Source organism: Pistacia vera, unplaced genomic scaffold (genome assembly GCF_008641045.1).
Source record: "Pistacia vera cultivar Batoury unplaced genomic scaffold, PisVer_v2 Contig434, whole genome shotgun sequence".
Lineage (NCBI taxonomy): Eukaryota > Viridiplantae > Streptophyta > Magnoliopsida > Sapindales > Anacardiaceae > Pistacia > Pistacia vera.
Genome location: NW_022196262.1, coordinates 415,073 through 486,701, shown reverse-complemented (window position 1 = coordinate 486,701; position 71,629 = coordinate 415,073). Strand labels below are relative to the sequence as shown.

At 37.1% G+C, this 71,629-nt stretch overlaps 4 protein-coding genes and 1 long non-coding RNA gene across 6 annotated transcripts; 2 read left to right on the top strand and 3 right to left on the bottom strand.

The window, feature by feature from the left end:
• Positions 1 to 5,914: 5,914 nt before the first annotated feature.
• Positions 5,915 to 7,902, bottom strand: LOC116143925 (pentatricopeptide repeat-containing protein At1g12300, mitochondrial-like). The gene is made up of 4 exons (XM_031429369.1): positions 7,720 to 7,902; positions 7,594 to 7,602; positions 7,363 to 7,501; positions 5,915 to 6,078 (listed from the first exon to the last, which is right to left on the bottom strand). Exons 1-4 carry the CDS (start codon positions 7,900 to 7,902, stop codon positions 5,915 to 5,917), a joined length of 495 nt encoding a protein of 164 aa, XP_031285229.1.
• Positions 7,903 to 25,663: 17,761 nt separating this feature from the next.
• Positions 25,664 to 48,084, top strand: LOC116143926 (cullin-associated NEDD8-dissociated protein 1). 2 transcript variants are annotated; one of them, XM_031429371.1, is made up of 29 exons: positions 25,664 to 25,769; positions 26,383 to 26,455; positions 26,562 to 26,731; positions 26,847 to 27,057; positions 27,589 to 27,754; positions 27,887 to 28,016; positions 28,299 to 28,413; positions 28,557 to 28,714; positions 28,800 to 28,923; positions 29,658 to 29,708; positions 29,782 to 29,864; positions 30,325 to 30,409; positions 30,481 to 30,582; positions 30,662 to 30,760; positions 31,521 to 31,631; positions 31,711 to 31,794; positions 31,915 to 32,055; positions 44,677 to 44,769; positions 44,850 to 44,971; positions 45,073 to 45,235; positions 45,324 to 45,563; positions 45,843 to 46,091; positions 46,182 to 46,358; positions 46,473 to 46,619; positions 46,731 to 46,847; positions 47,134 to 47,302; positions 47,445 to 47,522; positions 47,626 to 47,764; positions 47,988 to 48,084. In XM_031429371.1, the coding sequence occupies exons 2-29, from the start codon at positions 26,420 to 26,422 to the stop codon at positions 48,082 to 48,084; spliced, it is 3,657 nt and encodes a 1,218-aa protein (XP_031285231.1). In that variant the 5' UTR covers positions 25,664 to 25,769; positions 26,383 to 26,419. The 2 variants fall into 2 exon arrangements, with proteins under 2 accessions (XP_031285231.1, XP_031285230.1); XM_031429370.1 differs by lacking the exon at positions 25,664 to 25,769 and adding an exon at positions 25,874 to 25,980.
• On the top strand, positions 35,625 to 36,372 carry LOC116143927. Its single transcript, XR_004130190.1, has 3 exons — positions 35,625 to 35,705; positions 35,804 to 35,940; positions 36,157 to 36,372. It is a non-coding gene; the product is annotated as an uncharacterized LOC116143927 (long non-coding RNA).
• Positions 48,085 to 57,518: 9,434 nt separating the features above from the next.
• Positions 57,519 to 61,089, bottom strand: LOC116143923. Its single transcript, XM_031429368.1, has 4 exons — positions 61,006 to 61,089; positions 60,460 to 60,933; positions 58,067 to 58,118; positions 57,519 to 57,841 (listed from the first exon to the last, which is right to left on the bottom strand). Exons 1-4 carry the CDS (start codon positions 61,087 to 61,089, stop codon positions 57,519 to 57,521), a joined length of 933 nt encoding a protein of 310 aa, XP_031285228.1.
• Positions 61,090 to 65,078: 3,989 nt separating this feature from the next.
• Positions 65,079 to 69,226, bottom strand: LOC116143929 (survival of motor neuron-related-splicing factor 30). Its single transcript, XM_031429374.1, has 8 exons — positions 69,027 to 69,226; positions 68,287 to 68,355; positions 67,503 to 67,622; positions 66,929 to 67,011; positions 66,747 to 66,822; positions 66,291 to 66,467; positions 65,957 to 66,085; positions 65,079 to 65,462 (listed from the first exon to the last, which is right to left on the bottom strand). Exons 1-8 carry the CDS (start codon positions 69,099 to 69,101, stop codon positions 65,298 to 65,300), a joined length of 894 nt encoding a protein of 297 aa, XP_031285234.1. The 5' UTR covers positions 69,102 to 69,226; the 3' UTR covers positions 65,079 to 65,297.
• Positions 69,227 to 71,629: the final 2,403 nt, after the last annotated feature.

The window sequence follows — 71,629 nt, the reverse complement described above, 5'->3', positions numbered from 1 at the left end:
ATCCATTTCAACATGAATTTCCAAGATATGAAATTCTCACTTGCATTCTTTAGTAAATGAGAAATATACATACTTGCATGTTAGCTTAAAAGACATACTAGCATTTTTTTTTTTCTCTTCTTCACTACAATTCTTTCTATTCTCATTTACAATCAAGCTATACATATATATATATAACAAAATGCATGATCAAGCCCATTCTTTATATGTTTTCAAATTCACTATATACTTGAAATCATTTGGCATAATGTATGTCATGACATATCTACCATTTTACTATCACAATTGCTATCAAAGTAACACTTTAACTGCATTCTTTCTAACATTTCATGTGCATTCAAAAGTAGTAAAGTTAAGTAACTAGAACCAACACTAAGGGTCATTTCTCTCATGGAACTAACATTTAAACTTTGGTTAAGCCCAACATAATCTTTCTACTCATCTTTCCTTTCTCTAACCCTTTCTTCATTAGGGTTTACCAACTCAGCATGCATTTTCTCTTTGGATTTTCATCAAACACTTCATATGCACATGCAACTACCATGTGGCTACACTTCCACATCTCTCTAATCACCATTGAGCCAAACTCACTAACTTAGTAGCAAACCTGGCCAATTCATCACTTCTCACACTCAAAAATTCAACACAAATTCCACAACTTCACCAATTCATCACAATACTCATACACTACTTCTCATGCTAGATTTATGCATCATTCAACATAAAAAACAGCCAAAATTCTCTCACACCACATATACAAACATGAAAAAATTCATTCAACACAAGTCTTCTCAAATCAAGGTCAATAGGTTTACTTACCTTGAATATGTGATCACCTTCTTTGCTAAAGTCTCTTCCCTGTTGGACCTAATCATATAAAAACCATAAAATTTAAAACTTTAAAGTTTAATCACACTCCTTTTGCTAGAATCTTACCTTTGGATGCTTAGGATTGAAAATTAAAATCCAACCAAATCCTGTTTTCCTTTGAAATTTAGTGAAGAAAATGAGAGAAAAATGGGGTAAAGGTGGCGTGAACAAGGGCTGAAGGTGTGGGGTTTCTTCAATAAAGCCTTATATCAAATAATTAACTTATTCCCATTTTACCCTTGCACTTTCTATGAAATTTCATCTATATCCTTTAGTCAATTACAAAAATACCCTCATTTTTATTATCTTCTTCACATTATTTTGCTTCCTTTCACTTCCCACTTTTTCAACTAATAATGAGTGAAAAGACCATTTTACCCCTAATGAAGTTTTAAGGAATTTTCTTCACATTTGTCTAAGGTAACTTCAAAGAAATCCAACTAAGGGTATTAGGGCATAAGTAAAATTACGTACCTTGATGTGGTTGTTACATGGATTGACAAATGATTCATCACTCCTGGGTACGGGAGAAATTATCTCACTAGGTAATTTAGTAAATGGCAATGACACTAAATCTGTGGCCACAGTGGGATTGAGTTGTTGCTCAATCCAATTTATTATTCTGGTCATCGGTCCAATAACTGAATACAAAGATATCGACGATAACTGAGGTTGACACTATTTCTGTACCTCAGTCTCAATGAGATAACTGATGATGAAAGGATTGGATTGCACAGTAACCATATTGTTGACAAGTAGTTGTTTTACTGAATCCGAATCTATCGGGTGGCCATGATGCCTTGCTAGGGGCCAATCTTGATCTGTGAGTAGTGAGACGATTAGTTGGTGTTAATCGTGATACTACTCACTGTCGATATGATAAGGAGCCTACGGGTCACACACTTAGAAGATAATTTAAGAATCATTTTTGTGAAAGGGGTATTTTCATCTTTTAGGACAAAAGGGTATTTTGGTAATCTTATAATGCAATTAAATTTGCTGAGGTTGTTGCCTGTATTTAATTTTAATATTAAAATTAGTGAGATTATATTTAAATATATGTGCGCATATATTTAAATGGATTATTATTAATAATTAAATGTCAATATGTATTATAGATATATTAATTGATTTTAATTATATTAATAATCAATTAAAATTGAAATACCATAAAGGGTGTGTTTGGTTACAATGATGGATTAACTTAAGAGTCCATGGCTATTCCTATTGGGATTAGGGTTTTTAATTAAGTGACACTAAATAAGTGAAACTTAATTAAAACATAACAGAGTAATTTTTCATTCATTGATTGAAAAGAAAACTCTAGCCACCTTTTCTTCTCTCTCTCACGTTTTTCATAGTGTGTGAATCAAAGAATTTCTTTCTTTGATTCACTTGATTCTTGAAGCCTTCTATTAGTTCTAGCAAAACTATAGTAGGTTCTGCGGATTATCTTCGTGTGGACGACGTTCGTGCAATTCTCTTCTTGAATCGACAAGTGAAATCATAGTATTGAAGGAGTTTCCAAACGTTGGTAATGTGTTCTTGATCCTTGTATGGATTATTTACTATGATTTATATTGTACGGATTTTCTGTTTATTAACCTGTAAGCAATTTGATCTATACCCGAATCTTGGCGTAGAAAGTGATTGATTTTTGTTTTAATTTGTGTTTTTTTCCGCTGCCTTTTCGAGATCAATCACTTACACATACAATATAGTTAAGCACTACATGGTGGCTAACCATGAAGGAATTTTTGACGCATCAAAACTATTATTACTCATGTCCCCACAAATCATGTCAAAAAAAAAAAAAAAAAAACAATTCGATATCAAAAAAAATTTCCTACTTTACTTTACCCGATTGAAGATATAAATAAAAGATAGCTATCCTTTCTACTTACAAATAGGTGATGTTCATGCCAGTAAGGTTGGGTAGGGGGCCAGTCAAATTGTTGTTTGACAAAAACTTGAAAAAAGGTTTACCAGACTCTCATGACTTTGAGTATTAAACATCTTCTTGCAAGTGTAGTAAAAGAGTGACAGTAAAAGATCTTTAAGCATTTTCTCATCCGAAACCTTTAGAAGGTGAGCAACATTGCAGAATCTTGCATGATATCTATACAAAGACTCTTCATTTACTTTTGGTACCATCTCATCCTTACAAGGTTTTGGCCTTGTTAGAGCCCATGGAATTGCCCACATGGCCAACAAATGCAGGTAACTTAGCACTCTAAAACAATCAACGGTGGTCCAAGCTTCAAGAGTTCAGAGAGAATAACTATGCAAAAAATAGCAATGAGTCAATGAATTATCAAGAACAAATAGTTCTAGGATAGATAATTATCAATGTCAATTATGCAGAATGTAAGTTTCCAATTGTAATTTGCAGAAAATTATCCTAAAGGAAGTAACCTGATGATGCAGGACGTAAATGAAGGATGCAAATGGGTATTTAGTCCTTATCTTCTACATTATATGATTGAGTATTTGAGTCATTGGTATCCCTTTCTTGATTTCTCCTCTTAACCTATTAATTTCTCTCCATCTCCCTATGTAGAATCCTATATTACCTATCCATGTTATTCTTCTCCTCCTCTATCACCTAAGGAGAAAAAAAAATGATCTATTAGACATTATAACTACCGAAGTTTTGTTTGACATTTCACAACATCAAGAATCTACTAGAAAATGGTTAAACGGCACATCCTCTAGAATAAAATTAAATGAACACACAAAACAGATGCTCCAATGAAATCTATACATATTTGAGACAAATTTAGATCTAAAAAACACAAGACTCATAGCCTAGTTAACGGCTTAACAACTAAGCTATAAGATGACACCGTTTGATAACATTAGGGGGACCTTACCCTAGTCCAATTGTAATGCCCACACGGAGGTATGTAATTTAATTTATGTTTTTATAGCCCTTAGTTGATTTTTGTTAAAGTTTTTTTAAGAGAATATGAAGAAAATGCCTTAAAACTTGCATTAAGGGTAAAATGGTCTTTTCACTCAAAGTTAGTTGAAAAAGTGGGGAGTGAAAGGAGAGAGAATTTCATGTAAAATGCAATAAAAATGAGGGCAGTATGGTAATTGACTAAGGGTCATAGATGGAATTTCCAAGAAAGTGTAAGGGAAAAATGGGAAAGTATGTTTATAAAATAAGGCATTGAGGGTTTGTAACCCTTATTTCTCTCCTTTCCACGGCCACTTTCCTTCTCCATTTTCTCTCAAATTTTCACTCAATTTTTCCAAGGATTTTGAGGGCTTTTGAGTGGAATTTAATAAGGTTTTGATCCTAGGCAACAAGGGGTAAGAATTCTTGCTTTATATATATGATTTATTTGTGTAGAAGTTGAATTCTTATTAAGTTTATGCTTAGGGTTAAGAAAAGGTTTGAATCCAACAAGAGTAGAGAGCTTTAGTGGAGACTACTCAAGTATAAGGTAAGTAAATTGCACTCAAACTCCAACTCAAGTTAAGGTTTAAGAAATCAATTGAGTAGAGATTTCTTTAAGCATGTATATATTATGATTGTTGAGAAATTGAAATGAGATTGATGTTATTTATTCTTGTTGTTGGATATATTTGAGTATGAGAAGTGTTTTTGATTGTATGATGATTGGTTGAAATTCGGTTGGAATTGGAAGAATTTTGGGAGTGTTTTGCCGTGTAGGGATTATGAGGACACATAGGAGTTTGGCTCTCATTTTGGATGGTTAAAGAAAAAAAGAGAATTATAATTAAAGTAAAGTTTGTATATGCACATTTATTGTTTGATTAAATGCCTAAGAGAAGTATGAGTATGAGTAGAAACTTTAATTTTATGCAACATTGCATATTTGCATTTCATGAGTGCATTTAAGTAAGAATTCTAAGCATGAGCCATCCATATGCATATATTTGTATTTGTGTAATAACTTAAGAAAGAATAAAGAATTTTAAGAATAAAACACTTTAAGAATAAAGAGAAAGAAAGAATAAGCACTAAAGAATTAAAGAAAGAAAAACATTAAAGAAGAGAAAAGAATAGGTTGTGCGATGGGGAATCGTGAGTGCTAAGAAGAAATTTCCACATACACGCCACCATAATTGAGTGGCATAAGAAGAAGAAGAATTGTAAGACTCGTAAGAGTGTATGTGGATGAGGGTTGCACCAGGAAGAATTCCTACATGCACGCCACCTTAATTGAGTGGCCTAAGAAGAAAGAAAGAATTTGTACGGTCCACAAGAGTGCATGTAGATGAGGACTGTACTCACTCACACGGCTAAGATTCCAAATCCATGCATCAACCGAGACCGATCAGCAAAGAATAAGAAAAGAAAGAATAAGAATAAGAAAAGAAAGAATAAGCAAGAATAAAGAACAAGAAAAGAAAGAATAAGAAAGAACAAGAATAAGAAAGAATGAGAAAGCTTGAACAAGCAAAGAAAAGAAAGGAAAAGAAAAGAGAAGCTTGAGCAAGCAAGACAAGAAAGAACAGAAAGAAAAGAAAGAAAAGAAAAGAAATAGAATAAGAAATAGAAAGAAGAAAGAAAATGCATTTTTATGCATTATTGCATATGCATTTCATTCATGCATATTATCATGTATTCCACCATGGTTAGAAAGAATAGAAAGAATAGAAAGAAAGAATAGAGTGAAGGAAAGAACAGTGAGAATTAGGAAGAAAGAAATAATAGTAAGAATTAGAAACGGAGAAAGAGAAGAGAAAGAACTAAGAATGAAAGAAAGAGGAAAAGAATTAAGTAAGGAAAGAATCAAAGAAGGAAAAGAGTTAAGGGATTTACTTACTGAGCATTTTTATGCTCACCCCGTTGTTTTTCCATGTTTTTGCAGGAAATAGGTGAGCAGCGGTCGGAAGGGAGTCGTCAAGCGGAGAGAATTGGCATTACTGTCCACCGTTACTAAGTTTTTGTACTTGTTATTTTAGTATACGTAAAGAATTATATTTCATAAGTAAAGAAAAATGTGGGCCCAACTATTTTCATATGCTAAGTATGTATGATTTTATTGTATATATATTCTAAAGTATACTAGTAGAAAGAAGTCATTACACCATTTTCAAACCATGCTGCTTCATAGATTTCAATGGCAATTTGAAATCCGATATCAACCAAGTCTCCATGGATCATCGTTACAGCAACCGCATATGTAACACCGAACCATATTTCTCTTGGCTGCAATGTTGTCATGTCACCTGTTCCAACAGTAGATCCCATTGACCAGCCCCTACCATGCATCCATATTCTTCAACTCATTATAGTCAAAAACCTTCTCTAATGCTCTTCTTGCTTTGTCTTCATCAAATATCGTTGAAAAAGCACATGTTCGTGCATAACTACATTAGAGACACACCTAGTAAGTTCTAGTCTTATCAAATTGAACTAAAAAACATATATATTAAGAAAAAAGAAACATGTGAAACATTATAAATAAATCAGGATTTATCAAGCCTGGATATTTGAGAATACCAATCTGTAAAGTTAATCAGTTGCAACATACCATCTTCCAGTAAACTGATCAACTTGAATAGATGAACTTAAGTGGCTACCATTATTATTGTAGTTGAAGTAAGAACCATTTAACAATTTCTCATATGCAACTTTTGCTTACTGAAATTTGCACTAGAAATAATCCTCAAACCCTTAAGATCTACTTCATGTGCAAATGTTGATGCAGCTGTAGTGCTGCCACCTCCACTATATGCACTTACAATAGAGACAGATCACATATCGTATGTTTGATCAAGGAAACCATCATTCTCAATCATCCCCCTCACCATCCCCATCAAATTCGAACAGATGAAAGTGGTTCCTGAACCTTCTTCTTACAGTAACCAAAATAGAGCATTTTGGTAGCTAGATGAACTTTTGCAAGATTCTGCTCCAAAAAAATTTAGTACTCACTAAAGTTTTATCACATGAACTTCAATTTCTCTTTTGGACCAGAAATTAAGGAAGCTAGTTCAAACACTCACGATAATTTTCGCCCTTCATTAGTAACTGCATGATTAAGGACATTGTACATTCAGTCGGCTCACATTTCTCTCCGCCATCTTATGAAGGAGTTCAATAACTTTTGTTATCTCATTATTTTTATGAAAGCAAAGAGAAGCGTATCAAATATGACTACATTTGGAGCCCAACCTTTTTCCTCCATATATGACAACAACTTGTTTGCCTTTTCTAATTGTCCATTTTTACAGAGCCCATTTATCAAAATGCTATATGTTACAACGTTTGGCACTAGGTTTCCATGAAGAGAAAATTTCTGAAATAGGCCTAAGCAGCTTCGAATCTCCTTGTTTTACATAATCCATCAATGAGGGAACTCAAACCTTCAATACCAACTGCAAACCCATTATTTACTAGAGTATAAAACATTTCCAGCACTTCCAAAACACATCCATTCTTGCAAAGTCCATCAATGAAAATGTTATATGTCCAGGAATCAGGAAAAAGATCGTTAAGTCGCATCTCACCAATCAAATTCCGCGCATCTCCAACCTTAGCGATAAGAAAAAGACCAGTTAACAAGGTGCTATATATAATCACATCGGGCCTAATTTCTTCATAAATCATTTTTCGATAAAGATAAAGAGCTTGGTTGACTTCTTTATCCTTGCAATACCAATTGATTAAAGTATTGTAGCAAACAACATTAGGCGTATACCCCTTTCTAGTTATGGAATCAAACAACTGCCTTGCATTACCAATTCTATCTGCCAAGTAGTAACCATTCATTAAAATGCTATAAGTATAAATGTTAGGAACCACACCTCTCTGAATCATAAGGTCCAAAAATAATTGTCTAGCCTTCTCAACCAATCCAGCCTTACAAGACCATCAATTATAGTACTATAAATAACAACATTTGACCTACAAATAACACCAAATTCATCATTCCCATTAACCATCTCCTCATACAACTTAATAGCAAGACTTATCTCCTCTGTTTTACACAATCCATCAATCAAAGTCCCATAAGTAATCGCACTAGGCCGACAACCAACAACAACCATTTTCTTAAACAATTCCGTTGATTATATAATCTTTCTCTCTACACACTGACCTTTAATTAAACAAGTAAATGTCACAGTATCTGGGCTAAAACCCAACTTCAAAATCCTCCCAAAAACTACATAACCATCAGAAACCCTTTTAATATTACACAAACAATTGATCAAAATGCTCAAACATGTGAAATTTGGAGACAACCCAGTTGAATTCAACCACTTATAAAAGCAAAATCACTTCATAATGATGCTTCTTCTTCGCAAGTGCACTGAACAAAGTGGTGAATGATGAAATTGGAGAAATGGGTTGCGAACTAATCATGTAATAGAAAAAGTACAATGCTTCATTTAGAGTAAAGTTACTTGATGGACAATTTTTTTGAGGAATTTACCAAGTGAGGATCATTCAAGGGGTTTTTCGAAAGAATACAAAACTTCATTTTGGGGGCTTGAAGTTGTGAGGCTATGTAAGTGAGCTAGCAAATATAAAACACTAAGTTTTAGAGATGGGTTTTGAGAGATTGAAGACGAACGAAATGGGGATCTCAAAGCCATGTATGAAGAATGTTTTTGTGGGTTTCGTTAAGGTTTCTTTAAGGAAAGGACAATGCAAATTGCAATTGCAAATGAGTTTAAGAGACGAATGTTTTGATAAATTTCACACGCCTCCTTCAGACCCTCACGACTTTGTTTTGCTTCGTGGTCTCTCCACCTTGCGAATGCCTCCCTCATGACTTGAACCTTGGACTTATACCTTGGCCAAGTAACATGAGTACCATTAATGGAAACTTAAAGAGTACCCGGCTGGAAGGGGGTGTTACATCAAAGGTTTTCTTCATCGAGCTCTTTGGGGGCTCGGGGCACCTTTCTCCCCAAGTTCACCGCCACTGCTCTTGAGGACCAGGTGTGAGGTACCATGCTTGACCACCTCGACAGTATTTGCGAGCCGTCTTCATCGAAACAATCAGCGGCAAAGGAAAAGCAAGTGGTCAGTGACCTAACAGGGCGAGATAAAAAACAAGCTATCAAGTACTTACCTTTATCAAAAATTGTATTGAACTTGGCTTCATTGACGCAAAAGTGATACACTTTCAACTGAATAAGCATGATAAGCTCGGTAACGTTGTGCTCGCTATTGGGGAGATTGATAAATTGCTGAAGTCGCTCTAAGCTCGCCTCATGAAGGAAGTTATGCTCGATGTTTACTGCAAAACACATAGAATTGATTAGTTCACTCATCGAGCTTGGAAACATTCTTTGCATGCCGGTCTTACTAAAACCTGAAGATATTGTTCATATGGACAATTTCTTTGGGACGTCAACCAAACCATTGAATTGTACTTTCCTCGCCTTAAAGAGGTAGTACGTTTGGTCCCGACTCTTTTTTAGCCTATACAAATGGACAAGCTCGTCTACAAATAGCTCACCCAAGTTAGCTTTCATGTATCCTATGTACATGCCTACAATTATTATATACGAGTTTGCCGTCAACTGGAGGGGAACAATGCCAAATCTTTCTAAAATATTGACGATGAAGTAATGAGGGGGAACAGACATCCCACACCTCAGGAGGGTATCAGAAATCGCCACATAACAAGTAGGCTGATATTTCTAAGAGAAGTTTCTCGGAACCCTTAGGGGAAGTTGAGTCGTATAAACGCTTGTTATGTGCTCAATATCCTCAACCTCTATTGAGGAACGTGGTTCCTTTCGGGGCCTATGGACCAAATGTCTCTTTTGTAGAAAAGTCTCTATAGAAGGATGATTGGAGGAGCCCGCAGCATTAGGATCCGTCTTCATACGATGAAGTCCTCAGAAACCTCAAAGACTATGTCCTCGTGAACGGCTGAGGTCATAGGGGAATCAAAGAGTCGATCTATGCTGTGGAAGCTGGAGGAAGACATGATGGAAGCTCGCCTCTAGGTACCTGAAACCAAGGACGTAGCCAGGATTCTGAGTGAGTGGGTTCAAAACATCAATGTTGATAAATTTACAATAAAATATATACTCAAGTAATAAGCATAAAAAAATGTACTTTTAAAAGTTATATATACCAAATTATCAATTCTACAATTGTCCTCGACGATTTTTCATATTCTAAAAACATTGCATAATTGCTTCATTGACAATTCCATCAAATATCTCTCTCTCAATATATGTAATAAGAGAATCATTTAACAATTGATCTCCCATTCGATTCCATAGTCAATTTTTCACAATCTTCATCGCAGAAAATGCTCTTTCTACACTTGAAGTTACAACAGGTAATATCAATGCTAATTTCATGTCCAAAAAGATAACAACACAAACAAAAACACCCTCCTTTTCTACACTATACTCCAACCAATTTGCATATTCGCTAAACCAAATGGGATTAAAAAGACGCGTTAAATTCTCAATTGCTCTCTTTTTAAAATTATGATTGTGTGGTTGGCAAGGTCCTTTTTGCAAGTATGTGTTTCTCACTTGGTCTCTATCATTAGGATGATATTCTAAAATTTTAATCCTCAATCCAGGATCTGCAGGAAGACTACTCAAGTTAAGTTTAACATATGTTTGTCTTGAACTAGATTCCATAGGCTCATTGTGAACACCATCGTGACGCCTTATGTTTTGTTCTATTGATGGTTTCTCATTAGAAAACTTTCTTTTGATAATAAACTTGTCCATAACTAAAAAAAATAAAAGAATTTGTATCATCAGAAATCTAATTTATTTGCAATTACAATTAAAAAACAACACAAATTTATCAAAATTCAACTCATAACTTAGGTTTTTCAAACAATTTCTACTAACCTAATAAAATTCAACTCATAAACCCATGAAAACTCATCAATTCTAACTCTAAATATCAAACAACTAACCAATTTATCGAAATTAAACCAAATCCCCAAATCTCTACAACTTAGGGTTTCATCAATTCTTTAAACCATATTTAAAATTAACTCAATAACTAACCACAATTTATCAAACCCAACTTAAAATAGCAATTAATTAAGCCATACCTCAACATAAAAAAGATTAAATCAAAACCTACATCAAAATCTCGGAATTATTTCAAACTCATTTATTAAACTCAACAAAAACTCATAACTCATGATCTTTCATCAATTAAAAATGCTAAAAGAAACGAATTAATTTTAAGTAAAAAAATAAAAATAAAAATAGTATCATCTTACCTTGTAATCCAAAGGAGTTGCCTTTCTTGAGTATCCAACCAAAAGAAAAATATAATATGAGAGCAAAAGAGAGGAAATAAAGAAAAGAGAAAAGTTTAAAAAGTATTGATTAATAATTTATTTTGTGGGGTCAACATGAAGTTAAATGGGGTTAAAACTATAAAATCTATAAACTATTAATACTTTTTTGAAATTTTTGAAAAGTTTAGTGGGTTCAATTGAACCCACAAGCCACTATATGGCTACGTGCCTGCCTGAAACAGAAGCGATCAAGTGTTAGAGCTCAAAAATTTATTGACCTATATACACTTTGCTTTTAGTTCAGGCACCCAAGGTAGCTCGTGTCGATCAACAAACACAAGCGAGCTACAAGGATTCCGGCGGCCGTCACCATAAACCCTTCTTAAACCCAAAATCAACGGTAAAACTAAAAAAATCCTAAAAAAGCTTAATGTGGCCATGACAATGACCACTCTCAACAGCAAAAGACGTAAATATAAGTAAAAGAGGGGAAAAGAGTCTTACCGAAGCATAGAAGTGGTGAGAACTCGCCGAAAAAATTTTGTGAAGTTGAGAGAACAACAACAAACCAAAAACAAAGAAACTCCGATTTTTTTTACAAAGTGTGTGAGTTTTTAATGAAGGTTGCCCACTTTTATAGTGGTGCGCATGGGAGACGAAGAGGTGGGATTCGATCATAATCGTCGATCTATAGTAAATCTTAGCCCTCCATTCATCGAGCAATACTAGTCATTTGACGTAGCCACATGTCAATCATCCACAAAGGTAGATCAATCATCAGACCTCTACAATCATAACTGCCATCGCATGTCTCCTCAATTTCATGCATGGATAGCTGTAGTCGCCCAGGCGCGACAAAAAGTAACTGCAAAAGTAGTTGCATTTAATGCGACATGACCGCGTAGAAATTACTCACATGCCATTCATTTGAAATTCCGAGTTTATTGAGAACGTTGTAGAAAAAATGGGCCACAAAATCTGTATTCAACACACAACCTACGAAGTTTGAGCTTGACATCAAATCGAGCAATTAGTCTTCGAAGCGCAAAATGAGCGCCGAACACTAAGAGGCAGATGTTGAGTGTGATTTTTCATTAATTATAACATTACATAATTATTTAATTGATTATAACATTATATTATAAACATTTATTATAACATTACATTATAAACAAATGATTACTTAATTAAATGATTAGAAATTTAATTAATTAAATATTATATTATTGTTAAATAATTACTTAATTAAATTATAACATTATTACATTACATTATATTATGATCACTTAATTAATTATAGCATTACATAATTAAATGATTACTTAATTAGTTATAAATTTATAACATTACATTATAAACATTAGTAATTTACTACATTATTACATTACTTAATTAAATGATTAAAAATTTAATTAATTATAACATTACATTACAGAGTTATAGTACGATTACTTAATCTATTATAACATTCCATTATAGATTTATAATATGATTCCTTAATTAATTATAACATTCCATTAAAAACATTAGTATATTAATTAAATGATTAGAAATTTAATTAATTACAATATTAAATTATAGATTTATAGTATGATTACTTAATTCATTATAGCATTTCATTGTAATATGATCACATAATTAATTATAACATTATATAATTAAATGATTACTTAATTGATTATGACATTATATTATAAACATTAGTAATTTACTACATAAACATTAGCACTGTAAAAATCTACATGTAAGGAATGGGGGTCTAATCCCTTGAGGTTGAGGCCACTAGCGATCCGCTGCACCTGCACACGTAGAGAAACAAAGGCGTGAAGCGAACGGGAAACACCGGGGTGGTGTTTGCCTAGGCACTCTGACGCTCAAGTCAGCAAGGCAGAGGCTGAAAGAGGCTAATATAGTGAGGGCTAGAGAGTAGAGAGGTTACCAGAAGTCTAGTCAGAGACTGTGACTACGGCAGTGATGTGATGCTCTAAAGTCAAAGCTTCGGGTGTGAAGGTGTAATGTAATGTCCCTTGTGAGAGGATTGGCCTCTGCTTATATAGTGATTGTCTGGTCTCCCAGTCCTGGTGGGAGTAGGAGTCCTAGTGTGACTCTGATATGAACCCTAGAGGAATTAGGGCGGTGGTGAGCTGTCTTACCAGTGTTCGAATAGGAATATGATCTCGAACAGGAAAGTAACCTTGAGTAGGAAAGTGATTTTAACAGGATGGTGACCTCGAATAGGAGATTGATCGAGAATAGGAAAGTGATATACAGGGGCCATGGGCTCTGAACTCGCGTATAGGTCCAGGAAGTGAGCTGGGATTAGGAGGCTCGCACCCAGATGGTTTGGGCCGGCTGTATCTCGTATCAATGGGTCTGATCCGGATTGGATCGCATTGGGATTAGGCTTGGTCTCTTCCACATTGTTAGGCCCCATTTTCCTATTTGGGCCAAGGATGATTTTTGGCCCTAACAGTTTGCCCCCCACTCTCTGAGTTAAGAATTTCTTAAGTCAGAGAGTAGGAAGCGGTCGAGGCGCGCTCGGTCTCCCTTCTTAGATGACCGATTATCGATGTAGCTAAACAGTTTAATGTAGGTGATTGGTAGTTGAGGGTTGTTCGCTATCCATTACCGATCCGGAGTATGCCATCATCCCAAGAAGGTGTGCTCAATTGGTGTGAAGGGCCGAAGGGACAGACAACGAGACTTCTGAAGCTCATGTGCTTGTTCGGTGTGTCCTGCTGACTGGGGAAATGAGCAAGCATCCCATGGCAGGGGTATCCACTCAGTATGCCGGATCGAATGAGTTAGAGACGATGTTAAATTGAAGGTACGTTCTGTTGGGGTACTCGGGTGATCGAGTGGGATGAAATCGACTCGGTCGGCTTGTTGGACCATATGACTTATGCTTGTGATTCCACAGCGCTCTTTACTGGATGCCAAAGGGCCAAATAAAATGCGCAAACTCGACCTATGGCTGCCCACTCGTCCGCTATGGAAGACCGAATGGGCGAGGCCCCTTGGCTTGATCGCCTCAAGGGTGAACATGTGCTAGACTGCTTCTAGCCAGTTGCCCCGATTGGGAGAATCTCCTAGACATGAAGCATAGGAGTGTTGGCTTCGTTGCAGGAGTTGGAGTGTTGTAATGTGCTGGCTCGGTCAGGTAGAAAGGGCGATTGAATCTTTAGACAGGTTAAGTTTGTGTGTTGATCAGTGGCATAGGGTGGGGTGGGGTGGGGTGGGGTGGGGTGGGGTGAGTGGTGATAGTCAAAGTTTGAAAAGACTGGGTCGATCGGTCGGTCGGTCGGTTGGTCGGGGAGAGTGGTGATCCAATACTTGGTTCCTGGGGAGTGAAGATGGTGGAGTTGAGTCGGTCGGTCAGTTGGGTAGAGTGGAGATCCAATACTTGGTTTCTGGGGAGTGAGGATGGTGGAGTTGAGTCAGTCGGTCGGTTGGGTAGAGTGGAGATTCAATACTTGGTTCCTAGGAAGTGAGGATGGTGGAGTTGAGTCGGTCGGTTGCTCAGTCAAGTAGAGTGGAGATCCAATAATTGGTTCCTAGGGAGCGAGGATGGTGGAGTTGAGTCGGTCGGTCGGTTGGGTAGAGTGGAGATCCAATACTTGGTTCCTAGGGAGCAAGGATGGTGGAGTTGAGTTGAGTCAGTCGATCGATCGGTCCAGTAGAGTAGAGATCCAATACTTGGTTCTTGGGGAGTGAGGATGGTGGAGTTGAGTCAGTCGGTCGGTCGGTCAGGTAGAGTGGAGATCCAATACTTGGTTCCTAGGGAGTGAGGATGGTGGAGTTGAGTCGGTCAGTCAGTCGGGTAGAGTGGAGATCCAATACTTGGTTCCTCAAGATGGTGGAGTTGAGTCAGTCGGTTGGTTAGGTAGAGTGGAGATCCAATACTTGGTTTTTGGGGAGCGAGGATAGTGGTTTTGAGGTGTAAGAACCCTTCACTTGGTTTGGCCGACTGAATGTGTAGCTTCATGAATCGAGCAGGGCCGATCGAAGGTGTGGGTCCACAAATCGGGCAAGGCCGATCCGGAGGTGAAACTGTGGATCGAGCAGGGTTGATTCAAAGGTGTAAGAACGTGGATCGGGCAGGGCCGATCCAAAGGTGTAAATTCGTGGATCGGGCAAGGCCGATCCGAAGGTATAAATTCGTGGATCAAGCAGGGTTGATCCGAATGTGTAAATTCGTGGGTCAAGCAGGGTCAACCCGAAGGTGTAAAAAATCTGTGAATTGAGCAGGGTCGATCTGAAGGTGTAAATCCGCAGATCGAGCAAGGTCGATTCGAAGGTGTAACAAACATTGGATCGAGCAGGGTTGATCTGAAGATGTAAATCCGTAGATCGAGTAGGGTCGTTCTGAAGGTGTAATTAACATTTGATTGAGTAGGGTCGATCTGAAGATGTAAATCCGTGGATCGAGTAGGGTTGATCTGAAGGTGTAAATCCGTGGATCGAGCAGGGTCGATCCGAAGGTGTAAATCCATGGATCGAGTAGGGTCGATCCGAAGGTGTAACAAACATTTGATTGAGCAGGGTCGATCTGAGGATGTAAATCCATGGATCGAGCAGGGTTGATCCGAAGGTGTAATTAACATTTGATCGAGTAGGGTCGATCTGAAGATGCAAATCTGTGGATCAAGCAGGGTCGATTCGAAGGTGTAATTAACATTTGATCGAGTAGGGTCGATCTGAAAATGCAAATCTGTGGATCGAGCAGGGCCGATCCGAAGGTGTAATAAACATTTGATCGAGCAGGGTCGATCCGAAGTGTGAAAACTCATGAATCGATCAGGGTTGATTCGAAGGTGTTGCTGAATAATGCTTCATTGAATTCGGGCCATGAGACCGACTATCTATGAAGGAGGTGGATGGGCCTACTCATCCTTTTTAAATAAAAAATGAAAAGACAACAAATATTTAGACTAATTTCACCTAAAAGTAGTAGCGTGTGGGATGGATTGCATTCCAACTATTGTTGATGTCTTTGCCTTTGGGAGTTTGGAGCCAGTAAGCACCCTTCCCTGCTTTGGTGATCTTGTAGGGCCTGCAATCGATCTGAGCTTTGGCCTCCTGTCATTCTACATTCAGTCATATCTGGAGTGAGTTACTCGGTTTATCTCATCTTCCTCCCAGCTTATCTGGATCACTACTTGGGCCATAGCGTCTTCTCTTGTGGTGCAACCCAGCTTCGTCAGTTCTTTGTATAGTTCTCCATCCGGGAGGAGACCCTTCCTAAAGGCATCTACTGCTGTCTCGGGGTTACATGAAGGGATGGAGATATTCTCTTTGTTGAACTTATTGACATACTCTCTCAGTGGTTTTCCCCTTATTTGGTACATTCTGTATAGATTGGTCGACAGCTTCTCGAGTTTCTTGCTGCTGGCGAACTGCTCTACAAAGGCGTCGGTGAGTTGGGCGAATGAATCAATGGAACCGTTTGGGAGATTTGTGTACCACTGGAGTGCTAGACCGAATAGGCTCGAACCGAAATTCTTGCACATGCAGGCTTCCCTCAATGGTAGGGGTATTGAGACAGTGAACATCCGCTGCTTGTACGAGGTTATGTGATCATCCGGATTAGTTGTGCCGTCGTATGGTTTCATGTTAGGGATAGTAAACTTCTGGGGCATGTCAGCTAGCGCGATCTCATCCACAAAGGGTGAATCGGCGTAGCAGTGAGGCTTGCTCTTCTTGGTCGAGGCCGGCATTCCTGGGATGCGCCTCATCACTGCCTCTACATCAGCCAGCCTCTTGGCTAGTACCTGTTCCATAGGAGAGGGGGATACCACTAGGTCATCCCGTTTGACAGGGTCAGCCATTGCATTCGTCCTTGGCATATTCCGTTGGGTCATCCCGCATGGTGTAGTCTGGTAGATCATTCCTTCGTGCACACCCTGGTAGCCTGGATCTTCGTTCATTCCCTCTAGTCGGATGACTCCTATGGTAACTGATATGGTGTTTCGCCCTACATGAATGGGCAGGGGGGTTGTTTGATATTCGTTCGGTCCGTCAGGATAGGTGGGCTTGAGTGCTATAGTTTGGTTGGGTTGGCCGTTCAACCCGTGAGGGTGAGCCGAGCCGAATGGTGTTTATGCAGGGATGGTTGACTGGAGATGGGGCTGGATGGTAAGAATGGGTTGGTCTTGCGGGTGTGGGCTTTCTGTCACTTGGGTGTCTTGAACTCGAGACTAGGATGGATCGGCTGAATAGGGTTCTGTTGGCATATCTTTCTCTCCATGAGTCAGGACCGAATCGTCGACTACCGATGAACTTACTGGACGAGGCCTTTTACCGGAGGCTACAGTTTGTGCTTTGGGGTTTAGAGAGGTTGCATGGATGGAATTAGGGTGCGAAAACGATTGGAAGGTACCTGGCTAGGAAAAAGCTCCAGATCGTAAAACTGACTCACCTTCTCTTTGAGAGACTGGTTCTCGGCTTTGATGGAGGCGTTTTTGGTCCGGATTGCATTGTTCTTGGCTTCTAGTGTAGCCACCTTGTCTGAATTCTGTTACATGAAGGTGGTTAAAGCCTCCAGTTTGGCCTCGAGGCTAGGGTTAGCATTGTCCGAATTGTCAGCCATGGAATGTTCCTCTACGTAGTAAGGCTGGTCGAGCCGAAAGATTACTAGAGGCCCCACAGTGGGTGCTAAATTGTAGACGTAAAAATCTACCTGTACGGAATGGGGGTCTGATCCCATGAGGTTGAGGCCACTAGCGATCCGCTGCACCTACACACATAGAGAACAAAGGCGTGAAGCGAACGGGAAACACCGGGGTAGTGTTTGCCTAGGCACTCTGACGCTCAAGTCAGCAAGGCTGAAAGAGGCTTCGTATAGTGAAGGCTAGGGAGTAAAGAGGTTACCAGAAGTCTAGTGGGGACCGTGACTACGACAGTGATATGAGGCTCTAAAGTCAGAGCTTCGGGTGTGAATGTGTAATGTAATGTCCCTTGTGAGAGGGCTGACCTCTGCTTATATAGTGATTGTCTGGTCTTCCAGTCTTGGTGGGAGTAAGAGTCCTAGTGTGACTCTGATACAAACCCTAGAGGAATTAGGACGGTGGTGAGCTGTCTTACTAGTGTTCGAATAGGAAGGTGATCCCGAACAGGAAAGTAACCTCGAGTAGGAAAGTGATCTGAACAGGAAGGTGACCTTGAATAGGAGATTGATCAAGAATAGGAAAGTGATCTGCGGGGGCCATGGGCTCTGAACTCGCATATAGGTCCAGGAAGTGAGCTAAGATTGGCAGGCTTGCGCCCAGATGGTTTGGGCCGGCTGTATCTCGTATCAATGGGTCTGATCCAGATTGGATCGCATTGGGATTGGGTCTGGTCTCTTCCACATTGTCAGGCTCGTTTTCCTATTTGGGCCAATGATGATTTTTGGCCCTAACAAGCATAATACTTATTTAAATGATTAGAAATTTAATTAATTATAATATATTAACATTACATTATAAATTTATAGTACGATTACTTAATTAATTGTAACATTACATTATAAACAAATGATTACTTAATTAAATTATTACGTAATTAATTATAACATTATTCTATTACATTATATTATGATCACTTAATCAATTATAACATTATATAGTTAAATGATTACTTAATTAGTTATAAATTTATAACATTACATTATAAACATTATTAATTTACTACATTAGTCATTAGTACATTACTTAATTAAATGGTTAAAAAATCTAATTAATTGTAATATTACATTATAAGTTTATAGTATGATTACTTAATGATTGTAATATTACATTATAAACATTAGTACAATATTTAATTAAATAATTAGAAATTTAATTAATTATAACATTATATTATACATGTATAGTATGATTACTTAATTAATTATAACATTACATTATAATTAAATAATTACTTAATTAATTACAATATTATTATATTACATTATAAACATTAACAATTTATAACATTAAATTAATAATTTACAGATGAATAATTGTTTGTGTCTTGGTTTTGATTGAGAAATTTTATATGAATTATGATGAATTGATTGAATTCAAGTATTGCCTAGAGATTAGAGGATTTATGAGTTACATTGGACACAAATGAATGAGTAATCAAAATTTGTTAGGGGTGTATTTGTAAACTTTTAAGGTATTTTTGTTATTTTTTAAACTAATAGGGGGTAATTGATTTTTTATAGGACCAGAACCTACATTTTAGGCTCCGGTTCCTTGAATTTAAGAACCTGCACTGTGCGGCTCTGGTTCCAGTTCCCTTTTTTTGGGAGAATAATGCTATATTTACACCACTCTTTTATACCATTTTCATTACATCATGATGTGGCATATGCCACAACCACAGAAATTCTATTATAATATTAAAAATTCAAAATAATTAAAAATTTGTGTGGTTGTGGCATATGCCGCATCATGATGTAATGAATATGGTGTAAAAGAGTAGTGTAAATGTAGCATTACTCTTTTTGGGAATCTACACTGTGCGGTTCCGGTTCCGGTTCCCCTGAAAAATGCAGGGTATCCGAAACCGTTCACCCCTATAAATTATAGTAAGCATAGTGAATGGAAGACACTAAAGAGTTACACTTTTTAACCCATGTCATTTCCTGAAGGCTTTGTTAATATAATTAACATCACCAATTCACTACTGTGTTTGAGTCATTGTTTTAAAATCTGACCCGTTGTGAGACACAGCAAGGTCGATTGGTCCAACCAGTTGGATTGGTGATGTCAGTAATAAAAATATTTTAAAAAATTGTAAATTGGTCTCCTATATTTTAATATATTAAAAACTACCCCTGTATACAAACAATAATACTCAAGGTTTTAAAACTAGGCTCGGACTGGTCGGTTCAATCGATCGAATCGGGAACCGATGGCCGAGTTGGGTCGATCGAGATGGAAAACCAAGAATTGCAATTAGCCCGGTATGACCCACAGTTGGATTGGGGTTCCTGTAGCAAACCTCCAATCCAATAGGTTTTATGCCAAAACCGAGTTAACTCAATTTCTAAAATAAAAAATTCTAAATCCCTTTTTCAATCTCATTCGACACCCTAATCTACGTTGGGACTTTGGCATCTTTAATCTTTGACTTCTTCCAATTGTTTGCCAAAACCGACTGTTGTCGGCAGCACCAAGTCATCGTCTGACCTACTTTGCATAAACCCATTTCCTTTTCATCATCTTCTTCTTTTCTAAAACCCAAAACCCCACTCTTTTTATGCCCACCAACCCACTCAACCCCTCTCTCACACCTCAAAAAATGGTCCACCTGGACCAAAATTCTCGCCTCCTCGATCAGTCCTTCCTTTCTTCACTCAAACAACGGCCCCGATGCCTCTCTGCAAAGAACTCAACTGGCTGTTGGAGGACTCTCTTGAAGACCACTCACTCATTCCCCAACTAGGTATTTAAGAAAGTCCCCAAAATGTGAACTTAAGGGTGGATTTGTACCAGTTGTATTGTTTGTGTAAGGAGAGGATTGAAAAGAGGAAACCTTTACAGTATTTGGTGGGGTGTGAGCATTAAAGGGAATTGGTTTTGTGTATTGAAGAAGGGGTTTTTATTCCAAGGTCGGAGACCGAGTTGATGGTTGATTTGGTGAGTGAAGTGATTGAGAAGAATGAGGAGTTGAGAGAAACGTTGTGGGTTGATTTAGGGATTGTTTTGGTGCTATTGCCATTGGGATTGGTAGAGTTTTTGGGAGGCAAAGGAAGGTTATTGCCATTGATTTGAATCCTGTGGCTTGTTCTGTGGCAACTAATGTTCAAAGAATTTATTAATTATCAGCCATTTGCTGATCAAGTGAGTGATAGCCGAAAGAAAGACTTTCAAAATGGCCATTAGTGAGAGCATTTTTTGTGTCTGTCAATAGCAGTATTCAGTGATGCTGCCAAGGGCTTCGAGATGAGTGGTGAGAGATGGGTTAAGAGCAACCAAGGAAAATCCATGGAGTTGGGAGCCTAGATTTCCTCCACTAGAACCTTGTCCTCTATATTGTTGTAACATTGTTTACTACTCACTAGAATTTTAATTTTTTTTTTTAATTATTTTTTTTGCCTCTTGACATCATGCTGATGTCATTGGTCAGACCCGTCACTCAGATCGGTTCACCCGGTCAACCCAGGACTCGATCACCTAACCGGGTCACCTCCCAGGTCGGGTTTTAAAACCTTGATAATACTATACTTACAAAAAAATCTTACAAAGATTCTCCTACAAAGTGAGGTGGAAAAAAATGAATTAAAAAGTGAAATAAAAAGTTAAACTCATTATATTCACTTCTCTATTCATTTTTTGTCACATCACTTGGTATGAAAATATTTGTAAGTGTAACATTACTCATATAAATTAGGCTCTAAAATTTTAATTTATTTTAAAAAGTCTAAAAAACTTTTAATTAGTCCCTACAACTTTGAAATATTTCAAAAACACCATCAAAAAATTACAAATTAATCCTTATAACTTTGAAAATATCATAAAACCCCTTGGAACCTAAATCGGACTAGGGAGGCTGTCGGGTCCCAATCTGATCGGTTCGGTCCGAGTTTTAAAACAATGGTTTGAGTGTCCCTGATGGAAGAGTTTCTTTTGATTGCTAAAAGCACTTAAAAAAGTTAAGGTAAAGAAGTGTTTGGCATTTGGCAAGTTGAAAATGGCCTTGACACTACAAAAAAAAGCACTTCCAATTCATCCGCACATTCATGCAACAATTTCAGTCAACAAGAGTTGTTGTCTTTCTGCCCTTAGGAGTATAAACTCGTGGGTTGACTAGTATGCAGAACTGTGTAGAAGTTACATGTCAATTCATTAGATGGCTAGGGATTATCAAAGAGTGTATGTCGCCTTATGATTGGTCGACAATGCATGTCACATATCAGTTGATACATCATCTTATGATTAGTTGAATATATGTCATATTTTGACAACTAATTATGCGAGAATACATGTCACATGTTAATGTATGACGTTTTATGATTGAGTGTATAACATATGATATAATCAATCAATTAAAGTGTATGTCCCACGTTGATATGACATCTTATAATTAATTGAGTGTATTTCACACATTAATATAAGTCTTATAATTAGATGGAGTTAAGTTTTTGGACTCTTAGATCATGGTCAAAATCAATTCTTGAACTGTTATTTAAGGGTACATACCAAGGATAATATTCTTGAACTATGATTTAAGGGTCCATACCGACGGTATCATAGATTGACTCTAAAGATAAATGTATCTCTTTAGCTAAAATCATCATATAAAAGGCTTAACCTCTATAAGATTATCAAGCTCTAAGAATTATTTATTTATATTTTAATAAAAAAATTACAATTTACTATTTACTATAGGTTTATGACTATACAAATTCCTCGAGCATGTGAAAAAAGACATATCAGGAACCAATCTTTGTAAGTAAAACATGAGTCTTTAGGAAATTTCGATCAATTTAAAGATGAAATAAACAAGAATAAGAAAAAAAGGAGTTCGCGTAATTTTGGTGGGAAACTACTACAACTTAGAACAAAATTTAGGCAGTTTGGCTCCGTCTTGTGACTTGTCTGAAGCTATGTTTGGCCAGATGGACTGAGAATTTGTTTGCCATTTGAAGAGATCTAGCATACACCCAAAGTCTTGATCATCACAATTTACCCCCTCAGCTTCGGGGAAAGTGACTTCGACCCATAGGTTCCAAAAACAACATAATGGTACTATTTACTCGAAAGTCTAAAATTAGCCACGCATCTGAAGAAGGGCAAATGAGACATTTACACTTCTTTTTATCTTCATTCTCGGGATTATATATAAGATAAAATGCTATTTTTGTCTTTGTATGTCAACTTTTTGGATGAAACTATCATTATTTAGAATTTTTTTAGATAAGTTTGTCGGTTTTACAATTTATGGGTTGGAATTTACTGTTCTCTGAAGTCTGAACGTGAAAGGGGATGTGATTTTTCCCCTAAACATTCTTCTTAGTTTTTGTTACTTCATTCGAAATAATTTTAAGGAACCATTTAACTCAAACGCTTCAATTCGTTAAATAATGAGTTCAACATTTATATATATAGGTCTTTTCACGTGTAATATGAATCAACAATTTTAAAGTGACGATTGGATTGTTTTTAACTTATTAAACCCTATTAATATGAAGATGAGGTGAATCTTATGCATTGTTGATAATGATTATCCTATTAGCTAAAATCGGCCGATTGTATAATCGAAACCTTTTGTCTTCGGATAAAAAATCAACCCACTAAGAAATGTCTTTTCCTTTCCTTTTTTTTAACTTTTTTTGGCAATAAGTTTTTGAAAAGTTATTACTATTGTTGTAATTATCAAATTATAAAGGGATTATTTTTAATTTTCATACTAAGCTAGAATATATACAAATAAGTAGAGATTATTAATGCTTAATTACTTCTGAAATATTAAAAACACAATACTTTAAATTATTTATGAAGTGAAAATGCACTTCAACTAACAGGTAGTGCTTATTTGAGAAGCCGATTCAACGGTACATATGGGGTTAATGTTACTTACTAATATTATAATTATTTTAAAAGATGTGTTGGGGATAATGTTAACCATCTCTCGATTAAACTATTAAAGAGATCCGATAGTTTGATTATGGGTAGATACACCCCATACACGACATCATAGCATCCTCATTATTTTCACATATAACACTTCTAGCTAAGTCACTTCCAAATCCCACCCTAAGCACTTATATTATCCCATGTGTATTATTGAATCAACTATAAGACTCATACTAGGAATTTAATATAATAATACGTCTAACGGGTAAAGTTATCTATTTTCAAAAGTATCATTTCTTAAAAGGAAATTGACAAAGTACTGGATGACATTACCTTTCTCATATAGTTATCAAACGATTGATAAAATGACGACGTGAATAGCATTACATACGTTATAGCAACATTCATTCTCAGAAAACAATTAGATGTATTTATTTCTAAAATTGTCAATTTTTTTTTAAAGAAAATATAATTGTCTAGATCTTGAATTTAAGGTTGTATTATAATGGTAATGTCACCCAAACAAAATTACTCCTAAAAGCTAAACCCTCTAAAACGGAAAATAGTTTAAGGGTCCATTTGTTTCATTATTTTAGATATGATTTTTGATATTTTTTAGAGTTGGATAAGAATAACGAGGTAGAATTTAAAATTTAATAAAAACACCCCTCTAAGTTTGCTAATTTACTAAACACCCAAATATATAAAAATTTTATAAAATGACAAAAACACCCCCACCCACAATTGCTAGATTTTGGTCACCACAACCAAAATTTGGCGTTATGGCACAAGACCGGTCGGATCTGGCCGTTTGTGTTCCAATATAGCATTTTCCAGCCAGATCCACCACGGATATGACTAGAAAAGGCCAGATCTACGACCATTTCTGGCTGTCGATGACCAAAGATATGGCTGTCATTGACGACCAACTACGGCCAAAGATCTGGTCGTCAACGGCTAGATCTTTGGCTGTGGATCTGGTCAGAAAATGATAGATCAGCACACTACCGGCCAGATCCAACTGGTAGTATGCCATTATAGCAGATTCTAGCCACCTTCCGGTGGTGATGGCCGGAATCTAACAAATGTGGGTGGGTGGGGGTGTTTTTGTTAATTTGTAAACTTTTTTTTTCTGAGGGTGTTTAGTTAAATTAATAAACTTAAGGGATTTAAAAATAGTTGAAGAAAATATAATAATATTTTGAGGATAATGAAACAAACAGTTATTTTAAGGATAAAATTGGGAATAAGATATGAAATATTGAAAAAAACGGACCCTTAACTTTGTCTTATAGAATATTCTATTAACGTTTTAGTCCCTACAATTGTTGTTTGGGTCATTGTCAATACTCCTTAGCATACCTCCTATAATGAATCCTACATTAAAAATGTATTGGAGAGGTCTTGGTCTTATAAAGGGGGAGTCTCTCCATCTAATAGATTTAACATTTTCAGTGTGAAACTCTCAGCTCATGACAAGTGGTATTAGAGTAGACCCGTTTGTCTTTCAATATCTCGCCAAGCACCCACGTAGATGTGTCCACATGTGATTGTGGGTCCACATGAGAGTGAGGTAGATGGGTAGACAAGGAGCCTCACTTGTGATGAGGGCATCATATGATTGTGTGAGGGAGAATGTAATGAATCGCACATCAGAAGTGTATTGAGAAGGTCTTAGGCTTATAAAGAGGAGAGTCCCTTCACTTAATATGTTAACTTTTTGGGTGTGAAACTCCTAACCTGTGACACTGGACACCAAAATGTTAATAACATAACGTTACTTAAAAATTCTGCAAGACTAAAGGGACTTAGGGCAAACCTCGAGGACAAAATTGTTATTCTACGAAAACCTCAAAAACGCACAAACCCCACTGACCCACACGCGAGTCACGTGCTCCAAGTCCCAATTTCTTCCATAAGAAAAAAAAAAAAAAAAAAAAAGGGAACCTAACAGGGCCAAAATCCAAAGTCCTAAATAAACTCAAGCGATTGAGTAAAAGCAGAGAGAGTGAGAGTGAAACCAAACTCTCTTTCTTCTTCTTTCGGCCCGTTTGTCTTCTCGCCATCCATCAATTCTCTTCCAATCCGTCGTCGTTTTCTGCTCTCTTTCTCACTCAACTTCACCGTAACTCTTTCTTTCATCTCTCTCAATCCCTAGGGTTTACTTTATAAGCTTTTCATATATTTGTTTAGATTATTCTATTCACTGTTTTTTATGCGTAACACGANAACCAAACTCTCTTTCTTCTTCTTTCGGCCCGTTTGTCTTCTCGCCATCCATCAATTCTCTTCCAATCCGTCGTCGTTTTCTGCTCTCTTTCTCACTCAACTTCACCGTAACTCTTTCTTTCATCTCTCTCAATCCCTAGGGTTTACTTTATAAGCTTTTCATATATTTGTTTAGATTATTCTATTCACTGTTTTTTATGCGTAACACGATAATGTGTATCTAGGAAGGGAGTTTTCGCAGCTAATTTTTGACTTTTTTCATTTAAGATTTTAATTTTTTTGAAGTTTATTGGGATTTTATAGTGCATGAATTTTTTTTTTTTTTTTTTTTTGATTTTGTGAAAAATTTTGGGTTCTGAGGGTTTTTTCTTTGTGGGTTTTTATTTTGACATCCGGGTTATCCTTCAAAAGTTTATTTTGTTTTTGTTTTATAGATTAACGTTGGTCTCTTCATTATGTGGCTCAGGTTTACAATTTCTAATTTTTTTTTTTTTGAATTTTCTGTTTAGATTGTGATATAAGATAGCATTGTCAATTTACAACAATATGGCGAATTTACAGATGACTGGGATTCTTGAAAAGGTATCTCATTATTATAATTATTGTTGCTGATTTTGTGAATTTTGATAATTTGATTGATTTTGTGTATTGTAGTTCTGATTATTGACCCTTATTTGATTGTGTGTAGATTACTGGTAAAGATAAAGATTACAGATACATGGCAACATCTGATTTGCTGAATGAATTAAACAAGGAGGGTTTTAAGGCTGATCCTGATCTTGAGCTTAAGCTCTCGAATATTGTCGTGCAGCAGCTCGATGATGTTGCTGGTGATGTTTCTGGATTGGCTGTCAAATGGTATACAATTGAATTATAGCTTGTGTTTAACATGTTTGGTTTGTTAGATTTTTGCTTGAGAGAACCATAGGGAAAGAGAATAGTTTGTTATTGCTTGCATCTTGTGGTATTGCAGCCTTGCTCCAATGGTTAAAAAGATCAGTGAGCCACGAATTGTCGAGATGACTGAGAAGTTATGCTATAAATTGCTGAATGGGAGAGATCAACATCGTGACATTGCGAGCATAGCTTTGAAGACTATTATTGCTGAAGTCACTACTCCATCTCTTGCTCAATCTATTCATGCTTCGCTAACTCCAGAGTTGACAAGAGGAATAACTGCCCCAGTGAGTTCCTAAAAATAGCATATCACTGCCAATTTGCTTGAAAAGTTTAGGGAACTTTGATACAAAGAGTGTGTATATTATTACAAAGGAGACATCTAGAATGATTTAGTTGTCGATAACCTAGTGGTGGATTTCATATATCAAACATTGGAAGGACCTTGTCTGTAAATTATTACCACCAAACTGTTAAGGGGACTTCTCCTAATTATCCTTTTTGTTCCTTGCTGGCATCTTGTATCTGGAGAGAATATTATTATAGACCATGTTCAACTGAGTTGAATTGATTTATAGTTAGAGTATTTACCATAGCATCTTCACTCTGTCAAAATCAACACGTATTTTGCAAGTTTGGAGATGTGTACAGGGTTTAACAAATTGCCATAGGAGTGAATTTATAATGTTTAAGGAATGGATATATCTTGTAAAACAAGAATGAGAGTATAGTTATGATTATTCTTTGAATGATGGAAACACTTAGCAGTTTGGTTTTTGTGTATGTTTCTCTAACTGATTTCTTTTTTGGGTCTCTAGGACAAGAGTACAGAGATAAAATGTGAATGTCTTGATATATTATGTGATGTCCTGCATAAATTCGGAAGCCTAATGGCTAGTGATCACGAGGTGCTATTAACTGCACTTTTGACTCAATTGAGTTCCAATCAAGCTAGTATCAGAAAGAAGACAGTTTCATGCATTGGTAAGATTAATGACCCGTCAGATTTCAGGATCATGTGTTGAATCCATTTTCAGTATTGTTTTGTATATTGAAGATTGAACTATTTGTTTAGTAAAATAGATAGTTGACCTGGACAATTTCTTTGGTCTCCAGCATCTCTTGCATCAAGCTTGTCAGATGACCTGTTGGCAAAGGCAACAGTTGATGTTGTTCATAATTTAAGAAGAAAGAGCTCAAAACCTGATATGATTCGTACGAACATTCAAATGATTGGCGCCTTAAGGTAATCTTCATATGTGTTTTTATATGGTGTGCCTTTATATCCTTGGGTGATTTTTATATTTTGAAAGAAAGTGGATGAAAGTTGATGAAGTAAAAAGGTTACACTAAGAACCATTTTTATTGGCATGTAAATGAATAGAGATGGAAAGATCACAAGATGCGCAACTTTAAAATGTATATATTAAAATACACCCATGCATTTGTTTTCTCTGACTTTCTTTTCTGCTTTTTCTTGAAAGTTAAATCTTTCTTTGACTAACAAATTATGACACTGGTGTTTTAGCCGTGCTGTTGGATACCGTTTTGGACCTCATCTTGGAGACACCGTGCCAGTGCTGATTGATTATTGCACAAGTGCATCAGAGAATGATGAAGAGCTTCGTGAATATAGCTTACAGGTTCTCTCTTTCTCTATATATGTTTTCTATGTTTGGGAGGGAGGGGGAAGATTCTTCATTTGATTGTTTATCATGCGTGCTTCTCTTTTTTCTGTGGAAATTGTTTTTTAATGCCTTTTATATCTGTTGACTTCTGCATGCAGGCACTAGAAAGTTTTCTTCTCAGATGTCCAAGAGATATTGCTTCCTATTGTGATGAAATTCTTCATCTTACTTTGGAATATCTAAGTTATGACCCAAACTTTACTGATAATATGGAGGAAGACACTGATGATGAGAGTCATGAGGAGGAGGAAGATGAGTATGTTTTTGCCTTGTGTAAACATAATTTATTTTTGAATGATAGACTTATTACTTATTCCAATCTTTTTTTTTTTTTTTTTTAGTGAGAGTGCAAATGAATACACAGATGATGAAGATGTCAGCTGGAAAGTTCGAAGAGCAGCAGCTAAATGTTTGGCAGCTCTTATTGTATCTCGTCCTGAGATATTATCAAAGTTATATGAAGAGGTATGTCTGTGACAATGTTTTGGAATGTATTTATTTGGGTAATGAAAATGAATCTGCCTTGCACTGATAATAATATTTTCCATTTTTCCATTCGCCATGGATTTGAGTTTAAGATTGTAACTTTAGGGTTTTGGTGTCAAGTAATAGGTTTGGAAAAAAAAAGGTTGGTTGCTGAGAGGTCCCCATTATGTTCTTGAAGCTAAAGATGAACTGTGGGGCTAGTCTCGGTGTCTTGATGGATGGAAATAATTAGAATATATGTAGGCAATGAGTGTTTTGATTCTGTAGCAATAGGTTATCCATCATAGTGAAATTGTTAAACGTGGATATCCATATTAATCACCATGAGATCAAGAAATCTTTACCAGTACTAAGACTCTGTTAAATGCTTTTAACACCTCATGCAACCAAAGAGCTAGTTTGCTCTTAAGGACAACCCACTCCATCAAAATTTTAAGTTGTCCTTGTAATCAAAGCAAACTCTGTAAACCTGTAAACTGAAGGACCAATGGCACTTATTCTGAGACTATAATTGTCATTATGCAGGCCATGATTTACATCTTGGATGTTTCATTTCTATTCATGTCAATGTTGTCGTGTCAAGGCTGCTGTTTAGTTTATTTGAACAATTGTGATGGTTCAATATTTCTGTTTTAACCTTTTTTGAAAATTTGTTATGTTTTTTTTTTTTTTGGAGGACAACTTTTTAACAGTGTAATTCTCTAATTGTGCAGGCATGTCCTAAATTGATTGATAGATTTAAAGAAAGGGAAGAAAATGTCAAGGTGATCTGGAAGAAATAATTTTCTATAGATATTCAATTACCCTTGGATTTTATCTTACATTGTTTTTCTGCAGATGGATGTATTCAATACATTTATTGAGTTGCTACGTCAAACTGGTAATGTTACAAAAGGGCAGATTGACACGGATGAATTGAGGTGAGTCTGTTTATACTTAAAGTGCCAATGTTATTAAAAATTGATGCTTTTTGTGTACATGGTTTTCCCTAGAATTTTGATACCTGAATATGATTTTGAGGTTCTGAAGTTCAATTCTACAAAATTGTATCACCCGCCATAATTTTTGTTATTCCTTCGTATAATGTACAAGTGGTGATCATTGAAAGTGATTGGATCGTTGAAAACTATTCCTGTCTGACTGATCTTTTAGAGCTGTTATGGTTCATTCTTGAAATGCCCATTATAATAATATGCTTCATAGCCACCATGGGTTTTTGGGAAAAAAATGATTAATTTATGCATATCGATACCTTCTAGCTGTATTTTGAGGTCTGCAGGGGCATTTTCTTTGTTGGTCTTTGTTCTGCATATTGTGTTATAATTATAACTGTTGTATTGACGCTATTGACATATCATTGTGAATGCTAACCTTGTGCAGCCCAAGATGGTTATTGAAGCAAGAAGTTCCAAAGATTGTGAAATCTATAAATAGACAACTACGAGAGAAATCTATCAAAACAAAGGTAAATGTTGTAGAGATATGGTGTGATATTTGTAATGTGTTCAATGTAATTTATATATCATGTTTCTGCAGGTTGGTGCCTTTTCTGTTTTAAAAGAACTTGTGGTTGTCTTGCCGGACTGCCTTGCAGACCATATTGGATCACTGATTCCAGGAATCGAAAAGGCATTAAATGTGAGTAAAATTGTTTTATGTTGAAACTGAATTATGATTTAGTGTAGATTCTTTTCTGATGCTGATGCTTTTAATCCAGGACAAATCATCTACTTCAAATTTGAAAATAGAAGCTCTTGTTTTCACGCGATTGGTTTTGTCTTCACATTCACCTACTGTTTTCCACCCCTACATCAAGGTACAAATGCTTGTTGAATTTTATTTACTTTATGGTTTATATTTTGGGACTTTTTTGTGTTTTTCTTATTCTTGCATTCACCTCCCATATCTGAAGCTCATTCATCTAAGGTTTCCAAAGTCTTGGTAGTCTAAGGCAAACAGCACTTTAAGGTAGTTTACATCAGTGCGCAAATATACCAAGTTGGCCAGGCTTCATTAATGAAACTTTGATTTTTCCATCTTGGCAATAGGAGTGGACGGATGTGCTTGTTTTCCTAGAACAAGAAAACGAGTGCTATGTTCTTGAGAGGTTTAGCGTTGGCCTGATTTTTTTCTAGGCACCGATAGCATGTCTGATGATTAATTAACTTGATGAGTCTTGAGGAACTTGGCCTAGTATGGTGTTGTGTGGTTTACATGTGAGAATATGAATGTTTATTTATGTTCGTACTTGAACCAAATAGGAAAAATATATTTAAGATTAAATTTTGGGTTTGGATAAATTTTGAATTAGTTTGTGGAATATGGAATCATATTTATTATTTATTTGTGTTTTGAACCTTAAGTACATGAATGAAAAATGATTTGACCATCTGTAAATCCTACAAAAATGGAGATTTTTCTTTGATCAATTTGGTACTTATCTACGTTGAAAATGTTCCTCTTTATTTTAAGAATTTTGCAAGGCAAGTTGGAAGGAATCCCTCTCCTGTGCTTGTAATTGAATTTAAATTAATAACTGAACATATGTAACGTGTTTCCAACTGATGTTCTTGCAGGCTCTTTCTAGCCCAGTTTTATCTGCTGTTGGTGAGCGGTACTACAAAGTGACGGCTGAGGCATTAAGAGTTTGTGGGGAACTTGTCCGTGTTGTCCGCCCTAGTATTGAGGTGAGATTGGTGTATATTCTCATGCACTTCAAGATTGTTAGGATGTTGTCCAATTATTTGAATGACTTCTGTGCTGCAGGGCTTTGGTTTTGATTTCACACCTTATGTTCTTCCTATTTATAATGCCATAATGTCACGCTTGACAAACCAAGATCAAGATCAGGTCTGAAGAATTTCATGTTCTTTTTGTTATTTCTTTCTGTTTCTTTGGTTAAGGTATAATTGTTGACTTATATTTTTGGCTAGAATTTACTTATATTATCTGTTACTTTCCTTTTTCCAGGAGGTTAAGGAGTGTGCTATTACTTGCATGGGACTTGTGATTTCAACATTTGGTGATAATCTTACAGCGGAATTACCTTCATGCCTACCTGTGCTCGTTGACCGGATGGGAAATGAGATAACTAGGCTTACAGCTGTAAAGGTTGGTCTGTTAAAATATAATCTGCTACCATGATCATGTTGTTGGAACTCTAGTAATTTCGTTTTCTGCTGGTGCCTGTGCTTGATTATGTTGGTATGGTATCACTTGTCAAAGCTTTCATTATCCAAAAGTTAACAATGCCATTTGTAACTGCATTAACTAGCTTTGGAGATAGTTCATGAAGCTATAATCTGATAATAATTCGAATTATAGTGCATTGCCACATGTGGGATGATGCAAGGAGTGAGTTCATGTTTCTACATGCTTTCACGGAATGATCCCTTCTCACTCTTGTTGAAATTGAAGGGATGCATTTCATTGAAGTGATTTGTGATTTTATGTTCTCTTAAAATACCTAGACAAAAGGAAAACAGTCCGATTTCCTTTCTGTTATGCAATTGTTATTTCAATGAAATGAAATGGATCAAAAAATAATGATCTGCTCTGAGGAGTTATTTTGTACTCATTATTGGTATATGTGAGTTGTTTTGCTGTCAACACTGCATTCATAATCGCAAGGTTTAAATTCTATGTGGGTGTATATTTTCAGTCTTTATAGTTGTCTAATCCAAATTAGTTGACATCTTTTGTTGGGTTAAGTAGAACTGAGTTTAGGTTTCACGCTCTGTTTACCGCCATTGTTTTTCATTATGAGTCAAAAGTGCCATCTTGAATAGCTGAATACTTGTGGTTTCTTTGTTGGATACATAGGGTACATTGTGCATTTATCATATGCATTATATTATTTTTCTATGCATAAAACAAAATCATTCATTAGAATTTTTGGGTATTAAGTATGATAATAGGATCTGTTGTTGGATGCCTCTAATATTCTGTAAGGATTTATCACTTACAACCTTGGATTTGAATTAGGCATTTGCTGTCATTGCTGCTTCACCACTTCAATAGATCTCTCATGTGTTTGGGACATGTATCACAGAGTTGACGGCATTCCTGCGAAAGGTATGGAATTTGTTTTTTTGCTGTTGAATTGAAGATATGTCTACAAAAGTACTGACTTCTCTCTTAACTTGGCACTAGGCTAATCGAGCACTGAGCAGGCAACATTGGGGACACTGAATTCCCTAATTGTAGCTTATGGTGACAAAATTGGTGCATCGCTTATGAAGTTATTATTGTTGAACTTTCAACATTGATAGTTTGTTTTATTCTAGTTTGGATTCGTTTGAAAATTTGACATGTTAAGTGCTTTGTTGTAAGTTCCTTAGCCATAGTTCTCTTGATTTGTCTTTATTGCAGTGATTCGGACTTGCATATGACTGCTCTGCCTTGGAGCTCTGCTGCACTTTAATGGCTGACAAGAGGTCAAGCCTAATGTTGGTTTAGCTGTTAGAATAAAGTTCTTCCTCAGGCTCTAGCATTATTTAAAGCTCTTTGCTGCAGGGGTCAAGCTCTTATGGTACTTCCTGTGATATTACTGGTTTTATTCATTTTAATTGTCTTGAATTATTCAGTGTCACTAATCTTTGTTTGGTTTATTGCAGGCTTTACAAAGCTTTTTTGCTGCCTTAGTCTATCTGCAAATACAAGTTTTGATGTTTTGTTGGAATCTCTTCTTTCGAGTGCTAAACCATCTCCACAGTCAGGTGGGGTTGCAAAACAGGCTCTGTACTCTATAGCCCAGTGTGTGGCAGTTCTCTGCCTGGCTGCTGTGATCAAATGCTAAACAACAGTGAAAATGCTCACTGATATCCTTAAAGATGACAGCAGCACAAATTCAGTAAGTTTATTCTTGATAATATTTTGAATTTTTTTTGTTGATGTCTTATTTGCATTAATGGCATACCTGAGGGAGTGGAGGATAGGAGATCATGTTCACCTTTGTTTTACTGAGTTAGATACACCTAATACTGCCTCGTTGTGGTTATTATATACTTTAGGAACACTTGATGATTTTCTTTCATATCTCATCAATTTGATATGTTCTCCAATTCTATACCCATTCAATATCCTGTAGTCTACTTCTGATAATTGCGTTATCATTGCTTTCCAGGCTAAGCGCACCTTGCATTGCTATGTCTGGGTGAATTGGAAGAAGGAAAGACTGAGCTCGCATGCACATAGAAACTATTATCATTGAATCCTTCCAGTCTCCTTTGAAAGATAAAGTCTGCTGCCTCTATGCTCTGGAACATCGCTGTTGGTAATTTATCCAATTTTTACCATTTATCTTGGACCAGATTGATAATCAACAGAAGAAACAATATCTCTTGCTTCATTCCCTGAAGGAGGTATGGCTTCATAAACTAGGACTCTACTTGACATGGGGCATTTTTCCAACTGAAATCTGTGATTTAATTTCTAAATTTCCTTTATGCAGGTTATAGTTAGGCAATCTGTAGATAGCAGAGTTCCAGGAGTCTGTGTTGAAACCATACTTAAATTATTATTTAACCATTGTGAAAGTGATGAAGAGGGTGTTCTAATGTGGTAGCTGATTGCTTGGGTAAAATTGCGCTTATTGAACCAGCAAAACTTGTTCCTGCATTGAGGTATCTGACTATTCTAAATCAAAAGGGCTGTTACTCTCTCTTAATCATATGATCTGTAGCATGGACATTTGATAGCCATATTTTCTTTGTTCATTTCCTGATTGTCCTCTAGGTGAGAATTGCTAGTCCAGCAGCATTTACTAGAGCAACAGTTCATTGCGGTAAAATATTCTATAGTGGAGCGGCCAGAGAAGATTGATGAGATTATATACCCTGAAATCTCATCATTCCTTTGCTTATCAAGGATCAGACAGGTAACTCTCAATTTTTTTTTTTCTCTATGTCAAATATAATTTTTTTGTCTGCAGTGAATTGAGGAGGTTTAGAACCTTATGGTTACTTGTATAATATGGATGTGCAGCATGTTAGGCGTGCAGCTGTCTTGGCCTTGAGTACTTTGCTCACACATAAGCCTAATCTCATCAAGGGACTTCTTCCAGAACTGCTGCCACTTCTTTATGATCAAACATTGTTAAGGTAACTTAGAGTTGATTCAAGATTGTAGTTGAACCCTCTTAAATGTAGGTTTTTTATTTATTATTTTTTGGTGCAGTGTACTATATATTGTTTTATTGTCATGAAAGGTAGATTTTCATTTCAAAGTTTCTTAAAGATTTGAAGTCATTGATTAAAGTTGAGGTGTTTATTTTTGTTTTAAAATATCTAGGTTTTCTTGCTTTCCCTGTGTTTTATTTTCACAACAGCATCATTAGATCCCTGTTCCTCAGGTTTTCTTATTGTTATTGTTGGCTTGGTGCAGAAAGAGTTGATAAGAACAGTTGATCTTGGTCCTTTCAAGCACACTGTGGATGATGGACTCGAGTTGAGGAACTGCTTTGAGTGTTAGACACATTGCTGACAGTTGTCTTGATCAAGTGAACCCTTCATCTTTCATTGTACCTTACCTAAAATCTGGTCTTGATGGTAAGTTTTGACTTCATGATATTCTTGAGTGAAACCTTCATCTTCCGTTGTTCCTTTTTGACTTCTCTTTACTGTTTGGTAATGGGTTATGGATTTTATTACCTTTCGACTGATTTGATTTCTTGCTCTTACTCCATCATTATGATGTTAAGATGCCTTGTCATCTTATTCTTTCTAAGCTTGCAGATAAATGTCCATCTGCTGTATTAGCAGGTTAGGGTGTAACTAATAGTACTTTCTAATTTGGTTTTAATTTTCTGAGACTAAAATGTACCAAGTATTTTCAATCTCGTGTATTATCTTCATTTCAGTGTTGGACTCATTGGTGGATCCTCTCCAAAAGACTATCAATTTTAAGCCAAAGCAAGATGCTGTCAAGCAGAAGTAATCGTAATGAAGACATGATTCGCAGTGCCCTTCGAGCAATTGCATCCTTGAATCGAATAATGTTGCTTTCATATCTGTGAAGTAAGCGCATATTTCTATCCTCCCAATAAGTCAACATAAACTTGCCAATAAGATTGTATACTGCATTGCAAATATCAGTCTATTACAGTGATCTTAACCAAAAGTAGTACGACTGTCGACAAGTTAACTGGACTGCTTTAAGCTGACTCGATCTACATTAACATATATTTTTTCTGTATGTTTCTTGTTTTTGCAGTGGAGGAGATTGCAGCCTTAAATTCAAGAGCCTTATGAGTGAAATCTCGAAATCTCCAATGCTATGGGAGAAATATTACTCCATCCGGAATGAGTGAGGCACGCTTGCCCATGCTATCAAGTCTGTTATATCAAAATCTTCCTGCAAGGATTTAGAAACACAAGATATTACCTGATTTGGGGCTTGCAAAGAGTAGTAGCTCTGAGGTGAAAAAAACAAAAAAAAAGTGTGAGTGGAAATATTATAACCCTATTTGATGATTGATGTACAAAGGTGTTGAGATTGAGAATCTTAAAATTTTGCTTGAAGCAGCAGCAGCGAGATTTATACAAAAAGATACGTGATGATTATGTCCATGTATAGGGTCAAAAAATTGATTGCCTCCTCTCTTTGGCACACCATAGTTCTCTCGTTGTCATTACCATATTGTTCTCTTAGTTTCTGGTCCTGCTTTTGGCATAATTAGGATAGAAACAATTCTGCTTTTTAATGGCAGAAAGAAAATACACATTTGCTTGCACTGGTTTAACTTCATGTAGTGGGGTGGTGGTGGTGGTGGTGGTGGAATCTAATTGGGATTTTTCATTTAAACTTCTTATTGTGTTTGTGAATCTCTTTCTTTATATGTATATTTTTGTGTTAGAAGAGGACTATTGATTATATATATACATATAGGCATGAACTGTTGATTCCATTTGCCTTCTGAATGTTGTTAATTAATATTGTTCTTCCAATAGGTTTTGATAGAACTATTTTTTTAATATATCATCGTAAAGTTTCTAAACTGATGAGAACACAACCCAATGCTTAATATTTAGTGAAAACTCAGTAACACATCTCTGTAACTGGGAACTAAACTGATATATATATTGAATTGAAATTGGCCAAACACTGCAAGTAGAAAATAACAATGACAGAGAAAAATAAAAAGGGTGGCTAGCACTTCGAGGGTCTAGCGGCCCCCCAACTGATTCCAGATTTCATGGTATGCCCAACTAGCTATTGCTCTCCCATATATATATATATATAACTGAAATCACATTCTCCGCACTCCCTTATGTGGAGATTCCTCTTAACTAATTTCTATTTTGAATTCCCCTTACTGCCCCTTTCCACTGAATTTCCCAAGCTGCCCTTTTTCTTCTTCTTCTTGTACAGTTTAGTTATAAGAGGCCTATCAATAACAACCCCCCCTTCGAGACCCACCTTGTCCTCAAGGTGAAAATCTGGGAATTGTAGCAAGATCACGTCATAAGCCTCCCAAGAGGCTTCAAATGGTGGGAGGTCTTGCCATTTAATCAGAACTTCTAGAAGTAACTTGTGAGTGGAGAGGACGACTTCATGTTGCACTTGTAGTTCTAAGTCTTCAGTTAAAAAAGAGGGAAGTTGTTGAACAGGGACGAAAGAATGCAGACTTGGTTTAAGTTGGGAAACATGAAATAATAGGTGGATGCGAGAAGTAGGGGGAAGGTCCAATCGATAAGCCATTAGACCAATTATGTCTAACACCTTAAAGGGGTCATAGAAGCGAGGGCTTAGCTTCTCATTAAGCTTCCTAGCTAAGGACTAAAACTGATACGGCTGGAGCTTCAAATATACTAAATCCTCGGGTTGAAAAAAAATCCCGACGGTGTGAATCTGTAGACTGCTTAATTTGATCTTGGGCTACAGCCAAATTGTGCTTGAGTTCTTCCATTATGGCATTTCTATCCCTAACCTGTCGGTTGACATCTTTAATCAAGGAGGGGTAGTCAGTGAGTTTTAACAGAATGGGAGGGTGCCTACTATATAGAGCCTTGAAGGGGGTTATTTTGGTGGAGCTGTGGTACGCAATGTTGTACCAAAACTCAGCCCACGCTAACAATTTGGGCCACTGTCGAGGTTGGGAACTGCAAAAACAGCGGAGGTAGGCCTCTAAGCATCGGGTAACCACCTCCGTTTGCCCATCTGTTTGGGGATGGTAGGCGGAGCTAAATTTGAGAGACGTGCCTGCTGATTTAAACAATTCTTGCCAAAATTGGCTCATGAATACCCTATCGAGATCAGAAACAATAGATTGTGGAAAGCCATGAACTTTTACCACCTCACGTATAAACACATTAGCGACATCTTTGGCAGTGTAAGGATGAGTTAACAATAGGAAATGAGAGTATTTCGTGAGACGATTGACCACCACAAAAATAGTGTCAAAACCTTTGGCCTTAGGCAAACCACCTATGAAGTCCATTGAAAGATCATCAAACACTTGGGTTGGGATAGGAAGGGGCTGTAACAACCTTGCAGGTCTAAGTGAAGAGTGTTTGTTAACTTGGCAAGTGGCACATGTCTAAACAAATTTTAGCACATCCCGTCTGATACCCTTCCAAAACACAACAACATCAATTCTTTTATAAGTTTGAAAGAAGCCAGAGTGGCCACCACTCGGACTACAATGAAATTCCTCCAGTAGCTTAGGAATGAATGGTGAGTTCTTAGTGAGGACCAACCTGTTTTTAAACAATAAACAACCTTTACAGAGCTGGTAGTGAGGATGACTATTGGGGTTGAAAAGAAGGTCTTGAACAATGACTTGTAACTTCGGATCAGCTTGTGGTTCAACCGCTATAGCATCATAATCCGTGAACTGAACTGTGGTAATGGTAGTGAGTTCCCTTGTGTCCTCTCTCCGGGACAAGGCATCAACCACCTTGTTAGAATTGCCCGGAAGGTAGTGAATCTCAAATGAGTATCCTATGAGCTTTGAAATCCACTTGTACTGATCTGGCATTTTAACCCTTTGGTCCGTAAGAAATCTTGATGATAAATTTGCAGCCAATGAGATAATGACTCCACTTACGAACGGCAAAGACAATAGCCATAAGTTCTCGTTCATAGGCTGACTTAAGCCGAGATTGAAGTGAGAAAGCCTTACTGATGAAAGAAATAGGCCTAGCATTCTGTACTAAAATAGCACCCATTCTAGCCCCTGAAGCATCTGTCTGAATCTCAAATGGAAGCTCAAAATTTGGTATAGTTAAAACAGGCACAGTGGTCATGGCAGTCTTAAGATTGTCAAATGCCCCTTGAGCTTCATCATTGTAACGCCCATATTGAGGTACGTAACTTATTTATGCTTGTTCGCCCTTAGTTAAGCTTATATGCTCTTAGTGTTGCTTGGTTGCCCTTAGTTTTGTTGGTTTTAAGGTGGAAGATTGGCGAATTTGGGAATTGTAGGCTTAGCCGTGGCAAAGAAGAAAGTTCGCCGCAGCGACGTATGCTTTGGAATTTTTCGCTGAGGTGAAGAAAAAGCTTCGCCAAGGCAAAGAGCTGGCTGGAACTCTTGAGAAAATTCTAGAGAAATTTCCTTAAGGGTAAAGTGACCATTCTACCCCTAATTAGTTGTAAATGTGGGGAGTGAAAAGCAAGGAAATTTTATGGAGAATGCAATGAAGGTGAGGGCATTCTTGTAAATGACTAAAGGGCAAAAATGAAATTTCTAAGAAAGTGTAGGGGCAAAATGGGAAAGTATGCATATTGATATGAGATATTAAGGATTCAAGCATACAAACCTATCATTCTCTACTCCCTCACACACCACCTTCACTCTCAAATTCTCTCAATTCCTTCATCAATTTTCAAGGCATTTTAGAGGACTTTGGGTTGGATTTCTGGTAGAGATTCATTCCAAAGCATCCCAAGGTAAGAATTCCTGCAAATAGATGTGTGATTAATTATTAAAGTGTTGAATTCTAATAGTTTATATGCTTAGGGTTTTAGAGAAAGAGGAAGTCTACCAAAGAGAGAGAGGTTCTAGTGGAAGTACTCAAGTTCAAGGTAAGTAAATCCAACCCTAACTGTTGATTGAGCAATAAAAGTGTAGAGATTTTCTTATATGAATTTATATGCTTGAGATTTGTTGATGGAATTGTTGTTGAGTTTGATGGTGATTCATGATTGGATTTCCACCATGAGAATGGATGGTTGTGTTGATAGAAATTGATGGAAGTTTGGTTGAATTTATGGAGTGTATTTCCTGGCCAGGTTTAATATTGCTTTAAGGGAGTTTTACTCCAAATATTGGTGGTTTGAGAAAGAAGTAGAAGTATAGTTAAATTAGAATTTGAGTATGCATGCATTATGTTTGATGAAATGTCCAAGAGAAGCATATGCATGAGTGTATTTATATGTGATCTTGATATGAGCTTGTAGATGATAGAGAAAGACTTATTTTATGCTACATGGCATTCTTGCATTAAATATTTGCATTTAGAAAGAATAATAAGCAAGAATCATTCACATGCAAACATATGCATATGTATGAGAGCTTAAAGAATAAAGAACTTAAAGAATAAAGAGAAAGCAAGAAAAGCACTAAAGAACAAAAAGAAAGAAAGAAAAGTGTTAAAGAAGAGAAAGAAAGGTTGTTGCGATGGCGAGCTCGTGGGTGACAAGAAGAAGAATATTCTGACATGCACGCCGCCTTCAGTGAGCAGCCTAAGAATAAAAAGAAGAATTTGTACGACTCGTAAGAGTGCGTGTGGATGGGGGCTGTACCCAGAAGAATATATCTACATGCATGCCACCTCTAATGAGTGGACTAAGAAGAAAAAGAATTCGTAAAGTTCGTAAGAGTACATGTAGATGAGGACTGTACTCACTCACATGGCCAGGGTTCCGAATCCATGCATCAACCGAGTCCGATCGGCAAAGAATAAGAAAGAATAAGCCAAGAAGAAAGAAAAGAAAAGAAAAGAAAAGAAAAGAAAAGAGAAGAAGAGAAGAAGAAAGAAAAGAAGGAAAGAAAGAATAGAACATAAAGAAAGAAAAGAGAAAGAAAGAAAGAAACATAGAAAAGAAGAAAGAAAATGCATCTCTATGCATTTGTGCATTTGCATCATACCTATGCATGATACCATGATTTCTACCGTGGATAGTGAGAAATTAGAATAAAAAAAGAATAGAGAGAACTAGAAAGAAAGAACAAAGAAAGTTAGAACAAAAGAACAGTAAGAACTAGAAATAGTGAAAGAATAGAGAAAGAACAAAGAAAGAATCGAGAAGAAGAAAAAGAGTAAAGTAAGGAAAGAATTCAGAAAATGAGCAACGGAGATAGAAGATTTTTATTGTTATGTTGGCTTGGTGCAGAAAGAGTGATAAGAACAGTTGATCTTGGTCCTTTCAAGCACAATGTGGATGATGGACTAGTTGAGGAAAGCTGCTTTGATGGTGTAGACACATTGTGGACAGTTGTCTTGATCAAGTGAACCCTTCATCTTTCATTGTACCTTACCTAAAATCTGGTCTTGATGGTAAGTTTTTGACTTCATGATTTCTTGAGTGAAACCTTCATCTTCCGTTGTTCCTTTTGACTTCTCTATTACATGTTATGGTAATGGGGTTATGGATTTTATACCTTTCGACTGATTTGATTTCTTGCTCTTACTCCAGATCATTATGATGTTAAATGCCTTGTCATCTTATTCTTTCTAAGCTTGCAGATAAATGTCCATTTGCTGTATTAGCAGGTTAGGGATGTAACTAATAGTACTTTCTGAATTTGGTTTTAATTTTCTGAGACTAAATGTACCAAAGTATTTTCAATTCGGTATTACTCTTCCATTTCAGTGTTGGACTCATTGGTGGATCTCTCCAAAAGACTATATTTTAAGCCAAAGCAAGATGTGTCAAGCAAGAAGTAGATCGTAATGAAGACATGATTCGCAGTGCCCTTCGAGCAATTGCATCCTTGAACGAATAAGGTTAGCTTTCATATCTGTGAAGTAAGCGCATATTTCTATCCTCCCAATAAGTCAACATAAACTTGCCAATAAGATTGTATACTGCATTGCAAATATCAGTCTATTACAGTGATCTTAACCAAAAGTAGTAGACTGTCACAAGTTAACTGGACTGCTTTAAGCTGACTCGACTACATTAACATATATTTTTCTGTATGTTTCTTGTTTTTGCAGGGAGGAGATTGCAGCCTTATTAAAGCCTTATGAGTGAAATCTCGAAATCTCCAAGCTATGGGAGAAATTTACTCCATCCGGAATGAGTGAGGCACGCGCCATGCTATCAAGTCTGTTATATCAAAATCTTCCTGCAAGGATTTAGAAAACACAGATATTACCTGATTTGGGGTTGCAAAGAGTAGTAGCTCTGAGGTGAAAAAAACAAAAAAAAAAAGTGAAAAAAACATGATGATGATGAAAGTGTTGGATTGAGAATCTTAAAATTTTGCTTGAAGCAGCAGCAGCGAGATTTATACAAAAAGATACGTATGATTATGTCCATGTATAGGGTCAAAAATTGATTGCCTCCTCTCTTTGGCACACCATAGTTTCTCTTGTGCATTACCATAGTGTCTCTTAGTTTCTGGTCCTGCTTTTGGCATAATTAGGATAGAAACAATTCTGCTTTTTATGGCAGAAAGAAAAAACACATTTGCTTGCACTGGTTTAACTTCATGTAGTGGGGTGGTGGTGGTGGTGGTGTGGAATCTAATTGGGATTTTTCATTTAAACTTCTTATGTGTTTGTGAATCTCTTTCTTTATATGTATATTTTTGTGTTAGAAGAGGACTATTGATTATATATATACCTATAGGCATGAACTGTTGATTCATTTGCCTTCTGAATGTTGTTAATTAATATGTTCTTCCAATAGGTTTTGATAGAACTATTTTTTTAATATATCATCGTAAAGGTTAAACTGATGAGAACACAACCCAATGTTAATATTAGTGAAAACTCAACACATCTCTGTAACTGGGAACTAAACTGTATAATTATTGAATTGAAATTGGCCAAACACTGCAAGTAGAAAAATAACAAATGAAGGAGAAAAATAAAAAGGGTGGCTAGCACTCGAGGGTCTAGCGGCCCCCAACTGATTCCAGATTTCATGGTATGCCACTAGCTATTGCTCTCCCATATATATATATATATAACTGAAATCACTCTCCGCACTCCCTTATGTGGAGATTCCTCTTAACTAATTTCTATTTTGAATTCCCCTTACTGCCCCTTTCCACTGAATTCCAAGCTGCCCTTTTCTTCTTTCTTCTGTACAGTTTAGTTATAAGAGCCTATCAATAACAACCCCCCCTTCGGACCCACCTTGTCCTCAAGGTGAAAATCTGGGAATTGTAGCAAGATCACGTCATAAGCTCCAAGAGGCTCAAATGGTGGGAGGTCTTGCCATTTAATCAGAATTCTAAAGAACTTGTGAGTGGAGAGGACGACTTATGTTGCACTTGTAGGTCTAAGTCTTCATAAAAAAGAGGAAGTTGTTGAACAGGGACGAAAGAATGCAGACTTGGTTTAAGTTGGGAAACATGAAAACAGGTGGATGCGAGAAGTAGGGGGAAGGTCCAATCGATAAGCCATAGACAATTTGTCTAACACCTTAAAGGGGTCATGAAGCGAGGGCTTAGCTTCTATTAAGTTCCTAGCTAAGGACTGAAAAAACTGTACGGGGGAGCTTCAAATATACTAAATCCCGGGTTGAAAAAAAAATCCGACGGTGTGAATCTGAGACTGCTTAATTTGATCTTGGGCTACAGCCAAATTGGGCTTGAGTTCTCCATATGGCATTTCTATCCCTAACCTGTCGGTTGACATCTTAATCAAGAGGGGTAGGCAGTGAGTTTTAACAGAATGGGAGGGTGCCTATATAGAGCCTTGAAGGGGGTTTTTTGGTGGAGCTGTGGTACGCAATGTTGTACCAAAACTCAGCCCACGCAACAATTTGGGCCACTGTCGGGTTGGGAACTCAAAAACAGCGGGGGTAGGCCTAAGCATCGGGTAAACACCTCCGTTTGCCATCTGTTGGGGGTGGTAGGCGGAGCTAAATTTGAGAGACGTGCCTGCTGATTTAAACAATTCTTGCCAAAATTGGCTCTGAATACCCTATCGGATCAGAAACAATAGATTGTGGAAAGCCATGAACTTTACCACCTCACGTTAAAACACATTAGCGACAATCTTTGGCAGTGTAAGGATGAGTTAACATAGGAAATGAGAGTATTTCGTGAGACGATGCACCACCAAAAATAGTGTCAAAACCTTTGCCTTAGGCAAACCACCTATGAAGTCCATTGAAAGATCATCAAACACTGGGTTGGGATAGGAAGGGGCTGTAACAAACCTTCAGGTCTAGTGAAGAGTGTTGTTAACTTGGCAAGTGGCCAATGTCTAAACAAATTTTAGCACATCCGTCTGTACCCTTCCAAAACACAACAACATCAATTTTTATAAGTTTGAAAGAAGCCAGAGTGGCCACCACTCGGACTACAATGAAATTCTCCAGTAGCTTAGGAATGAATGGTGAGTGCTTAGTGAGGACCAACCGTTTTTAAACAATAAACAACCTTACAGAGCTGGTAGTGAGGAGACTATTGGGGTTGAAAAGGTCTTGAACAATGACTTGGACTGGATCAGCTGTGGTTCAACCCCGCTTAGCAAATAGGATCTGTTGTTGGATGCCTCTAATATTCTGTAAGGATTTGATCACTTACAACCTTGGATTTGAATTTAGGCATTTGCTGTCATTGCTGCTTCACCACTTCACATAGATCTCTCATGTGTTTTGGAGCATGTAATCACAGAGTTGACGGCATTCCTGCGAAAGGTATGGAAATTTGTTTATTTGCTGTTGAATTGAAGATATGTCTACAAAAGTACTGACTTCTCTCTTAACTTGGGCACTAGGCTAATCGAGCACTGAGGCAGGCAACATTGGGGACACTGAATTCCCTAATTGTAGCTTATGGTGACAAAATTGGTGCATCTGCTTATGAAGTTATTATTGTTGAACTTTCAACATTGATAAGGTTTTTACGTTCTAGTTTGGATTCGTTTGAAAATTTGACATGGTTAAGTGCTTTGTTGTAAGTTCCTTAGCCATAGTTCTCTTGATTTGTCTTTATTGCAGTGATTCGGACTTGCATATGACTGCTCTTGCCTTGGAGCTCTGCTGCACTTTAATGGCTGACAAGAGGTCAAGCCTGAATGTTGGTTTAGCTGTTAGGAATAAAGTTCTTCCTCAGGCTCTAGCATTAATTAAAAGCTCTTTGCTGCAGGGTCAAGCTCTTATGGTACTTACTGTGATATTACTGGGTTTTATTCATTTTAATTGTCTTGAATTATTCAGTGTCACTAATCTTTGTTTGGTTGATATTGCAGGCTTTACAAAGCTTTTTTGCTGCCTTAGTCTATTCTGCAAATACAAGTTTTGATATTCTGTTGGAATCTCTTCTTTCGAGTGCTAAACCATCTCCACAGTCAGGTGGGGTTGCAAAACAGGCTCTTTACTCTATAGCCCAGTGTGTGGCAGTTCTCTGCCTGGCTGCTGGTGATCAGAAATGCTCAACAACAGTGAAAATGCTCACTGATATCCTTAAAGATGACAGCAGCACAAATTCAGTAAGTTTATTCTTGAGTAAATATTTTGAAATTTTTTTGTTGATGTCTTATTTGCATTAATGGCATACCTGAGGGAGTGGAGGATAGGATGATCATGTTCACCTTTGTTTTACTGAGTTAGATACACCCTCATACTGCCTCGTTGTGGTTATTATATACTTTAGGAACACTTGATGATTTTCTTTCAATACCTCATCAATTTGATATGATTCTCCAATTCTATACCAGTCAAATATCCTGTAGTCTACTTCTGATAATTGCGTTATCATTGCTTTCCAGGCTAAGCAGCACCTTGCATTGCTATGTCTGGGTGAGATTGGAAGAAGGAAAGATCTGAGCACGCATGCACAAATAGAAACTATTATCATTGAATCCTTCCAGTCTCCTTTTGAAGAGATAAAGTCTGCTGCCTCTTATGCTCTTGGGAACATCGCTGTTGGTAATTTATCCAAATTTTTACCATTTATCTTGGACCAGATTGATAATCAACAGAAGAAACAATATCTCTTGCTTCATTCCCTGAAGGAGGTATGGCTTCATAAACTAGGACTCTACTTGACATGGAGGCATTTTTCCAACTGAAATCTGTGATTTAATTTCTAAATTTCCTTTATGCAGGTTATAGTTAGGCAATCTGTAGATAAAGCAGAGTTCCAGGAGTCTAGTGTTGAAACCATACTTAAATTATTATTTAACCATTGTGAAAGTGATGAAGAGGGTGTTCGTAATGTGGTAGCTGAGTGCTTGGGTAAAATTGCGCTTATTGAACCAGCAAAACTTGTTCCTGCATTGAAGGTATCTGATTATTCTAAATCAAAAGGGCTGTTAGCTCTCTCTTAATCATATGATCTGTAGCATGGACATTTGATAGCCATATTTTCTTTGTTCTATTTCCTGATTGTCCTCTAGGTGAGAATTGCTAGTCCAGCAGCATTTACTAGAGCAACAGTTGTCATTGCGGTAAAATATTCTATAGTGGAGCGGCCAGAGAAGATTGATGAGATTATATACCCTGAAATCTCATCATTCCTTATGCTTATCAAGGATCAAGACAGGGTAACTCTCAATTTTTTTTTTTTCTCTTATGTACAAATATAAATTTTTTGTTCTGCAGTGAATTGAGGAGGTTTAGAACCTTATGGTTACTTGTATAATATGGATGTGCAGCATGTTAGGCGTGCAGCTGTCTTGGCCTTGAGTACATTTGCTCACAATAAGCCTAATCTCATCAAGGGACTTCTTCCAGAACTGCTGCCACTTCTTTATGATCAAACAATTGTTAAGGTAACTTAAGAGTTGATTCAAGATTGTAGTTGAACCCTCTTAAATGTAGGTTTTTTATTTATTATTTTTTGGTGCAGTGTACTATATATTGTTTTATTGTCATGAAAGGTAGATTTTCATTTCAAAGTTTCTTAAAGATTTGAAGTCATTGATTAAAGTTGAGGTGTTTATTTTTGTTTTAAAATATCTAGGTTTTCTTTGCTTTCCCTGTGTTTTATTTTCACAACAGCATCATTAGATCCCTGTTACTCAGGTTTTCTTATTGTATATTGTTGGCTTGGTGCAGAAAGAGCTGATAAGAACAGTTGATCTTGGTCCTTTCAAGCACACTGTGGATGATGGACTCGAGTTGAGGAAAGCTGCATTTGAGTGTGTAGACACATTGCTGGACAGTTGTCTTGATCAAGTGAACCCTTCATCTTTCATTGTACCTTACCTAAAATCTGGTCTTGATGGTAAGTTTTTGACTTCATGATATTCTTGAGTGAAACCTTCATCTTCCGTTGTTCCTTTTTGACTTCTCTATTACATGTTATGGTAATGGGGTTATGGATTTTATTACCTTTCGACTGATTTGATTTCTTGCTCTTACTCCAGATCATTATGATGTTAAAATGCCTTGTCATCTTATTCTTTCTAAGCTTGCAGATAAATGTCCATCTGCTGTATTAGCAGGTTAGGGATGTAACTAATAGTACTTTCTGAATTTGGTTTTAATTTTCTGAGACTAAAATGTACCAAAGTATTTTCAATCTCGTGTATTACTCTTCCATTTCAGTGTTGGACTCATTGGTGGATCCTCTCCAAAAGACTATAAATTTTAAGCCAAAGCAAGATGCTGTCAAGCAAGAAGTAGATCGTAATGAAGACATGATTCGCAGTGCCCTTCGAGCAATTGCATCCTTGAATCGAATAAGGTTAGCTTTCATGTCTGTGAAGTAAGCGCATATTTCTATCCTCCCAATAAGTCAACATAAACTTGCCAATAAGATTGTATACTGCATTGCATGACTAAATATCAGTCTATTACAGTGATCTTAGCCAAAAGTAGTACGACTGTCAACAAGTTAACTGGACTGCTTTAAGCTGACTCGATCTACATTAACATATATTTTTTCTGTATGTTTCTTGTTTTTGCAGCGGAGGAGATTGCAGCCTTAAATTCAAGAGCCTTATGAGTGAAATCTCGAAATCTCCAACGCTATGGGAGAAATATTACTCCATCCGGAATGAGTGAGGCAACGCGCCATGCTATCAAGTCTGTTATATCAAAATCTTCCTGCAAGGATTTAGAAAACACAGATATTACCGATTTGGGGCTTGCAAAGAGTAGTAGCTCTGAGGTGAAAAAACAAAAAAAAAAAAAAAAAAGATGATGATGAAGTTGGATTGAGAATCTTAAAATTTTGCTTGAAGCAGCAGCAGCGAGATTTATACAAAAAGATACGTATGATTATGTCCATGTATAGGGTCAAAAAATTGATTGCCTCCTCTCTTTGGCACACCATAGTTTCTCTTGTCATTACCATATTGTTCTCTTAGTTTCTGGTCCTGCTTTTGGCATAATTAGGATAGAAACAATTCTGCTTTTTATGGCAGAAAGAAAAAACACATTTGCTTGCACTGGTTTAACTTCATGTAGTGGGGTGGTGGTGGTGGTGGGTGGAATCTAATTGGGATTTTTCATTTAAACTTCTTATGTGTTTGTGAATCTCTTTCTTTATATTATATTTTTGTGTTAGAGAGGACTATTGATTATATATATACTATAGGCATGAACTGTTGATTCATTTGCCTTCTGAATGTTGTTAATTAATATGTTCTTCCAATAGGTTTTGATAGAACTATTTTTTTAATATATCATCGTAAAGGTTAAACTGATGAGAACACAACCCAATGCTTAATATTAGTGAAACTCAACACAATCTCTGTAACTGGGAACTAAACTGTATAATTATTGAATTGAAATTGGCAAACACTGCAAGTAGAAAAATAACAAATGAAGGAGAAAAATAAAAAGGGTGGCTAGCCTCGAGGGTCTAGGGCCCCCAACTGATTCCAGATTTCATGGTATGCCACTAGCTATTGCTCTCCCATATATATATATATATAACTGAAATCACTCTCCCACTCCCTTAGTGGAGTTCCTCTTAACTAATTTCTATTTTGAATTCCCCTTACTGCCCCTTTCCACTGAATTTCCAAGCTGCCCTTTTCTTCTTTCTTCTGTACAGTTTAGTTATAAGAAGCCTATCAATAACAACCCCCCTCTTCGAGACCCACCTTGTCCTCAAGGTGAAAATCTGGGAATTGTAGCAAGATCACGTCATAAGCCTCCAAGAGGCTTCAAATGGTGGGAGGTCTTGCCATTTAATCAGAATTCTAAAGAACTTGTGAGTGGAGAGGACGACTTATGTTGCACTTGTAGTTCTAAGTCTTCATAAAAAAGAGGGAAGTTGTTGAACAGGGACGAAAGAATGCAGACTTGGTTTAAGTTGGGAAACATGAAAACAGGTGGATGCGAGAAGTAGGGGGAAGGTCCAATCGATAAGCCATAGAAATTTGTCTAACACCTTAAAGGGGTCATGAAGCGAGGGCTTAGCTTCTATTAGCTTCCTAGCTAAGGACTGAAAAAACTTAGGGGAGCTTCAAATATACTAAATCCCGGGTTGAAAAAAAAATCCGACGGTGTGAATCTGAGACTGCTTAATTTGATCTTGGGCTACAGCCAAATTGTGCTTGAGTTCTCCATATGGCATTTCTTCCCTAACCTGTCGGTTGACATCTTAATCAAGAGGGGGTAGGCAGTGAGTTTTAACAGAATGGGAGGGTGCCTATATAGAGCCTTGAAGGGGGTTTTTTGGTGGAGCTGTGGTACGCAATGTTGTACCAAAACTCAGCCCACGCTAACAATTTGGGCCACTGTCGGGTTGGGAACTCAAAAACAGGGGGGTAGGCTCTAAGCATCGGGTAAACACCTCCGTTTGCCATCTGTTGGGGAGTGGTAGGCGGAGCTAAATTTGAGAGACGTGCCTGCTGATTTAAACAATTCTTGCCAAAATTGGCTCATGAATACCCTATCGGATCAGAAACAATAGATTGTGGAAAGCCATGAATTTACCACCTCACGTATAAAACACATTAGCGACATCTTTGGCATGTAAGGATGAGTTAACAATAGGAAATGAGAGTATTTCTGAGACGATGACCACCACAAAAATAGTGTCAAAACCTTTGCCTTAGGCAAACCACCTATGAAGTCCATTGAAAGATCATCAAACACTGGGTTGGGATAGGAAGGGGCTGTAACAAACTTCAGGTCTAGTGAAGAGTGTTTGTTAACTTGGCAAGTGGCCAATGTTAAACAAATTTTAGCACATCCGTCTGATACCCTTCCAAAACACATACAACATCAATTTTTATAAGTTTGAAAGAAGCCAGAGTGGCCACCACTCGGACTACAATGAAATTCCTCCAGTAGCTTAGGAATGAATGGTGAGGCTTAGTGAGGACCAACCGTTTTTAAACAATAAACAACCTTAAGAGCTGTAGTGAGGAGACTATTGGGGTTGAAAAAGGTCTTGAACAATGACTTGTAACTGGATCAGCTGTGGTTCACCGCTATAGCATCATAATCCGTGAACTGAACTGTGGTAATGGTAGTGAGTTCCCTTGTGTCCTCTCTCGGGACAAGGCATCAACCACCTTGTTAGAATTGCCCGGAAGGTAGTGAATCTCAAATGAGTATCCTATGAGCTTTGAAATCCACTGTATGATCTGGATTTTAACCCTTTGGTCCGTAGAAATCTTGATGTAAATTTGGCCAATGAGATAATGACTCCACTTACGAACGGCAAAGACAATAGCCATAAGTTCTCGTTCATAGGCTGACTTAAGCCGAGATTGAAGTGAGAAAGCCTTACTGATGAAAGCAATAGGCCTAGCATTCTGTACTAAAAAGCACCCATTCAGCCCCTGAAGCATCGTCTGAATCTCAAATGGAAGCTCAAAATTGGTATGTTAAAACGGCAAGTGGTCATGGCAGTCTTAAGATTGTCAAATGCCCCTTGAGCTTCATCATTGTAACGCCCAATTGAGGTAGTAACTTATTTATGCGTTTCGCCTTAGTTAAGCTTATAGCTCTTAGTGTTGCTTGGTTGCCCTTAGTTTTGTTGGTTTTAAGGTGGAAGATTGGGAATTTGGGAATTGTAGGCTTGCCGTGGCAAAGAAGAAAGTTCGCCGCAGCGACGCGATGCTTTGGAATTTTCGCTAGGTGAAGAAAAAGCTTCGCCAAGGCAAAGAGCGGCTGGAATCTTGAGAAAATTCTAGAGAAATTTCCTTAAGGGTAAAGTACCATTCTACCCTAATTAGTGTAAATGTGGGGAGTGAAAAGCAAGGAAATTTTATGGAGAATGCAATGAAGGTGAGGGCATTCTTGTAAATGACTAAAGGGCAAAATGAAATTTTAAGAAAGTGTAGGGGCAAAATGGGAAAGTATGCATATTGATATGAGATATTAAGGATTCAAGCATACAAACCTATCATTCTCTACTCCCTCACACACCACCTTCACTCTCAAATTCTCTCAATTCCTTCATCAATTTTCAAGGCATTTTAGAGGACTTTGGGTTGGATTTTGGTAGAGATTCATTCCAAAGCATCCCAAGGTAAGAATTCCGCAAATAGATGTGTGATTAATATTAAAGTGTTGAATTCTATAGTTTATATGCTTAGGGTTTTAGAGAAAGAGGAAGTCTACCAAAGAGGAGAGGTTCTATGGAAGTACTCAAGTTCAAGGTAAGTAAATCCAACCCTAACTGTGATTGAGCAATAAAAGTGTAGAGATTTTATATGAATTATATGCTTGAGATTGTTGATGGAATTGTTGTTGAGTTTGATGGTGATTCATGATTGGATTTCCACCATGAGAATGGATGGTTGTGTTGATAGAAATTGATGGAAGTTTGGTTGAATTTATGGAGTGTATTTCCTGGCCAGGTTTAATATTGCTTTAAGGGAGTTTTACTCCAAATATTGGTGGTTTGAGAAGAAGTAGAGTATAGTTAAATTAGAATTTGAGTATGCATGCATTATGTTGATGAATGTCCAAGAGAAGCATATGCATGAGTGTATTTATATGTGACTTGATATGAGCTGTAGATGATAGAGAAAGACTTATTTATGCTACATGGCATTCTTGCATTAAATATTTGCATTTAGAAAGAATAATAAGCAAGAATCATTCACATGCAAACATATGCATATGTATGAGAGCTTAAAGAATAAAGAACTTAAAGAATAAAGAGAAAGCAAGGAAAGCACTAAAGACAAAAGAAAGAAAGAAAAGTGTTAAAGAAGAGAAAGAAAGGTTGTTGCGATGGCGAGCTCGTGGGTGACAAGAAGAAGAATATTCGACATGCACGCCGCCTTCAGTGAGCAGCCTAAGAATAAAAAGAAGAATTGTACGACCGTAAGAGTGCGTGTGGTAGGGGCTGTACCCAAGAAGAATATATCTACATGCATGCCACCTCTAATGAGTGGACTAAGAAGAAAAAGAATCGTAAAGTTCGTAAGAGTCATGTAGATGAGGACTGTACTCACTCACATGGCCAGGGTTCCGAATCCATGCATCAACCGAGTCCGATCGGCAAAGAATAAGAAAGAATAAGCCAGAAGAAGAAAGAAAAGAAAAAGAAAAGAAAAGAAAAGAAGAAGAGAAGAAGAAGAAAAGAAGAAAGAAAGAATAGAACATAAAGAAAGAAAAGAAGAAGAAAGAAAGAAACATAGAAAGAAGAAAGAAAATGCATCTCTATGCATTTGTGCATTTGCATCATAATAGCATGATACCATGATTTCTACCGGGATAGTGAGAAATTAGAATAAAAAAGAAGAGAGAACTAGAAAGAAAGAACAAAGAAAGTTAGAACAAAAGAACAGTGAGAACTAGAAATAGTGAAAGAATAGAAAGAAAAAGAAAGAATCGAGAAGAAAGAAAAAGGTAAAGTAAGGAAAGAATTCAGAAAATGAGCAACGGAGATAGAAGAATAGTGTAGCGGATTTACTTACTGAGCAACTAGTGCCCACCCCGTGTTTCTCAATGTTTTTGTAGGAAAATAGGTAAGAAGTGGTCGGATGGACGTCGAAAAGCGGAGAGAAATGGCACTACTATCCACTGTTTTAAGGCTTTTGTATATGATACTTTTGTTATGTAAAGAATTATTTATATATATATATATATATATATAATATATTATATATATAAAGTAACAAATTTTTTGGCCCATTACTTTTCATTCTATGCTTATGTATTTTTATCATAGTATATTTGCAGTATACTAGCTAGAAAGAAGGTACTACATTTTTGGTATCTGAGCAAAGATTTTGGGATTTGACAGTGTGCCACTCTCGCCACGTTGATGTTCCGTAGCTGACCGTTGTAAGTTAATTCTTTCCTTACTTATAGTAGCAAATGAGTTATTTGAGTTGATTCAAGTGTGGTTGTCTTGTACAGCAAGTAGTAAGAAGACAATGAGTGCAAGGGAACCTTCCAACCCGCCAGATCCTACTTCCCCTACCGTTGATGAGGCGAGAATCTGAACTATTATACAACAAGTGTTAGTAGAGGGACATGGAAGAGTTGTACCAGAGAGAGTAGAAACTCCAGTTCGTATACCGACCATTGGAGAAGAAAGAGAAAGACCGGTACCCCCAACAGTACATAATCATATTGAGCCTATTCACGGGTTGCCAAGCCAATACCAGCCATCGGAATTTAGAGGTACAACGGACCCATTAGTCGCTGAAGAGTGGTTTAGGTCCGTAGAACGTATGACGACACTGTTTCCTATGACAGACTGGGAGAAGATTCAGTATGCTAGTTTCCTATTTCGGGGTGATGCCCGAATTTGGTTGGAGTTGATGGAAGATACTCATGAGATAGCAGTTACGATCTGGGAAAGTTTAGGAGATTATTTGAGGCTGAGTACAGAACAGTTGATCGGGTTCATGAAAAGATCCAAGAGTTTATCGGTTTGTAGCAGGGCACCGATACAGTGAAAGAATACTCAGTGAAATTTAATTCCTTGGCAAGGTTTGCGCTAGGTGTAGTGAGTACCCTAGAACTAAGGAGGGATAAGTTCGTGCATGGGCTGAAGCTAGAAATAGCCCGTGATGTAATGGCAGGTGTCGAGCCCCCTCGGACTTATAGTGAGGCTTTGGAGCGAGCCTTACAGGATGAGAACTTTGTGAATAAGCTCACCCCAGTCGGTCCATCAACAGTGGGATCGAGTGAGCCATCTTCCGCTCCACAGAGAGAGAGAGAGAGAGAGAGAGAGAGAGAGAGAGAAGTGATGTTTTCAAAAATAGGGAGGTGAGAAATAAAAAGAAATTTCAACCTACAAAGAACAGAAGAGACTAGCAAAGTAAACGGCCAAGAACTACGAAGTTTTCCCCATGTCCCAAGTGTGGGAGAACCCATCCAGGGGAGTGTCTGAGGGAGTTAAGCCGGAATGTATGTTGTAGATGCCGACAGCCGGGGCACTTTATGAAAGATTGTAAAGCCCCTCTTGCACCCACAACACAGACTTCCAGAGGTACCAATGTTCGGGTGTTTACAGTGGCATAGAGTGAAGCCGAGGATAACCCATCCGCAGTTACCAGTCAGTTACTATTTCATTTAGTTCCCCTTTATACATTGATTGATTCTGGAGCTACTCACTCTTTTATTACTTATGGGATGATAGAAACATTAGGTTTGAAACCTATTAGAATAAGTCAACCTATTAAGATAGAAATACCTGATGGTGTTAATGTGGTGACCCGCGAGATGCTTCTAGAGGAGTCCATAGTGATCCATGGAAGGGAGTTACCAGTTGATTTGATAGTATTTGACATGTGTGACATTGATGTTATTTTGGGCATGGTGTGTCATGAGCCTCCATAGGAATTCTCTTCCTTAACTTAGCATCTTGGGGAACGCACAAGCGATTCTTGAATCGGAGGACACCATCTAGCAGGTGGAATTTTGATATCTTGCCCTCAAGCACTTATTGACTTATTTTCTGACTCCACTCATTAGCAACTTGTTTTTCTTTAATCTCTTCCAGTAAGGTAGACTGAATTTCTAACCTGGCAATCCTTTCCCGTATCACCTCAATCTGTTCTCTATCCAATTCTTTCAATAGCTCTTTCTGCATTGTGAGTTGGGACAAATATATTTTTCTACTCAAAGCATCAACCACTACATTGGCTTTCCCTGGCTGATACTTAATCTCACAATCATAGTCTTTAACCAGCTCTAACTATCTTCTTTGTCTCATGTTTAGCTCCCTTTGAGTGAAGAAATACTTTAAACTCTTGTGATCGGTGTAGATATTACTCTTTGCACCATATAGATAATGCCTCCAAATATTTAATGCAAAGACTATAGCTGCCAACTCTAAATCATGTGTAGGGTATCTCGTCTCGTACTCTTTTAACTGTCGAGAAGCATAAGCTATTACCCTACCTAATTGCATCAACACAGCACCCAGTCCTTGTAGTGAGGCATATGTATAAATATCATATTCCACACCTTCTTGTGGTAATACCAAAACGGGAGCAGTGGTTAATCTTTTCTTCAGCTCTTGGAAACTCTCTTCATAGGCATCTGACCATATAAAATGAGTTTTCTGTTTGGTAAGGGCTGTCAGCGGATTAGCTAACTGGGCAAATCTTGCTACAAACCGTCGGTAATAGCCTACTAGTCCCAAGAACTTCTAACCTCTTTCACTGTCTTCGGCCTTTGCCATTCAAGGATTGCCTTCACTTTGCTAGGATCTACTGATATACCTTCTTTGGACATAGTATGGCCTAGAAAGATAACTTGATCCAACCAAAACTCACACTTAGAAAACTTGGCAAACAACTTCTTATCTCTCAATCGCTGTAGCACAAATCTTAAGTGTTCCTCATGCTCCTCTCTTGACTTAGAATAAACCAAGATGTCATCAATAAATTGATCAAGACAATCATGAAACACCCGGTTCATTAAGTCCATAAAGACTGCTGGGGCATTGGTTAACCCAAAAGGCATCACCACAAACTCATAATGCCCATATCTAGTCCGAAAAGCAATCTTAGCAATATCTTGTTCTGCCACTCTTACTTGATGATAACCCGACCGCAAATCAATCTTAGAAAATACTACTGCACCTTTCAGCTGATCAAATAAGTCATCTATACGAGGTAGCGGGTACTTATTCTTCATTGTCACTTTATTCAATTCTCTGTAATCTATACACATCAGTAGCGACCTGTCTTTCTTCTTCACAAACAGAATTGGAGCTCCCCAGGGAGAGTGACTAGGTCGGATAAAACCCTTATCTAGGAGTTCTTGGAGTTGCTTCTTCAATTCTTGAAGCTCGCTGGGGCCATCCGATAAAGGGCTTTAGAAATCGGTGCTGTCCCTGGTGCTAAATCAATACTGAACTCTACTTCTCTTTTTGGAGGTAAACCCGACAAATCTTCTGGAAATACATCTAAAAACTCCTGGACTACTGGCATATTCTGAATCTCTGGTTGTGGGACGTCACTACATTGCACCACATGAGCAATGTACCCAGAACACCCTTTCCTTAACATCTTTATAGCCTTTATACTACTGTTTAACATATTCAGCTGATGGTCCTCTCCAAAAATAAACTTATCTCCGTCATCAAGATTAAATCTTGCTTTCTTCTTTCGACAATCAATTTCTATTCCATATCTCTCTAGGAAATCCATGCCTAAAAACAGTGGACAGCAGTGCCATTTCTCTCCGCTTTTCGACGTCCATCCAACCGCTTCTTACCTATTTCCTGCAAAAACATTAAGAAACAACGGGGTGAGCACTAGTTGCTCAGTAAGTAAATCCACTACACTATTCTTCTATCTCCGTTGCTCATTTTTTGAATTCTTTCCTTACTTTACTCTTTTTATTCTTCTCGATTCTTTCTTTGTTCTTTCTCTATTCTTTCACTATTTCTAGTTCTCACTGTTCTTTTGTTCTAACTTTCTTTGTTCTTTCTTTCTAGTTGTCTCTGTTCTTTCTTTATTCTAATTTCTCACTACCCATGGTATAAATCATGGTATCATGCATAGGTATGATACAAATGCACAAATGCATAGAGATGCATTTTCTTTCTGTTATATTCTTTCTATTCTTTCTTTTCTTTCTTCTTCTCTTCTTTTCTTTTCTTTTCTTTTCTTATCATAGTACATTTTCCAAGCATATTAGCTAGAAAGAAGGTATTACAATCACCCAAGCTAAAGGAATACTTTTTTAATAATTGGGTAAGTGGTTGAGCTATGGAACCATAACCTTTCACAAACCACCGGTAATACCTTGTAAGCCCTAAAAACCCTCTCAAGCTTTTCACATTGTGTGGTAAAGGCCAAGATATCATTGCTTCAATCTTCTGCGGGTCAGCCTCCACCCTCTTGGCTGATATTAAGTGGCCCAGATATTCTAACCTGTATTGAGCAAAGACATTTCTGTTGGTTGACCACCAGTGCATTATCCTGCAAAATCTGGAAAGTTTGTCGCAAGTGTTGAATGTGGGTAGTCATGTCAAGGCTGTAGATGAGAATATCGTCATAGAAAACCCGAATGGACTTCCGTAATAATGGCTGAAAAATTGTATTCATAAGGGCCTAGAAGGTAGATGGTGCATTCGTTAACCTGAAGGGCATCACCAAGAACTCATAATGGCCCTCGTGGGTGCGGAAGGCTGTCTTTGGAATGTCCTCCTCTTTAACTCGAATTTGATGATACTCGGACTTTAAATCTAACTTGGAAAAGACCGTAGCCCCTGCTAGCTCATCCAGTAGCTCTTCAATAGATGGAATAGGGAACTTGTTGGGTATGGTAATGCTATTTAAGGTTCTAAAGTCAACATAGAATCGCCAACTCCCATCCTTTTTCTTAACTAACAACAGGGGACCAGCATAGGGGCTTGTGCTAGGTTGGATAATCCCTACATCCATTATTTCCCCAACTAATCTCTCAATCTCATTTTTTTGGAGGTAAGGGTATTTATATGGTCTGATATTGGGTGGGTTGGTTCCTGGTTGTAGGGTAATATATGGTCATGTTTTCTGCGGGGAGGGAGTCTAGTGGTTTGGTAAAAAACTTGGGCCAAATCAGTCAACACCTCTGCCACCATAGGTTCCAATTTTCCTTCTTCTTGACTATCCCTGACCTCTATTGAACTGCATTCCACCACGTATCCATCCCCTTCCAGTGGCAGCATCCTGAGTAAAGTTTTCAGAGAAACTAATGTCTTAACAAGTGAAGGATCTCCCTTGAGTATCACCTGTTTACCTTCCTTAGCAAACGCCATAGTCAACTTGCCCCAATTGGAATAAACATCACCTAAGGTGCTTAGCCAAGTAATTCCTAGGACCACATCGGCCCCACCCAATTGAAATGGGAAAAAATCTTATTGAACTTCCAGCCCTTGCATTTCTAACTTCACATCTCGATGTATCCCCTCACCCTTGATTTTGAACCCATTACCCACCATGACCCCGAAGGACTTAGTTCCATCGATCGGGATTTCCAGTTTTTGCACTAACCCATGTGATGAGAATGCAAAATGACATATTTACCCCCCTTAATGTCTAGTATTTTATACTTATTTTTTGCCTAAATGTACTCATTATTATTCTATTTTGATTTAGGATACAAATGGAGGCGTTAAATGCAAAACGAAGCTAATTAGGTGAATTCGGACAGTTTCGACATGGCTTCCTAATCTGGGCATAACTCTCTCATCAAAGCTCCGATTGAGATGATTCAAAATGCTGTGGAAACCTAAGAAATAGATCTACAACTTTTATGTTTTGAGTTTGGAGATAGACTAGCTGAATCAAGGTTTTAATCGGGCTTGAATTTGACACACTTGTACTGCTGACGTTCTGGAACATTCCGGCTTGTCATGCAAGTCAAATAGGCAGTTTATTATGGGAAGTTTTGAAGACTTGGTGCACACAAGTTACAGCTGGAAACACCACTTTCCTATTTTATATTAGAACTTTATTTTATTTTCAATTAATCAGATTAGGATAAATGTTATTTTAGGATATTATAATATTTTTAGGAGATTGAGTAGAATTCAAAGACTTGAATTGGATATTCTTAAAAGGGGAGAGAGATCAGATTAGAGGGATTACACACGCCTCTCCTTCTTCTCTTCTGGAATTATTTCTTTTTGAGTTTTGATTATGGCCATGAGCAGCTAAAACTTTTATAACTTGGTTGAAGGAAACGGAGGCCTCGGAATCAATAAAACTGTGAGATCTAATCTGTTTTTAGTGTTCAATATATGCTTTGAGTATTGGATGTTCTTCTGTGCCTATTTTCATGATTGTTTCATTTAATTACTAGAGGCCTACTAGTTTATTATTTGTTGCAATCTATTGCTTAATTAGATATCAAATCCGTAATTGTTTGATCCCTCTAATTTGTGAGTAAATAAGAGTTAAGAATTTACCGTGTCAGGAATTATTAAATCTTAAGAAGAACATTCAACTAAATTAAATACAACCGCTTGTGTTTATGTTGTTCATCTTCATCGATCTCTGTAGTTCTTAAGGCTGCCACTAGATTAAACCTTTAGCGCTTGTCTTGGGTTGTTTAGTAGTAAGATTAATTAGATCGCTTGTTTCCTAATTAACTACAACTAAGGAGAGATAGGGAAATAATTCCAATGGTGAATATTCAAAGTATGAATTGATTTATTTTTGCATCGATGATTAGTTGTAAAATTCCGATGGTGGATGTTGACTTAGACCAAGGTTTGTTATTCTGACTGATAATTTAATTTGAATTATTTTTTTTTTCCTGAAATAATTTCTGTTTTACTCAAATCCCCCCAGCCTTGTTCACGTAACATAAAACTCGGCTAGACACTCTCTGTGGGAATGATCCTTACTCACACTACTACATGTGTTTTTAGGTTTTAATCTTGGTTGCCTGCGACAGCACACCACCATGTGAGATAAAGTTATGTGAGGCTCCACTATCTACTAACACAACCACCTCCTCACTTCCAATCTGCCCCTGAAGCTTCATGGTTCGATCTGATGTAATGCCAACAATGGAGTTCATGGATAGCGATAGAGGATTACCTTTCGCAAAGTTTTTTGTCTCTGGTTCATTCATGGTTTCTCCTCTGTCAGGTTCATTGTCATCCAGCAGTAATAAAACCTAAAGAGATCGACTCTGACATCAGTGATTTGGCCCAAATTTCTCGTCACACCGGAAGCACAGTCCCCTTTTGCGCTTATATTGCAGATCTGCCTCCGTCAGTCACTGGAATCTGTCATTGCGGGGTGGGGTGGTTGTTCCTCCCATCGATTTTTCTCTCCTATCCCACATTCAGTTGTTCTATCCTATTTTAGTGGGTTTGACTCCCATATTCCACCCATTTTGTCATCCCAGATCTGGAGAAATAGAGACCCGATTGTAACTCTCGGGTCTACCCATTTGGGTTTTGAAAAATCTGGGCTTAGTTTTGTCTAGGACCCAGTTCTTCTCTTCTATTCTGTGGGCTTGGTCAATAAGCTCAAATAAACTGTTGGATCTACTCACCCTTAGCTCAGCCCTTAACTCTTCTCTAAGGCCATTTGCAAAGATGCCCATTAGGAGATCTTCTCTTGACTCACGCAGAAGGGCTGATAATTCTTCAAACTGTTCATGATATTTAGTCACAGTCACAGTCCCAGTTTGCCTCAATGCCACCAGTGCTTCATAAGTAGACCCTTTATACGATGGTCTGAATCTTTCTACTAGCGTTAATTTGACCCACTGGTACCAATTCAAGGCTCGACCCTCCATACACACCGCCGCTGCCTGCACTTTCTCTTCTTCCTCGTACTGATTGACCATAAAGTACCGATCAGCTTTGAAGGTCCATCCAAAAGGATTATCTCTGTTAAATATCAGCAACTCTAGTTTGCGAATCCTCTTGTCCTCCTTCTCATTATCGCTGCTGTGTTTTCGTTCAGATTCCTTGTCTTGGCTAGAATTCTGATTCTCCGATGATGAGGATGATTTCTCCTTCTCCTTATTTCATTTTTCATCCCTTTATTCCCTCATATGCATTAATTCGCGAATCTCCGTTAAATACTCCCTCACACTTCCCAAGTCAGTTTCCATCTTGTCCACGCTTTCCTTCACTGTCTTTATTTCCTTTTCAACGTTTTCCATTCTGTTCTCCATCTTGGGTTTTACCATTCCCCAACCTTGCTCTGATACCAATTTGATGAGAACACAACCCAATGCTTAATAAAATGCTATTAGTGAAAACTCAACAACACATCTCTGTAACTGGGAACTAAACTGATACATATATATTGAATTGAAAATGGCCAAACACTGCAAGTAGAAAATAACAATGATAGAAAAAAATAAAAAGGGTGGCTAGCATTTCGAGGGTCTAATGGCCTCCCAACTGATTCCAGATTTCATGATATGCCCAGCTAGCTATTGCTCTCCCTTATGTATAACTGAAATCACACTCTCCGCACTCCCTTACGTGGAGATTCCTCCTAACTAATTTCTAATATGAATTCCCCTTACTGCCCCTTTCCACTGAATTTCCCAGGCTACCCTTTTTCTTCTTCTTCTTGTACAGTTTAGTTATAGGAGGCCTATCATAAACTCATAATCAAGGTTTTAAAACCCGGCCCGGACTAGTTGGTTCAACTGTCGAACCGGGAATCATTGGCCTAGTCAGGTCGATTGAGATGGAAAATTGGGAATTGCAGTTAACCTAGTATGACCCGTGGTTGGATCGGGGTTACTGTAGCGAACCATCGATCCATTCAGTTTTGTACCAAAATTAGGTTAACTCAATTCCTAAAATAAAAAATTCTAAGTCCTTTTACAATTTCATTCGACACCCTAATCTACGTTGGGACTTTGGCATCTTTAATCTTCAATTTCTTCCACCTGTATGCCAAAATCGATCGTCACTGTCACCGGCAGCACCAAGTCACTATCTGACCTACTTTGCATAAACCCATTTCCTTTTCATCATCTTCTTCTTCTATAAAACCCAAAACCCCACTCTTTTTACCCCCGCCAACCCACTCTACCCTTCTCTCACACCTCAAAAGATGGTACACTTGGATCAAAGTTCTCGCCTCCTTGATCGGCCCTTCCTTTCTTCACTCAGATAACGGCCCTAACCTCTCTCTGCAGAGAACTCAACTGGCTGTTGGAGGACTCTCTCAAAGACCACTCACTCATTCCCCAACTGGGTATTTAAGAAAGTCCCTAGGATGTGAACTTGAGGGTGGATTTGGACAAGTTGTATTGTTTGTGGAAGGAGAGGATTGAAAAGAGGAATTCTTTACAGTATTTGGTGTGGTGTGAGCATTAAAGGGAATTGGTTTTGTGTGTTGAAAATGAGTTTTTATTCCGAGGCTAGAGACCGAGTTGATGGTTGATTTGGTGAGTGATGTGATTGAGAAGAATGAGGAATTGAGAGAAGGGTTGTGGGTTGATTTGGGGACTGTTCTGGTGCTATTGCCATTGGGATTGGTAGAGTTTTTGGGAAGCAAGGGAAGGTTATTGCCATTGATTTGAATCATGTGGCTTTTCTGTGGCAGCTAATGTTCAAAGAATTTATTAATTATCAGACATTTGTTGATCAAGTGATTGACAGCCGAAAGAAAGACTTTCAAAATGGCCATTAGTGAGAACATTTTTTGTGTCTGTCAATAGTAGTATTCGGTGATGCTGCTAGGGGCTTCGAGATGAGTGGTGAGAGTTAGGTTAAGAGCAATTAAGGAAAATCCATAGAGTTGGGAGCCTAGATTACCTCTACTGGAACTTTGTCCTCGATACTATTGTAACATTGTTTACTACTCACCACTGTTTTAAAAGCTGGACCGGACCGGCCGATCCAACCGGTTGGACCGTGAACCGGTCATGTGTCCGGTTCGAGTCAACATAAAAACCGGTATAATGCAATAGCCCGTTTTGACCCGTTAATGGACCGGGTGAACAGTGATGGACCGCCGGTCCAACCGGACCGCAAGCAAAACCGGCCCAACACTGAAAAGGGCAAAAAAATCCCTAACTCCCCATCGCGCAGTTTCTTCTTCATCAGTTCCTCTACGCGCAAAATACTCTGAAAAAATTTAAATGAAATCGCGAAAATCTGAAATCCCACACAAATCAAAACTGAATCTTGCTGAAATCGCAACCATTTGTTTTTGAAATCGCAACCATTCGTTGCTGAAATCGATCGCAACTCCAGTCTCTGAAATCGCGACGACGCGTTCCTCCCTCACCGGAAATCGACGACGCGTTCCTCCCTCGCCAGAAATCGACGCATGAAGGCTAATTGGCATGCATGTCTTGACAATCCAATTTGATTCAAGGTGAGTTGTAATCTTTGGGACCTTTGCTAAGAAATCTGAAATGTTTCATTGTTCATAAAGATTTTAGACCTAATAACATCCTCCTCACCCATGACTTCAGACCAAAGGTCAGTTCCATAGTTTTTGCAATTCATATTTTCTCTTTAATTTTGATCAATTGAAAATTTCCAAGAAATACACTGAATACGTATACCAACATTGATTATTATGTATCATCACTCTCAGAAATAGGTGGGAAATTTCGGTTTGGCAAGGTTGCTGGCAGATGGACAGTTGGTAGAAGAGGCGCATTTGGGTATGAAAATTCCCTCAATCTTGCTGATATAGCTCTAAGGCCTATTTAATTTGAGATATGATACAATTCTTTGGTTTTTGAACATAAATGAAGAAATATTCCTTAAGTAAAACATTTTTGGTTGAGAATTTTCAGCAATCATTTACTTGATGATTTACTATTGAATATATATGACACCTTTTTATTTATGTATTTAGTTCTAGAATATACCCATTTTGGACTCATAATAGAGAAAGCTGATGTATATGCCTTCGAAATCATTTTGTTGGAGCTGTTTTTGAATAATACATGATTTATGGTCATCATGCCGACATTGTCGAATTAATTTATTTCAATACAGATGATGCAAGGGAAACCATTACATTGAATCGTTCCTGTATGGTTACGGATTTGGGTTTGTATGTAGTAACTAATCAATAATTTAGAGAATGTTGTTTCATCAACTTATGTGTATGTAATTGGTTTTACAATTTTTATAACTTAAGCGTCATTGGTATTTAGATTATGCAAATGCAACAAAGAGGAGAGGTGGAGACTGGAGGGTAAAGAACAACTCTTGAGTAGCATGTGAACCCTAAGTTACTGAAGTGAATTGAGTTGTGGTTAATGAAGTTGCTGAAGTTAGTTGATAAAGTGAATTGTCTGCTGAAGTTGTTTGCGGAGAAGATTGATGAAGTTGCTGAAGTCAAATGGGTTGTGTTTGCTGAAATTACTGAAGTTAAGTGAGTTGTGTTTACTGAGATTGCTTGCCTGTGATTTGATGAACTTGTCTGCTGAAGTTTGCTTAAATTACTGAATGCTAAAGTAAAGAAGTTTTAATGTAAAACATATTATGGGTGCAATGTAACTGTGAAATCAGTTGTAATGGTTGGGAGGCCAGCTTTTATTACTCAGCTTTTAAAAAAGTTTTTTTTTTTTTTTTTTTTTTAAAATGTGCTGACATCATCGGTCCAACCGACGATCCAACCGATTGGACCGGTTGAACCGTGACCTAACCAACAGAGCAAGTTGCCCTCCGATCCGGTTTTTAAAACAATGCTACTCATTGGAATTTTAACTTTTTTTTTTTTTTTAATTTCTTTTGCCTCCTGACATCATGCTGATATCATCTATCAGACTCGTCAGTCAGACTGGTTCACCCGATCAACCCGAGACCTGATCACCTAACTGGGTCACCTCCCGAATCAGGTTTTAAAACCCTGCTCATAATGTGAAATATATAATCTAAAGATTTACTTTTGTCTGGAAACCTTCGTAGGCCAACCCACATACAATATAGGCTTTTCTCAAAAAAATTAATTTTTAATTTTTTTGAATTTATGGGCCGTGCCGTGCTAGCCTACGTGCTAAATTCTTGGCCCATGACGCTGCCCTCTTGGCCCATGGCACAGCACAAAATTTTAGTGCCATGCCAAAAAAAATTGTGGGCCCATTGCCACCTCTATACTAGCCATTTAATCCTTTTTATCTTCCATTGGCGTCTCATATATCACTATTATAACAATAAGGCAGGCAAAAATAAGTTAACAGAAAGCAACCGCTTAGGAAAATACTACCATTGAAATGTTCTAAACAAAGCAGCTGTTTGTATCATGTTTAACCATATTCCTTTCGAGTCATAAATCCTAGCACGAGAAGCCCATTCACTTTGGGGTCAACTATAAGACTGAACTGGTTCGCCATCTGGAAGACCAATGGCGTAGATATACAGAAAGCACCAGAAATTTAATGACGTTAAGAGTCTACTCTTCTATCTCAGCGTTTCCTCCTCCCTTGAGATGCAGGTGCTTTTCCCTCTTCTGAAACTCTGTCAACCCCTTTCCACTTCCTGTTACACCAACCTTACCATGGGGGTCGTCAGGAGACTTGAAGATGCTCTCCCGTTTCCGGCCTGAGAAGAAACCAACCTGAAGTAGAGAGGGAAGTACTAATCAGGGAAGTTTCTGAAATCATATTTTATGAAACACAATGTGGTAGAATGTCATGCCAATATTCAGATCCCACTCGCAAGGAAGTAAAGAGTAACAGAATCATGAAGTTTAACAATCCGGATATTATTGGGAGTTTCAACCATATTACAAGAAGTGAATAGCATTTTTAAGAGGATATTGCCACTCCAAACAAGGTCAGATTCAAAGAGAGCACACATATATGACAATGCAAATTTTAACCACCCCCCCTTCTCTTCATGGAAATTCAAGGACAGAAAAGTAGGAATACTTGAGAGGCAAGATAATACAAAAAGGTCATTTTATAATCTACACTTACAAAGTTTAATATTCCAATGATATAAAATTTCATTAATCACATTTATTACACACAACTTATACAAACTTTTCCCTAGCTATGAAGTTCAATAAGTTCATAATGCAAGTACAACTAAGAAAATATGCTAGCATACCTTTTTAGTCTTGCCTTTTGTTGTCTGGAACTGCTGCCAAGCATTCTGTCGTTTATTTTGGGAGACTTCAAGTTGCTCAAACCTCACCTTTGACTTAAAAGCATGTATTTTCTTCCGCTTGGTTGCTTTCTGCAGATGAGCTATGGTTATAAAGCTTATGATCACAGTATCATATGGACTAGTGAAGTTAACAAAAAATAAAAACAGGACAAAGTGCACAGGCAATGGTTAATAGAGAACCAACAACTAAACCATCAAGTGACAGAGAACAAGCACAGAATCAAATAAGTGACCACAACTATACAAAACTTTGCTGTCAACAAATACTATTTACCACATCCTCTGGGTCATCAGGATTTATACGAAGCTTTGCAGGTAAACTTCGTGATTGAAAGTCAATAGCACCAGCTTGCTCAATTTTCCGTTTTATTGCTTGTTTTGTAGCTTCAGCTACCTTCTCAGCTTCCAACAAAGCATTAAATTGAATGGGCCTTACGTTGGCAGGATCAACCTGAGATTAGCAACCGTCAGTGAATGAATCACAATTCTATAGATTTCCAATTTAATTCTAGATTTATACAGTACTTTGCAGGATCAGATGTCTTTCTCGGTTGTAACTATTTTTTTGAGAAAAATCTATAGCTAAAAACAAAAAATGAAACTACAAAAGCACTGGATAAGAGCATATTTCATAGTTTTTGCATAAGAGCATCATGAAAAAAAAAAAGTTTCAAATACATGCATTCATGACTAGAAATTCAATTATTCAATAATGAGACAGAAAAAATACCTCTTCCTTATTACCCCAACCATCAAAAGCTACATAATATCCATTTGGTGTAATAGCCTCAACAGTTGCGTCATACCTGAATATTCAACTAATCAAAAAGAGAAAAGGAAAAACAAGGTAAAGAAAATGAAGTAAGAAAAACACAAAAATCTAGTAAGATGTGGATATCTATTTATACAAACCATTCCCCATCTTCACTCCAAACAGCTTGAACTTTTGTGCCCACAGTAAAATCCTCATGATGGACAGATATGCCACCTGATTCCTAAATGTGAAAAAGGAGAAGATCAGCCAAAAGAATCTGTTATGGTTATCACATAAATTGTATACAAAAAAAATGCCAACCATAAAAATCCTTCCTGACAAAATATGCTGTCAAAGCAACAAAAAGACACATAAAGCTTATATAGATAGAAGATATCAGTTGCAATGATGGGCAGGAGTGTAAAAATAAATTCTCCTACTGTGCAGCCTCAAACAAGACACAATACATTGCGATAGCTACCGCTAGAAGAAGCCTATATATGCAGGCAAAGACCTTAAATTCAACTTTCTGCGGCAATTTGGAATACATGCATATAGCTGTTGAAACCAGTACATTTGGGACATGTATACTTGTACATGTAACAGAAAGAAAAAAAAAGAAAACCATATTTTTTTTCACATTGTAGTTAACGCAACATCTTGCTGTCATGAAATGTAAAGGTCATTCTGACAATAATATCCAGAAATAGTATCTAAAAGATGCTACTTTACCATTTTATTCCCATCAGACTGCTGCAAACTAGGAGGTGCATTGGCACTTGTTCCAGTATCTGATCCAGAAACCGCATTTTGCTTTGCAGTTGCAAGGAGTTCCTCAGTCAAAGTAATCACCTGCATCCCAAAACTTTTAAGAAAAGTCTAATACAAGAAAATAATACAATTACTTAGATCATAAAAGGGAAATCATTGTCAAATTTCAAACTTAGAATCTCAGTGTGACATCTGAAATCAGGTGAGAGGGAAGCAGGCTGGCCATCACGACACATAACACCACCTGCACAGGAATCAAGATAGAAGTGATGTGCACCTTGTTGAGGCTCTAAACTTTTACATATAGCTCCAATAATTCTTTTTTCATTCTCCATGAAGTTGCCAATTCTGGAGAATATGAACTTTATTCAACATAAGAACCATCCTCACCTTTCTAACTCATAAATGAAAATAAACCTCCACGGGATCCATAGCAGTTAATTCTTGTTGCTTGTTTGAGCAACATGTTGATCCTTCAAAATAGGAGGAAGATAGATGATAGACAGATCTACAGAGGGAACCTAGACATCCAAACAACATCTACTGTGATTTTAAGAATTCTCAAGAGCTATAAAGGGGTTGACTACCTTTTCTCGTAACAATATGCAAACTTAGACCATACATAGAAAACTCATGGAGAGTGAACCCCAGATACTCAGAATGAAGAAAGAAATAACCTGATGACGAAACTTTACTGAAGAAGTAAAGAAAGACAATATCTAAGTAAACAAATCATAAGAATCACCTCAGTGAGCTCTTTTTCCATATCTGCATATTCAGAGTTTCCAGGATCATCAACCAAAAGCTGTCTGACCTGTCCATTCATGGAAGAGAAGTCATTAGTTATTACTAGATAATAATATGGACACAACAATAAATAAATTTACCCTGCACCAACCCAAAAGTTTGGCTTGCACAATTCTATTTAGGACGCGGAATAGATAATCAGTGCCAAAAGAAAATGGCTCACAATAATGCAGCAAAAGAATGTGAAATAATAGCATACTGTACAAATAATAGAACAACAGAAACCCAAGTTCAATCTACAACCTAAAAAGTAAAATTTGTTGCAACACAAGCTAAAAATACACCTGCAAAAACACTTTCAAAATAGATTCATCTCTCATTAAAATACACACAAAACTAGTTAACTTACTCATTTAACTTTATACACAATTGAACATAAAATTAATCCAAATTCTCAGACTCAACATATCAACTCATTAAAGCCCAAGGCCCACAATAACAATTACAAAAAAATAACTGAATCAATTCTACAATAGCTTAAACCGACCACCAAACTATTCATCAAAGAAAACCCTAATTCGTTCAATTCGAAAATAACCTTTACTCTAAATCTCAAAAAACCCTAATCCCAATTCACAAATTGGCAAATACTCATTTCCTAATTCACAAAATTAAATGCAAAAACACAATCAAAATTAAAAATTGAAACCATTCACGAATAAAACAATAAAGTAGTACCTGTTGAAGCTGTTCTTTATACGTAGAAAGATTTGAAAAGAGCTCTTCTATGCTTAACTCTTCTCCTCCTTGCATCTTGTTAACTTTATGAATTTAAATTTAACGAAGAAAAAGAAAAAGAAAAAATCACAACACAAAATTCAGAGAAAGCTATGAAGAAGATCAAAACTTCAAAGAGAAGCCTTGCTTTGTCTCAAAACCCTTCAAATTTGTTCATCTTATTATTACGAAGCAGTAATTGGGCGGAGTTCAGGCCCATTTAGATATGCGAAATATATAAGGCTGTAATAGAGGCCCAATTGAACTTTACATTGGGCCCAATAGAATGCCTTTCCATCCAAATTTAGCCCTCAACTCTTTAACAAGGATCATTCTTAGAGGTTGTAAAAAAATAAAAAAAAAAAATTATGAGGTGAGGATGCTCCGAAATTTTTAAAACACGAACCTCGGTTAATTGGCGATACTAAACACTGAACAACAAATTTTTTTTACTTGAGTTTTGTCTTTTAATATTAACCAACGAGAATGAATCATTTACCACATGTGAGTAACGAAGTCTGTATTAAAAGAGATTGATTATATATATATGAACATAAAGTGGTTATAATTCAATGGTTCCACATAAAGTTTTTAGAGTTTTTAATTCATTTCAAGTACACCCATTTGGATTTAGACCAAAATTTGCAATTAACACTTCATGATTAATTAAAATAGATTTCTTTTTGTCTATCTTTTGTACTTGAGAAAATTAATTATGCTTTTCAAATATGGCTCATTCAAAAACAATGAATGTATAGCCTAGTAATAAAGGCAATCATGATCTTGATAAATCTAAAAACAATAAATAAATAGAAGATATATATTTCATCTCATGATCATCATCTATTTGGCCACACATACATATATTAATTATTTTCTTTATTTTATTATATAGTGCTTGGTTATAGTGGAGCAAGGTATTATCAAATTGATGACTAGAAGAATGGAACTCCATGAACTGGGGCGAAAATTTTGTCTAAAGTGGGAGGCAATGACATTCTTTTAGCCAACATTTTGATGAATGTTTAACCAATGGTTGGTGAATATAGCATTGGGGAAAGGATCAAATTGCAACAAGAAGACATGTTTTGAACACAGAGTAATTTTGTGATTGACAAGAGAAACAACAAAATAATGGAAATAAGATAACACAACCTCTCACACTATCTCTCTCTTTCTTACTTTTGAAATGTTAATAGAGTTTAATTCAATTTTCCACTTGAGATTTCACTTATTAATGACATTTATTTTCCTTTAGATGTCCGAAATAACAATTTATTATTTCTCTTCATTATTACTGTTAAAATTTATTTAACAGTTCAAAAGTAATATACATATATATGTGTGTGTGTGCAGTCAAACAATTGGAATTGTAACAGAACACTAACATAAGAGAGTAAAATGTTATTTTGGATACAACATTTTCTATTATCTAAGTAACTTTATATTACCCTTGATTTGTTAAATTAAACATTGAAACTCAATAAAATACTAACGACAGGGAATAAATTGTCATTTCATAAATCTGAGAGGGAAAATTATATTAAACTCATGTAAAAATTATTTGTTTGTTTCTCTTTTTGACCTTTGTAGGAAGAGGCTTGATTATGTTCCAAATACATGCATCACATCAAAGAGTTGAATAGATTTTGCTTTTGTTTGAGAATTGTGGTGACCCTCCCTTAATGTAAGAAAGCACTAGTTTCCTCTTTGTCTTTGTGATGAAACCATAAGGAGAATGCATTGAATCTTGGTAAAGGACTTATCTGACCTAAATTATTATTTCCTCAAATAGATCATTTATAACGCCCACTTTGAGGTACATAGCTTATTCATGTTTATTTGCCTTTAAATGTTGTTTATTGGCCTTAAGTTATAATTGGTATGTTGATATTGTTGTGTGGTTGCCATGAATTTGGTGGAGACTTGGCGAATTAGAGAATTACAGACTTCGCCGGGGCGAAGAATAAGCCTTGCTGCAGCGACGTATGCTCTGTAATTTTGTCGGCTGAATTTCTTGAGAATTTTCTATAGGGGTAAAGTGACAATTCTACCCCTAATTAGCAGGAAAAGTGGGGAGTGAAATGTAAGAAAAATTAAAGAATTAAAGGGTAAGGATGGAATTATCAAGAAAGTGTAACGGCAAAATGGGAAAGAATGTTTATTTATATGAGCTAATAAGGGTTTAGCCTTACAAACCCTCCCATTCTCTACACCCCACACACCACTTCCACTCTCCATTCCTCCCATCTCTTCACCAATTTTCTAAAGGAAATTGAGGGCTTTTGGTTGGATTTTGATAGAGATTTGATCATAAGCATCAAAAGGTAAGGATTCTTGGTCGAGATATGAGATTAATTTGTGTTAGTATGAAATTCTTATAGAGTTTATGCTTAGGGTTTGAGAGAAAGAACAAATTACCAAAGATCAAGAGCTTTTTGTGGAACTACTCAAGCACAAGGTAAGTAAATCCAACCCAAGCTAAGATTTAAGTAATCAAATGATTTGATATGTTGTAAATGCTTATGAGTTTGAGATGGATTATGAGAATGATGCTATTGTTG

Bases quoted from the DNA above. Each gene is read 5' to 3' on its own strand.
- LOC116143925 (XM_031429369.1), bottom strand. From the start codon at position 7,902: ATGGTTGTTGTTGGTTGTCGGCCTAGTGCGATTACTTATGGGACTTTG. The intron at 6,079-7,362 runs GTGAGATGCGAC...CTGTTGGAACAG, and splicing joins AGATGCGCGGAATTTGATTG to GTGACATGACAACATTGCAG.
- LOC116143926 (XM_031429371.1), top strand. From the start codon at position 26,420: ATGGCGAATTTACAGATGACTGGGATTCTTGAAAAG. The intron at 30,410-30,480 runs GTAAATGTTGTA...ATGTTTCTGCAG, and splicing joins AGAAATCTATCAAAACAAAG to GTTGGTGCCTTTTCTGTTTT. The intron at 30,761-31,520 runs GTACAAATGCTT...ATGTTCTTGCAG, and splicing joins TTTTCCACCCCTACATCAAG to GCTCTTTCTAGCCCAGTTTT.
- LOC116143923 (XM_031429368.1), bottom strand. From the start codon at position 61,089: ATGGAGAACAGAATGGAAAACGTTGAAAAGGAAATAAAGACAGTGAAG. The intron at 60,934-61,005 runs GTGAGGGAGTAT...AAATGAAATAAG, and splicing joins TGGAAACTGACTTGGGAAGT to GAGAAGGAGAAATCATCCTC. The intron at 58,119-60,459 runs GTGAGTAGATCC...AACTTTACTCAG, and splicing joins AGTTAAGGGCTGAGCTAAGG to GATGCTGCCACTGGAAGGGG.
- LOC116143929 (XM_031429374.1), bottom strand. From the start codon at position 69,101: ATGCAAGGAGGAGAAGAGTTAAGCATAGAAGAGCTCTTTTCAAATCTT. The intron at 67,623-68,286 runs GTGATTCTTATG...TTTGGGATGCAG, and splicing joins TGGAAAAAGAGCTCACTGAG to GTGATTACTTTGACTGAGGA. The intron at 66,823-66,928 runs GTTTGTATAAAT...TTGAATATTCAG, and splicing joins TGGAGTGAAGATGGGGAATG to GTATGACGCAACTGTTGAGG.